The sequence below is a fragment of the Rhinopithecus roxellana genome, chromosome 11 (assembly GCF_007565055.1).
Source record: "Rhinopithecus roxellana isolate Shanxi Qingling chromosome 11, ASM756505v1, whole genome shotgun sequence".
Classification (NCBI taxonomy): Eukaryota; Metazoa; Chordata; class Mammalia; order Primates; family Cercopithecidae; genus Rhinopithecus; species Rhinopithecus roxellana.
In genome coordinates, this window is record NC_044559.1 from 2,786,334 (window position 1) to 2,858,014 (window position 71,681).

Sequence of the window (71,681 nt, forward strand, 5' to 3'; positions counted from 1 at the left end):
TCACTGGCTAGTGAGTTGGGCTTCACTGGATGGAGACTCTCTGCTTGTGTTCTCTGGAGGCATTATCCACTTCAGGAACACAGGCCTGTTGCTGTAAGGGAGTGAGGTGTCCTTCTAGCTGACTTGCTGGGAGCAAGTCTTTATGTGTTCAGTTCTACCCACAGTCTTGCCAATATCGGTTCTAAGGAAGAAGATTGCTTCCCCAAAATGAGTTTCCCAAAGTAATATTTTCTCCTGTGGGGACATAGTTACTGTAAGTGTGGTTCTTATTGAATGGAGGGACTCTTCCTTTGTTAGATAATTCTTTTCCTTGGGTCCTGAGAATTGCAAAATGAGTTATTCCTTTTCATGTTTTAGTGAGATGAAAACAAAGTGGAGAGGATGCTTGAGGTGATTTGGAGTCAGGGTCAAAATGCAACTTTGTTCTCGTTGCTTGCACCCAGTGAGTGACTCATGGGAACCAGATTTTGGGATAGTGGTCTGCCTGCACTCCTGGCTGGTTGCCTGGCTGGCAACAGGTGTGGCCAAATTGAATGGCATTGGCTCGGGGGGAAAGGAGGGGGCGTTGTGTGGTATTTTCACAATGAAAATCAGGTGTGGCTGCACTTGTTGGGAAAACAAAAAGATATAAAATCTCGAATCCAAATCATGACCTGAACTGTGCTCAAAGCCCCTGTATTTGTGTGAGTCTAGGACTTGGTTTACTGAATGCCTCCTCATCCTTCCAGTGTGGAAACGGTGCCTTTGCCAACAGGACAAGGACGATGCATCTTGCATGGTCCCCTGTGCCCTGGGCAGCACAGTCCTGGCAGCTGCTGAGGGTTCTAAATAAAGAGGGAAGCACGTTTTGCCCCTGTGTTTCCAGTAGAACAAGCATTAGGAGGCTTCTGTAGAAGCCATGGTGTGGAAACCTATCAGGACCCTGGGTGCTGGTTTTGCTCCCTAGCCGGCTGCCTGCAAGAGGGCACCTGCTCTTAAGATCGAGCAAGGACCCCTCCCCAACCATGGAAATACACGAAAATCTTGGCTTCTTTCAAGGGAAATTCCAGGCACTTAGCCAGCCCTGAGAAGCAAAAGAGCAACTTGATAAGCAGGAAGGTAATAGTAACCTCAAACAACAGCCAAGGAAGCCAGAGTCCTGGGGTATTTGGTTCCCTCTGGAAATTAAAGAGAACATCTGAACTCGTGACTCTGAGTTGTTTTTCAGAAACCTAGACTCCCACCAAATGGATCCACTAGCAAAGAGACCTCAGAGAAGAGGGAACTGAGGACTGAACTCTGAGAACGGCTCTTTGTTCTAAATTTCTTTCTGGGGGACCTGGGGGAAGTCCCACCCACAAGCCAGAGCTAACATTCCTTTCTGCTAACCCAAATTTTAAAACAAAGCTTCTCTTCCTTAACCAATTGCATTTCAGAAAATGTTTGATTCCACCCTATGACCCGTAAGTCCCTAGTTCAAGATATCCTGCCTTTTTACACCAAACCAATGTGTACCCTCCATGTGTTGATTTACAATTTCATCTGTAACTTCGGCTTTCCTGAAAATTTCCCTTGCCATTAAAAAATCCACGCTTGCAAGCCATGGGGGAGGTCAGGGTTTAAGTGTGAGCTGCCTGATTCTCCTTGCTTGGTGCCCTGTAAATAAACACCCTCCTTTCTCCCACTGCAAACCTCAGTGTGGATTTTGGCTTTACTGTGCTGGGCCAGTGGACCTGTTTCATTAGGTAAAACTCAAACTCTTGAGTGAATCCCGACACTTCCCTCCAAATCCCCAAAGGTCAGGAACTGACAGGGGGTGAGGGGGTGAACACACTTTCTTTTTAAGTGGAGGGCACAGGTACTGGTCAGTAGATGGGGCAGTCAGGACCTAGTGGAGGGCCTGGCCCTGCAAAGGCATGGACAGGTGTTGGAGGGACAAGGTGGGACGCCAGACTGTGGTAGACAGGGAAGTGACTCTGTCAGTCCTGACCCCCACTGCCCACAGAAGGAAGACAGGAGTCCAGGGACACAACCGTATCTGCAAACTTGTTTCACTTTTTAAAAAGTGGGCCTTTTCTTGATCAGAAAATAGCTTTCAGTGGCAAGTTTCTCCCTGTGAAGGAAACCCATTCTATGCAAATGATCATTTCTGCAAAATTGCCCTGCGCTGGTCCTTAGTCAGTCTGCCTGAGGTGACCTGAAATGGCTGCTGAGTCTGAGCTGGGGGCCTCAGGGGTTTGCTCATCAAGGAGCCTACAAGTGAGTGGGTGGGTGCAGGTGCAGAGGGACCCTTGGGACCAGGTGGTGCCCTTGCCACACCCACCTGGTTGGCAGGGCCAGGGAAGAGCAGGGCAGGCCAGGAGAGGGAGGAAGGAAGGGATGGAGAAGGGCTGGAGTAGAGTGCACCTGGGAACTGGCACGGAGGGGACCGGGCCGAGCAAGCAGCACCCCTCCATCAGAGGAGAGACAGGGAGCCCTTCGGGTGAGGTTGTCTTGGGATCCCTACTGCCTTCTGGATTTTACGGATCTAAAAAGGCCATGTGTTGACGATCATGTGTGTGTGTGTGTATGCGTGTGCGTGTGCATGTGTCTGCATATGTGTGTGTGTGTGTTGCTTGTTTTGGGAGAGAGGGAAGTAAGCTCCTCTGGGTTCATCTGGGGGTGGGGCTCAGCCTGCGGTAACTCAAGAAATGCCTTCTGTGGCAAAGTCCTCTAGGTCGTCGGTGGAGATGATGCCCAGGCCTGGAGCTTCTGCACCCTCCTCTTCTGGGCTCTGGGGGGGCCCATGAGGGCGCTGGCCTGTAGAGTGCGGGGTGCAGTCACCATGAGGCCCTGAGGCCAGCTGTAGTCCAGACTCGTGGACACTCTGGGGCCTGGCACGGGCCATGGAGGCACGAGGGCCTTGCCTGAGGAAGGTGGGTGCGGAGAGCTGAGAGGAGCAGCGCAGTGGCATCAAGGCTGTCACAGGCACTGGCTGGAAGCCGGGGTACAGCACATAGGGAGCGGCCAGGGCATCTGGTGGGGTCGGCTCTGGGGAGGCCCCCTCGGAGGACGGGATGGAGACCTTGACACTACTTGCCCGTCTCTGGGTCATAGAAGGTCTTGATTTTCACCTGGAGTGGCAAGTCGAAGACAAAGTACTCCCCGGACTGCGGATCCTGGAGGACCTTCTGGGTGGCGGGGTAGGCGGGCAGGGGTGTGAGGGACTGGGGGCCTCCGGGCTGCCTCCCAACAGGCTCTGAGAAGCCAGACACAGAGTGGCGGTGCACGGGAGGGGGCAGGGAACGGACCACAGGGAAACTGTGTCGGAGCCTCTCTCTGGGGCACAGTGGCCTTTGCTGTGTCTGCTCCAAGTCCTCTGGGCAGGGTTTTCCCTCCTGTGACTCGCTGTGCTTCTCTTGAGCCTGGTCAGTCTTCCTCCTCTTACTTGCCAGCTTCTTCGCCCGCCGCAGGGCTTTCTCTGTTTTGGGTGGGACTGCAGGTGGCTTGCTTGCTGCCCTCTCTAGCTGTGCAGGAAGCTCAAGTCTCCCAGGGGTGCCTGCTGGGCTGGTAGCCACATCCAGCAATGAACCTCTTGGAGAGAGGGTTCGGAGGTCTTCTGCCGACAGCTCAAGTAGGGGGTCAGAGCCACCCTCCCACACGAGGGCGTGGGTCAGGTCCTCCCTCCTGGTGACCCTGGCAGGACTGGAGCTGGCCCAGGGGCTGGCTTGAGGAGGCTCCTCGGGCAGCAGCTCTGGTCCTCCAGGGGCCTGGGAAGCCTCATCCCAAATGCTGCTGGCAGCAGGGGAGCAGGCACTGCTCTCCCCCGGGGAGCTGGGGTTAGGGGAATTTGCCATCTCACCAGGGACCAGTCTTCTGCCAGGGGGCCCTGCTCTGGGTGTGGACAAAAAGTGACTCTTGAAACCTGGTGTCTGCTCTTCCCAACAGGTTTCAGGCTGCCATGGGTGTGGCTGGTCTTCTATGTCGCCCTCGGGTAAAGTGATGGTGGGAATGTGCCGTGGGGCCGCTGGCTTCCCTGGGTCTGCAGAGCCGCTCTTGCAATTGCTTGCCATGAGGTCATGTGCAGCATCTGGTGGTGGCTTCACCCTGTCCCCCTCTCCCACCAGAGGCATAGATGGGAAATTCCCCTTTGGAGCTGGCTGAGAGGCCTCCATCCTGGCCATGCTGGACCCCTGCCTGGGGTCCTCCATGACCTCGTTGGCCATGCACTTCACACGTGTGCTCAGCGTGTTAGTGGGTGTTGATGTACCAAGAATGTCCTGGTTTTCGGGGGCACAGAAACCAGGATCCTCACCCCATTCTGGCCTTGGCAATTCCTCCTCTTTGTGGCCACTGCTGAGGGAGTCCTCCAAGGACAGGGTCCTCAGGAGAGGCAGCATAATAGGTTTAATTACGGGGGTGGCTCTGAGGGTGTTGTCTTTAATGGTAAACAGCATGTGCCTATTTGAAGCAGAAGATGGTGAGAGAGTAAGGTCTTTGGCCTGTGAAAAGGTCGTACCCTTATTTTCCCCAATCCGAGAGCCTCTGAAATTAGCTTCCTCTGCCGATGCCTTCCTGGTTCTTCCTCCAGGCACACTTTCCCCTTCTCTTTGCAATGCTTCCCCCTGGCTGCAGTCTTCCAGGCACGTGTGCCCATTGCTTAAGGCGCAGTACTGCGGCTCATCCTTCCCCACCATGTTCTCCTTTTCATCCTTCTGACTGTCACCTGCACTCACATCCTTCCTCCTGTCTTCCCGCTGGTTCTCAGTAAACCACGTCTTCTGCTGATCATCAAATGAGGCAAAGGATTGATCTGAAGAGCTGGTGCTGAATTTGGCCTTACCTTTGAGGCTTGGCATAAAATCGGATTGGCTGTCGCTGTAAAACACATCTTCCTCCTCAGGAGAGAGGGGCCCTGGGGATAATTTCTGGTTGAAGTGTGTGTTCTGAAGTCCTGCCTCCCTCTCAGGTTCTGTCTCTTGGGACACAGATCTGGAGAGCCCATTCTCTAGCTGGTGGGTCATCGTTTTCTCTGTAGCCTTTCCAGGCTCAGGATCCCTACTGCAAAGCCTAAGGGAGAGGTGTTTCCTGGGGCGGTGTTCCCTGGAGTCTGGACACCAGCCAGATCCGGCAGGACCCATCTCTATCTCTCCTTCCACCTCGTCATTCTCGTAACTGCTCCTCTCAGCAGCCTCCCCGTTAACGTAGAAGGGGACTTTGGTGATAGTCGAAGCTGCGCTAAGAGTTAGATAGCTGTCTGCAGAGGGCTCACTGGGGTCAGCTGTAGGGCCCTTCTGGGGATTGACATGTGATGCAGTGGGGTCATCAGCGGGTCTCTCCTTAGAAAGCTCGTTTGGAGGGCTTTCCTCAAGCCCATTGGGTAGGATGACACCGTTGCTCACAGGTTCTTGCTTTCCATCAACCTTACCTCTAGTTTTCTCATCAAGCCCTTTCAAGAGAGGTGAGGAACTGTATGTGCTCTTAACACGCTTCCGCACGTCCTTGAGGTTAAACAGCAGGCTAGGGGCTTTGGACTTGTAGCTGTCTCGAGACTGACATTCACTGGGCTCCTTCTCTTGGTATCCGTTTAGCTGTCCTGGGGGTGATGGGGTTTGCTCTGCCGGCTGGTTCTCTGCTGAATCCAGGGTGTGCTTGCTGGGTATGATGGGGGTCAGGAGCTTACTGATGTTAAAGGGGGGATCATAATGTTCATTGGGTTCCACAGGCAGGTCAAGAGCATCATTTTCTGGAAACTGTCCCTGGGGGTTGTGTTTTGTATACAAAGGTGGGCCTCTCCTGCTGGTCTGTGTCTTTTCTTCCGAGGTATCTTGTAGACTTTCTTTCCCTTTTTTGCCAGTCTTTGGCTTCCTCCATGGGGGCTGGGCTGGCTTCTCTTGAGAATCCGGCTGTGAGCTGGGAGCTTTTCCTTCCACAGAAAATACCTGGGATCCTGGATCCCTGCACCCCCAGGGTACGGATGTGGACAGAGCCCCTGCTGTGAGTCTGTTCTCTTCCTGACTGCAGCAGGCCTGCACCTGGCAGGGAGAGACTGTGCACTCAGGGGGACGGGGTTCTCTTAGTAAGGTCGTGTCCCCATAGTGCTTGGGAGCTTTGCTTTCTGGGACAGTTCCAGCCGCGTCCTTTCTCTCCAGCAGCTTTGGTTGGTGGGCATTCCATGACTCAAAAGCACTATTTTCACTGTGCAGAAAGGTGCCTTTGCCTCTCCCAGGCTCACCAGTGGCTGGCTTGTGGTGTGGAGAGGGGAATTTTGACTCAGATGAGGTGGCCATGTCGTCGGCTGCCGGGAGGAAGCTGCTGGAGCCGTGACAGGCCATTTCTGGGTTCTTGGAGGACTCCTGTTCTCCGTGCTTCCTGCCTGGCTGGTGGCTATTCTGATGGGTGTTGGAAACTTCAGCGGGCACCCTCCTGACTGTCAGAAATGCAGAATCAAAGCAGAAGTTGACACTGCTTTCTGGAAGAGGAGCGAATTTGGGGGGATTTTTCAGAGCCGGAGGCTTGCTGGTAGTGGGCCTGCTCTCACAACGTTGGCTCTCAGTCCTGTCGAAAGATTTAATTAGTGTTGATACTTTGGAGACCGGCTTGTTGCTGCTCCTTAGGCCAGAAACGGGCACCTCCAGTCTCCTCTGGACTGGTGTTGGTGGGGGGCTGGTTTTGGGGTACTTTTCCTCTCCCTGAACGTACTTGGGTAGCTGTCGGAAGGTGGCTGCCCAGCCTGAATGTTCTGTGCCCTGTGACGGTAACTGGCTCCAAATGCCACTTTTCCTCTGGGTGTGGCTCACTGCTCTCTGGTGAAAAGTCCCAAACACCTGTCGGTTGATATCTGGGGACACGGCCAGATAGGAGTCATGGAAGGATGTATCCTCTGAGATGCACAAGCTCCGGAATGCCCGGTCTGTGAGGCTGCTCACTTCCCTGTCTGCATCATCCAACACGCTGCCGATGCTGGAGGAGTCACTGAATCCGTCTGTGCACTTCTTGTTTCCCTGCATCATCTGTCGGCTCCAAGAAAGCTGCCCTCGTCAGCCGGCAGGTGTCTCTGGTGATGATTCTGGCAAGTTTAGGTGTTTCCCTCTTCCCACAAAACTGGAGCTTCTCATTCACAGATGCAATTGCAAAGTGGGGAATTTTTGTTTTTTTCTCTGCAAAAGAAAAAGATGCAGTGTGTGAACAGGGTATACAGCTCTACGCAAGAATATGTGCTGGTCCAGGTGGAAAATGGTGCCTGTAAGGGTTAATTTTATGTGTCAACTTGGCTAGCTTGCTATACGTCCAGACTGTAGACCAGTCTAGCTGTTTCTGTGAAGGCATTTTTAAGATGTGATTAACACTAAAATCAGTAGACTTTAAGTAAAGCAGTTTATCTTCTATAAGGCAGGTGGTCCTCATTTAATTAGTTGGCTCTAAGAGTAAAAAGGCTGAGTTCACAAGCAACACAAACAAAAATAGACAAGTGGGATTACATCAAGTCAAAAGCTTCTGCACAGCAAGGGAAACAATTACAATAATGAAAAGGTATTCTACGGAATGGAAGAAAATGTTTTCAAACTGCATATCTGATAAAGGCTTAATATCCAAAATACATGAGAAACTCCTACAACTGAATAACAAACAAAACAAAATGAAACAAAACCTCAAACCCTCTGATTTAAAAATGGGTAGAGGAACTGAACAGATACATCTCCAAAAATACATCTCCATTACATAGAAATGGCAAACAAGTATATAAAAAGGTGCTCACCATCACTAACCATCAGGGAAATGCAAATCAAAGCCACAATGACATATCACATCATGCCTGTTAGGATGGCTATTATCAAAGAAAGAAAAGATGACAAGTGTTGGGAAGGATGTGGAGAAAAGGGAACTCCTGTACACCATGGGTGGAAATGTAAATTGATGTAGTCACTGTGGAAAACAGTATAAAGATTCCTCAAAAAATTAAAACTAGAACTACTATATGATCCAGCATTCCCATATCTGGGTATAGGCCCAAAGTAAATGAAATTAGGATCTTAAAGAGGTATCTGCACCCACATGTTCATTATGGCCAAGACACAGAAGCGAACAAAATTTCCACTGATGGATGAATGGATAAAGAAAATGTGGTATATGCATACAATAGAATTATTCAACCTTAAACAAGCAGGAAATCTTTAAATTTGTGATAACATGGGTGAATCTGGAGGACATTTTGTTAAGAGAACCCAGTCACAGAAAGACAAATACTGCATGATGTCACTTACATGAGGAATCTGAAACAGTCGAATTCATAGAAGCAGAGAGTAGAATGGAGGTTGTCAGAGGCTGGGGAGCAGGGAAGGGGGGAATTACTTGTCAAAGGACGTAACATTTTTAGTTATGCAAGATGAATTAGTTCTGGAGATCTGATGTACAGCAGGTGTCTGTAGTTAACAATACTGTGTTATGTGCTTGAAATTTGCTGAGGATAGATCTTATGTTAAATGCTCTTATCACACGTACACAAATAGTAAATAAAAGAGGTGGGAGGAAATGTTTGGAGGTGATGGATAGGTTTATGCATGGATTGTGGTGATGGTTTCATGGGGTGCATTACTTATCTCCAAACTCATCAAACTGTACACATTAAATATGTATAGCTTTTTGTACGCCAGTCATACCTCAATAAAATGTCTTAAAAAAACACAGTCCCTCGAGGAAGAGAAACTTCTGCCTTCAGATCGTCTTTGGATTGGAACTGTCTTATCAACTCTTCCTGGGTCTCCAGCTATTCACATTTTGGACTTGCCACCCTCCACAATCACTCCAGCCATTTCCTTAAAATAAATTGTTCTCTCTCTATAGCCACGTATCCTATTGGTTCTGATCTTCTGCAGAATCAGACCCATACAGTGCCTGAAGTTCAGTGGTGTTTTTGCAGAGTTCTTCCCTGATATTCCAATGGACATTCCCTCCTTGCTCATCTCTCTCACTGTGCGTGGTTTTTTTCTTCATGGTACTGAGCATGATTGAAGATTAAATTTACATCTTTGTGGCCTAGGCATGTGGGGACTGCTGGGTTGTCTGTTTGCTGATTGCCCCTCATCCCAGAACCACCCTAAGAGACGATCCTGAGAGTCTGCATCACCTGGGCCCCTTACCTCTGGGACCAGCCTGTGGGGGTGGCCAGTGGAGGTGCTTGCAGGAACCTGGAGGGAGGGGGAGCCAGCATCCCTGGCATTTCTCCACCCCTCCTGCCTTGCCTGTGACATGGGGACCACAGTCCTCTATAGCTATGGCCCCTCCCCCAGTCTCTGACTGGGCTCTGGCAACATGCCCCTTGTACCCAACTCTACATCCCTGGGGTCTCGCTAATTCTCCATTACCTCTGTTATAGCCCCTTCCTTTGTTTTTTAAGTGGCAAAATGCACATAATATAAAAATTTTCATTTGAATCAATTTTAAGATACAGCTCAGTAGTGTTAAGTATATTCATGTTAACATGCAATCGATCTTGAGGACTTTTTCATCTTTCAAAACTGAAACTCTTTACCCGTTAAGCAACAACTTCCCATTTTCCCTCCCTGCTGGAAGTTACCATTTGACTTTTTGTCTTTATGAATTTGATGACTCCAGGAACCTCATAAAAGTGCAGTCATACAGTATTTATCTTTCTGTGACTGGCTTATTTCCCTTAGCATAATGTCCTGGAGGTTTATCTGTGTTTTAGCATGTGCCAGAATTTCATTTTCAAGGCTGAATAATATTCCACTATATGTGTGTGTGAGATATACATACATATATATAGTGTGTGTATGTGTGTGTGTGTGTGTATATATATATATCACATTTTGCTTATCCATTCCTCCATTGATGAACACTTGAGTTGCTTCCAACTTTTGGCTATTGTGATTAATGTTGCTACAAATGTAGGTGTGCACATATCTCTCAAAGACCCTGCTTTCAATTCTTTTGGGTATATCCCCAGAAGTGGAATTGCTGGATTATATGGTTGTTCTATTTTTAAATTTTTTAGGAACTTCTAGACTGTTTTCCATAATGGCTGCACCAATTTTCATTTCAACCAAGAGTGTGCAAGCATTCCAGTTTCTCCATGTCCTCGCAACACTTGTAGTTTTCTGCTTTTTTTTTTCTTTTTGATAGTACCCATCCTGGTGGGCGCATGGTGCTGCATGACATTCTCTGGTGGATCCTTTCTGAGGATGCTGCTTCCTTCTGGAATACTTATGGCTCCCCCTGGGACATATACCTCCCATTGCCTAGAACATTGCCTGGCCTAGGGGAGGGGATTAGAGAATGGGTATATAAAAAGTTATATAAAGTAGCAAGTATTGACCCCAGAGCCGGTGCAAGTGAGGGGTGTCTGGAAGAGTGGTCATCTGGTAGGGTACTGTTAAGTGTTCAGCTGGCAGATCAAACACTGCCAGACAACTCCCATTCACAGCAGCAGAGCTGAGCACCTATGCTTCCCTTCCTTGCTTGGCTGGCCTGAGTCACTGCCAGCTCTCCAGGGGATGGACGGTGAAGGCACTCCCATCAGGGAGGCCTGGCCACATGTTAGAAGCCCCAGATCCTGCCTGGCTCCACATCCCCTTGCTGAGTGACCATGGGCTGGCCACCAGCAGCCTCAGTGCATCTCTGTCATCTGCATCTGTGCTGTGAGATGGCAACCATTCTCTTTGTTTCTGTAGAGTGGGATCATGTGGCCTCACTACAAGGCTCCAGGAGATTGGGGGTAGCATCCCGGCATAGGCTCAAAGCTGCTGGGCTGTCAGTAATGTTTGTCTTTCATCCTGGAGGCCAGGCTTCATTGGGGTCTGTTGTTTCCATGTCTTGACCACAGCACTCTGGTAAGTTAGCAACACTGATTCATCGGCTGATTGACTTGTTTCTGTGAAAGACAGAACTAAGCTGGAGAAAGGATGGGACCTGAGTTCTAGTGGACTGAATGAGCTTATGAGGAGCTAATGACCTGCTCTGGGAAGGCCTCTCTGCACATGCTCTTCAGCCCTGCCTTGAAAGGCAGGCTACTGGCTCCCTGGAAAGTACACGCTCATGACAGCATATGCTTTTTAGAAGGCCGCATACAAGGGGAGAGCATCAGCCCGCGTGATGAGTAGGGGAGACCCTGAGGGCTGGCCAAGCTCACGCCTTCCCCAATAGAAGACACACGCTCGCTCTTCAGACTCCCATGCAGTTAGCATGGCCAGAGGACATGGCTGTGATCACAGGGATGGAAGCAGCCAGCAGTCTGTGAAAGTTCCTGCCTCTCTAATCAAAGGAGCAATTCCTGTTGTCTCCACTCTGTCAGTGCTCTTCTTCCTGCCTTGAATGCAGACAAGAAGCCAGAAACTGCTTGATTTCTTTGCTGGGGCTGCCGTAACAAACGATGGCTTAAACATTGAAAATGTATTGCCACACAGTTCTGGAGGCTGGAAGTCCAAAATCGAGGTGTCACAGGGTTGGTTCCTTTTGAGGGCTGTAAAGAAGAATTGATCCTAGCCTTTCTTGTTGGCTTCAGGACACCCGTCTTCTCTCTGTGTCTTCACATCATCTTCCCTCTATGCTTGTCTCTCTGTCCACAGTTTTCCTTTTTCAAACTTTTAAAAATTTTCTAATTATTAAAATTTTTTTTTTTCATTCTGTCACCCAGGCTGGAGTGTAGTGGCGTAATCATAGCTTACTGCAGCCTCGACCTTTTGGACTCAAGTGATCTTCCTGCCTCGGCCTACCAAGTAGCTGGGACTACAGGTGCACTACACCCTACCTGGCTAATTTTTCTATTTTTTGGATAAATGGGGTTTCACCATGTTGCTCTGGCTTGTCTTGAACTCCCAGACTCAAGTAATCTGCCCACCTTGGCCTCCCAAAGTGTTGGGATTACAGTCATAAGCCACTGCGCCCTACCCAAATTTTCTCTTTTCATAAGGACACCAGTCAAACTGGATTAGGGCCCACCTTAATAACCTTGTCTTAACTAAGTACAGTACATCTGTAACAGCCTTATTTCCAAAAGGTCATACTCTGAGGTAATCAGAGTTATGATATTTTTAGGGGGGCCATGATTCAACCATAACATTGAATTCACTTTGCAGCCCTGAGAGACAAGCAATGGCCACTGAAGGCCAACATGCAGAAGATGGCAGGGTGGACAGGTGAGGAGCCCAGGTCCTGGCCAGCACTGCTAAGCTGCAAGCCCATGGCAGCACCATCCCACATGAATTTATGTTATTGAGGCTGGTGTGGGGCTTGATGGAAACTGAGTGGCACTGACCACTATGAGTCAGGTTTTCTGTACCCTGAGATCCTATCAAAACGGTCCAGAGTCTCCTGATGTCCTAAATGCTGGGATTCTGATGTTGGCAATGGCTGAACTCAGTAATATTGGGGGTTTCTACACTTTGAATGAAAATAAGATAGTTTTCATTAAGATGAAAATAGGTTAGTTGGAGACCTAAATTTAGAAGCTTAGATAGAGTCAACCAAGCAGCCTCTAACCAATTAAACACACTCGCATATTAGTAGGTATTTGCTATTTGTTTTTTGAATACTCAGCTTGCATCCTCTGAGAAAAAGCACTTGATACTTTGTGGGAAATTTCCTCACCCCTTGGTTTTCAGTCTTGGTGGGGCTGAAAGTCAAGGTGCCTGCAGAGGCTCTCCAGGGCCAATAGCAGGTGTGAGACTGAGGACAAGCCCATGGACTGTAACAGTTCTCCTGGAGCCACACAAGGATGGAAGCATGCTCAGGCTTCCTTGCTGGTGGTAGAACTTTCACTATGCTTAAGGACATACCTGACCTCTGGCGTTTCCTAGCCTGGAACTTTAGCCGTCACCTTGAGTCTACAAGACCTCCATTTTTCTTTTAATACATATGCATTTCTACCTCATTTGTTCAGTTTTTGCTTCTGTTGCTCGTGGTTGAAGAACCCTACCTGATCCTGGGTTTACATCCTCATTCCAAACAGTGGTGAAGGATGTTCATTGATTTTTCAGAGCATTCAGAAAATAACTACATTGCTTCTGCCTCAAGGAAAAGAGAGACTCCCTCCCCACCTTGCTAGCTTTATTCAGATAATTTCTTCAATTCTGATTTGATATATCTGGGGTCAGATGGGACAGTCAGAAACTTGACCTCATTCTCCCCCACCCCCAGCCCCCATTGTACCTTTCAGCATAATGGCCAAAAACAGAAGGTGTTTCTAGATGCCTGCTCTTGGATTAGTTCCATACCTGTTACAGCACTGGAAGCTGCAGGTGCCTGCCGTGCTGGGTTTCAGGATGTGTAGTTTTAAAACATCTTTTTATGCTTATATTTGGTATCATCACTGCCCATCTAGAAAGAAGAAAAATAATTTCAGTGGAACCCAACTGACCAAAGGGCCAAGCACAAGTTCAGTGGAAAAAGTATCCTTTATTTTATTTTTTTGAGACAAGGTCTTGCTCTATTGCCCAGGCTGGAGTGCAGTGGTGCAATTTTGGCCCATTGCAAGCTCTACCTCCTGGGTTCAAGCAATTCTCGTGCCTCAGCCACCCAAGTAACTGGGATTACAGGTGTGCAACACCATGCCCAGCTAAGTTTTGTATTTTTAGTAGAGACAGGGTTTCACCATATTGGCCAGGCTGGCCTCGAACTCCTGACCTCAAGTGATCTGCCTGCCTTGGCCTCCCAAAGTTCTGGGATTACAGGAGTGAACCATCACACCTGACCCAAAGTATCTTTAAATGACAGTTATACAACAATGTAATTGGCCTTCAAAAATGAAAAAGAATCCATACTTGAGCTCAACAAAATTCTAAAAATAGGCATATTTGACCATAAGGTCAATTTATATCCCTCCTAATATCCATTAATTTGTCCATGGTCCAAGACATTTTTAGAAACCTGTTTTAAGCTTTTCAGTTTTCTAATATGATTGACCCAGTTGTGAATTATTTTTTGCTAATAAAATCTGACCCAAGGCCCTTTTCCCACTGAACTGATAAGTTGGGTTTTGCGGCAAAGAGAACTGGAGCAGTGAAAGTCAAGTCCACTCAGCAAGTGGCAGCACAGTGTTGGATTCATTGTTGGCAGAAGGCTTGAGACTTCTGACAGCTAAAAGAACCAAAAAGCTGCGCAGGCGGATTTTCAGAATGCTCAGAACGAAGAGTGAACTAATTAAAATAAATCCATTCTGCACATTTTAAATGCAGACCTTTGGGGTTTCCATAAGACCTTTCCCAGCTTGTAGCTCCTGGATATTAATCTAGTTCAAGGTAGTTTATTAATAATATTAATAATCATAATAGCTTGAATTTGTGGCGTCTATTTCTTTGGAGAATCACAGAGGTGCTCTGTGTCTGCCACCATACGGTGAGGCCCTATCCCTGACTTCCCAGGCTGGCTTAGATGGGCCTCCTTCGTGTTCTCAAAGCATACTGGGTTTACCTTTTCCAAAGCTCAGCCGTGTTGTCACTTCATACATCATGACCCATATGTTTCAGGAACTGATGATCGCTGCTTTCTCTCCTCAACTAGAAAGGAATTTCCCTGAACCAAGGAAGGGAGTCTTGTATACCTTTGTATACTGAGCTCAATAAATAGAAGCTCAATCACTGTTTGTGGTAATGCTCTGAATTAGGTTATCTTTATTCTGATTTTTTTTTTCCTGGAGGGCAAACTGAGGCACAGAAAAGAAGGGAAAAGATAATATGAATTTTGTTGAGAAAGACTCCTGGTCTTGGGTCTTATGGCCTACCAAAAAATTCAGATCGATCCATTTGCATCTCTAAATAATAAGGCCACTCCCCTGCTCTACTGAGATCTGACGTAGGGATGAGGATGAAACCCATCTGGTGTCACACACTGATGAGACGGAGGTGCAGAACGACAGAGTGGCATTTATTTTGTGAATGGTTAGGACACCCCTCACCCTGTGCTTAGGCCTTCCCCCTAGGCAGTTGCCTCATGGACTCACTGACATTGCTGCTGGAATGAATTTTCCAGATGCCAGTGGAAAAACTCTCTTGCTCACCACTTTGAACCATTTGAAGGAAGCCACTCTGAACTGGTGAAAATTCTTGCTGGTAGAGCACTTTGCCAGTGAAAGGGTGTGTTCCGTTCAGGCAGCATGACGGATGATACAGTGCACATGGCGGGGCCATGTTCTAAACAAGGTCTTGGAACCTCGTCATGAATGCATAGAAATAAACATCAATATTTAATCACGACCTGGTCAATTCCTATTTATGTCTGTGGCCTTCAAAGACTGTTCTCTTAAATGCTTCTTATCTCCCCCCTCCATTATTTCCTTACCCGTCTCACTTGGCCTTTAGTGTCTGGCCCCCACTCCTCCCTGATGGATCTTCTGATGGCACTTTTGCTCCTCATCTGACTGAACTTCTAGACTGCAATCTAGCCTAGTGGCCACCGTCTACTTGAGATACTCTCTCACTTTGACTCTTTCCTTCTCCCCTCCCTGTCTGGATGTTTAGTGTCTTCCTCTCCTTGACTGCTGGATTTCCTCTGCTCCCAGCCCTGGAGCCTCTTCTGTCCTCACTGTACAGTCTACATGCAGGTGATTGTCCCCACACCATGGTCCCTGCAAGCATCCACACACTGAGGCTGCGTCCAGGCCAGGCCATTTGCCTGGTGCAGTCCACGCCTCTGCCCACCCACCAGGCAGCTGGGTGCCCCTGTCTCACAGCCCTTCCAACCCACACGTTTAAAGCAGAGTCCATGAGCCTTCTGCAAGCCCACTTTCTCCCTGGGGACCTCAGAAACCTGATGTCACTTTCGATTTCCTCCTCCTGTGCCTTCACCTATGACATCCATTTCCTAGTCCCATGAGTTTCATTTCTGAAGGTCTCTTCCTTACACACCGGTCTCCATCTCCACAGTCACCGTGTGGACCAAGCTGCTGTCTCAAATCCCTCGGCCACTGCAGCAGCCCATTCCTGCCCTGCACCAAGAGGCAGCTTTCAACACTCAAACTTGTTCTTATCAACCTCTTGCTTAGAATCCCTTGATGGCTTTCCAGTTTTAAGGAATGAAGATCAATCTCCTTAACACAGATCCTCTCCTTCCATCCACACCTTGTGCCATCTTTCCCCTCGTGCTTGGCTTTCCAGCCACCCTGGTCTTTTTCCAGTTTTATGTCATCCTACTTCCTGCCTCAGGGCTTCTGCACATGGTGTTCCCTCTGCCTGGACTTTTTTACTTCCATCCTTTCATCATTACCGGGTTAACTCCAACATGTGCTTCAGAGCCCAGTTCACATGTCCCTTTGATGATGCAGCTTCCTCAGGCTATTCCAAGTCTGCTCATTACATCCCTTTATCATAGGCTGTACCCATTATTTTGCAGCACTTACCATAATTATAATTAAGCATTTAACTGGGTGATTTGTTGTTTAATGTTTGTCCCTCCTGCTAGCCTGAGTGCTTATTGGTGGCGGGGTCCATGTTTGTGTTTCTTTTTCATGTAGCATAGTGTACAGTGCAAGCAATATCTGTTCAATAAATGAGAAAACTCTTCCACTTGCCATGATATTACTCACGCTGTTGACAGGCCTAGGAGGACTTACTTTATTGACAGTCGATTATAATCCAATAATCGCAGAATTATCACAAATTTCAAATTAGTGAATTTGAATGCAAGTGGATTTTATTTACTTTTTGATTCCACACCCCTCAAATATGTAAAATTCCCCCATGGTAAGAAATGGAAACAGGTGGACAGGATTGTTCTTGGAGACTATTGACAAGCTGGCTCTGGAGAAGGCATCCCTCAGCAGCGTGGCATGTACTGTTTATGTCCGGATTGCATTTCTATCAGGGGGAGATGAAAAGAGATTTCATCGTGACTTTGCCATTTCCCAGTTGGTCTCTCACACTGCTCTCAGTGCTCTAAGTTGGGGAGTGGCTTTGATGCCTTCTGGAGGGCCAGCGTCCAGCAAACTTCCATGTAATGTTGAGTATATTACCCAGGGCTCTGTTTACAGCCACAGTGTGAATGGTCATTAAGTGATGCGTTATCTAAATTACAGGGTCAGCGGATGAAATGCTGGCTTTGCCCTCTACCTCCAGGCGACTGTGCAGGCCTCAACAGCACTTCCTCCACTGACCCAGGCCAAACTTGCATCAGGTGGAGAAAGTTCTGCAAAACACCAGAGCACACTAGAGGAAACAGGATCCCCGGGCAGGAATTTAAAAATGGACTCTCCAGTTGATCCCCTGGAGAAGAGCAAAGGGTCTGCCATGCCCACTGTGAATATGCGCACAGGTGAACTGGTAGTGCCCTGCAGCCTTGGAGCCCCAAGAATTACACTTAAGGATGTGTATTTTCTTCTCCTTATTGTAGGGTCATCTTTTTGAATCAGAATACTTCAAACAAACTCAATTTGAGCATGTATCCTCATGAATCAGCTTTTCCTTGAGATGAGCACTGAAATACCCTTTGCTCAGTCATTGCTAAATTCTAACTCTTCCAAAATGTTTTCTCACATGATGCTTTTTTTCCATGCCATGCCTCGTGATGCTTTTATTATTGACTGGGATGTGCTGCTTTTTGCGGATACAATTCTCTCTCCCTCCTAATCCTTTACAAATGCCTATGCATGACCTTCAAGTCCCTCTTGGCAGGGGAGCTCTGCCTGCTCCCACACCCTCCTTCCTCCAGGCCTGTGGTGCCCTGTGCCAGGGAGGGACAGGGCCCATGTGTCCTGGACCGGATTCCTCAAGTAGTAGTCCCTGTGCCTGGAATGTCTCTCCCTGTCCTCGGCCACAACTGCTGACAACTTCCTCCTCTGTTCTGTTCCTCGTAGAATCTTTTCTTCCCTTTTTATCACTTACATTTCTTTATTCTTCCTGCACTGAGGTGAATCTATCTCTCCCACTAGACTTTGAGATCCTTGGTGTGAGGTCCCTGGCTTGGTTAATCTTTTACCTACAGCGTGCCTGGTGCACCCTGGTCACTGGGAAATGTTTTCAGCTCTGGTTGCTGAGTGCACATCTTGGACCCTGGGATGTGATGACAGAGGTTTACTGCAGTGTGCAGAGGGACAGAGGTCCATGGTCCCCTTGTCTTCCTCAGGGCTCCTGGCTGGCAGCCAACCCTGGCCTAAGAAGGTCATGCAGTCCACCTTCTGCTGATCTACCCTAGACCCTCGTGTGTCCCAGGTTGTAAGGACAGGAAGTATAAAGGGAGGAGACTCACAACTCCTACATGCCAAGCCCTATTGCAGGTGTCCCCCACATAACTGAGGAGCGTGTCAGGTCCACAGGACCAGACCCCCACTTGGTGATGCTGGAGGGCCCAGCTCAGGGACCACAATCACCCATGAGGTGAGACAAAGAGCCCTCAGAGGGAGGACCCAGATATTCCATTTCTCACAGCTGGTGATGGAGTGGGCTTGGGGCCAGGTCTTGGTGGTCCTGGGGACACTGCACAGAGGGAACAGTTGGTGGTCTGGCATGCCCAGGCTGCTAGATTGAGCAAATTAAAAATACAGGACACCCAGTGAAATGTGAATTTCAAATAAACAATAAATACTTTTTTAGTGTAAGTGTATCCCATGCAATATGTGGGATACATTCATACTAACAAAATTATTCATTATCTGAAATTCAAATTCCACTGGATGACTTCTCCATCATCATCATCATCATCTGGCTACATGAGGGTCTCATCAACTTTTAGCACTCAAAGTGGATCACAATCAGAGGAAGCCAATGCGGTGAGTCAATACTGGGATGACACAGTGACGGTCACGGCTCAAGTGTATGCATCACCCTGTAGTTCATGACACACTTCAGCATCGTGATCTTGTTTGATTCTCATGACTCCTCTGAGGCAGGTTGAGTGGGCCTTGTTGTCACCATCTTCTAGGTTGAGAAACAAAGGCACAGAGAGGTGCAGGATGTTGCTAAGTGCCACATAGCACGTAAAGACAGGGAAGAACTGGGGATGAGAGTCAGCCTGGGCTCACCACCTTACCACCTTCTGCTTTCTCCAGGATGAAACCCTGAACCTCTGGCCTGTGGACTCAGGCTCCCATAGGCATGTCCTGGGAGGTGTTGCCAGCCCCACTCTTGGCTCATGGGAGAATTGGTGGCTCTGGGGGAGAAAACGAGGGTTTCATTTCACTTTTATGTCATGTCCTAAGGATCTTCTCGGCTGAGTTCTCTCAGACATCCACAGAAGTGAAACTTTTGATTCAGCCCGTAAACATGAGTCCTTCCTGTTTGGGGAGGGCTCTGGTGCTGCGGGAGGCTCAGGCAGCTGGACTCTGCAGAGCTGGGGGCTCCCCTGCAGGCCCAAGGTGCACCCCTGAGCTGCTGAAGATGTGTTCCATTTTCCTCCTCATCCTTGCCCATCTTTCCACAGGAAGCCATTGGGGTTTGCTTCGTTGCTAGGATTGACCACTTGCCGGTAGTGTGGTTTTTGAGCCCAAGATCTTCGGGTGAATTTAATTACTTTAATTGAATGGTGCTTTCACTTCTTAGAGAAGGGGAAACAGGAAGACAGTGGAGATGGCAGGGGTTGGCTTTATCACACCCAGAAGGCTCTAACAAATTGGAATTGATTCCTCTTGCTCTTCTTTCTGGGTTGGTTTTCTGAGCCATCGACTCAGGCATGTCTGAGGAGCAGTTCAGTGGAGTGAAGTGTGACAGCTCCTCCCTGTCTATGCACAGCCTGGAGCCCTGCTCACAGATGGTCCTCCACCCGCAGATGCACAGCACACACAGCCTCCAGCACCCCATGCCACAGGGTGCCTTGCTCTGAACCTGCAACTTGCTGGTCAGTTTTGGGCCAAGCTCTTGACCTTTCCGTGCAATTCTAAGAGCCCTCTTGCTTTAGAGGGGAATGTCCTTGTCTATGGTCTATGCTTTATGAGGAGAATGTCTCAGCTTGAACTAAAATATCATAGTCTGGGAAGCTTAAAATAGACATTTACTCCTCACAATTCTGGAGGCTGGAAAGTCCAAGATCGAGGCACTGGCAGACCTGGTTTCTGGTGAGGGCCCTCTTCCTGGATTGTAAATGGACATTTTCTTGTTGTATTCTCATACGTCAGGGAGAGAGAGTGAGCGTGCACATGTATAAGGAAGCCCTCTTGTGTCTCTTCTTATAAGGGCACTGATCCCATCACAAGGGACCCCACCCACATGACCTAATTACTTCCCATAGGCCTCACCTCCTAACACCATTCCACTGGGGTAATCTCAGTGAATTTTGGAGCACACACATTCAGCCCATAGCAGCCAACAATGAAATGGCAAAATTTACTTCCTCAGTTGAGGTCCTTCAGGTGAGGGCAGCAGACACGTGTTGAGTGTCTGTGAAGCAATAGGTTGACCCCTGCACCTGCCTGTGCTCACTTATTCCTTGATAACACTTAGCATGATAGGCTCCCCTCATCATCTTACAGCTGATGAAACTGAGCTGTAACTGGCCGGGTCAATCATTGGTTCCTTGTTTAAAGCCTGGGAGTGCTGGGCGCGGCCTCACCCAATCCTCAGCCTCAGTGCCCTGCTCTCTGGTTCCAGGATGATGCCTCCTTAGCTCCTCCCGTGTGGCGCTTGCTGTGTCTTTGTAACCCCTTTTGACTTTGGAAATCAGAAATTATAAGTTCATTTAGACTCCTAGAAGAAAGCGTAGGATCTCATAAGCATGACTTGAAGCTCATTTTTGTATTGATTCATTCAACAACTACTCATTGAACACCTGCTTCATGTCACCTGTTTTGGTGCTGGAGCTATAGCCATGTGCAGGGCTGACCTGGGCCCTCTCCTTGTGGAATTGGATGGATCCTGGGAGGTTATTGCTTTGTAAAAGTGCAATTACCTCTGATTGCCTTAGATTGACTTCTACTGGGCAGTGCCTCTTACGAGTGTAAAGCAGAGATTTGATTTGCATAAGGGTCATTGTACATCTGGCCTGGCCATTTTGGCTCCACTAGCCTGATATTTGGCACATGGGAGAGGGGTGTCAGCCTGTAGCCTGGCCTGGCTTGACTGGACCCAAACTCAGGTTATAGACTGGGAAAGCCAAATGCTCTCAAACTGACTCTGATGCCACTGTGCCCTGGGAGAGAACAAGTTTGGCTTTGTCCAGCCCCAGGAACATGATGTGGTTGGGTGCCATGTTGGCAGTGTTGGCCTGGCAGGAATCTGAACCTTCTACAACCACATTACACGTGCAGAGGCCTCTAAATCCTGTAGCAGGTAGAAGTCAAGGATGCCCCAGGGGTTGTGGTTGCAGAAAGCAGCTTGCCTGGGCTTGCCAGACCCACAGAACTGGATGTGAGCATGGGTAGCAGGGGATGCTGCCCTTTGGGGAGAGACTGGAGGAGAGATACTTTCTCTTTGAGCTCAGCCCAGCCTGAAGTTGACTTCTGGCCTGGGTAGCCAGTCTGCTGTGCCTGGATGGGTCATGCTGCCCAGACCCAGGGCTATGCCTGCAGTTAGAGGCCAGGGAACCAGGCACAGGGAAGGCTGGGCTTGATCTAACGCAGGATGTGAGGGTGCCCAACACCTGGTATCACAGACCCAGGGAAGGACCCTATGGCAGGAGAAACAAGAAGTCACAGGAGAAAAGAAGACAGGAGGAGAATCAGGCTGGGTTCAAGCAGTCTCCCACAACCTGTCCCCTCCTGGTTCCTGTTCCTTGATGACCAGGACAGGCCAAGCAATGTTTAATAACCAGCTCTCTGGGGCAAAAAGCACTGGATTTGTAGCACTGACTGATTTCTTGCTGCTCCCCTGACATCCCAAGCAGAGTTGGGATGAGCTGTGCTCAGTGGGCCTTGTGGGGTGCAGGGGGCTCTGGTGTGCCTCTGAATCCCAGCAGGCTCTGGAACTTGCGCTGCTTAGACTTGGGTAGAGTCTCACTCCATAAAGGCTAACCTGCGAGCTGTCAGCAGCACCTGTTCGCAAAGTTTCTGATCACTTCTGGAGGTGGAGCATTATGGAGGATCACTCCTTAGAGCTCCTGGTGGCCAGATGGGCTAGACTCAGCCAGACACAGTCTCTGGACAGTCCCTTCCACCAGGAAGGAGCTCAGGCCTGGCACTGCCAGCTGCTCCATGACACTCTCTCATGTGTTCTCTGCAGGCCTCAAGGGGCCCAGCCTCAGCAGCCAGATGCTCCCTGAGCAAAGGACCCTTGGCTTCTCCTGGTGAGCTCAGAGGTGCTTTATAGGAGCAGCCATGCCAGCATCACAGGTAAAAGTAGGAGCAGGAAAGATCTGGAAGGGAGAGTGTGTGATCCCAAACAACTCTGTTCACCCCATCTTCCTCTCCCAGGGCTGGGTGAGTGCCAGTCCTGCTCCACTGCCCAGGAGCAGTTGCCTGAGGGGCAGAGATTTTGGGAGAAAGCAGGGTCAGCCTGGCAGCCATGGTTCTGCTGCTCATCCTTCTGACCCTTGCACCTCCTTGTTGTAACCAATCCAAACTGCAGGGCCACCCTGACTGCCAGGCCAGCCAGGGCAGCTGCTGAAGGATGGACACACAGCTCCTTCAGGAGCACAGGGGCCATGCAAATGGTGGGTCCCCCTGGGATCTGGGCACAGGTCCTAGTGCTGCTCTGTGCGCTTTAGCCATGGTTGCTGAGTACAACCATGCTCAAGGGACATGGCACGTGAGAGCCTTTCTCATCTGCAAGTGGACCCCATGCCATGCACCTAGCACAGGGGCTCCCAATAGACTTTCTAAGGCCCCATATCACTGGCGCTGCCTAGGTCTCTGGGCAAAATCACCCCTGGTTGAGAATCACTGTTAGAGAATCAGGGAGGGAGCACTAGCCTAGCACCAGGCTCTTCCCGTCTTCACTTGCTCTTCCCCTTCACATTTCCTAGGAACATCTTGCCCTGGATTCTGGAAATGGCAGGACCTGACATGAGAATCATCAAATAGGCAGTACCAGCAGTGGGAAGAGCAGAGACCCAGCTCTAAAGTGCTGTTGTCATGGGTGTCACTTAACTGCTACACCTGGAAAAAAGGGATAATAAAAACCAGCCCGACAGTGCCTGCCCCTGGGACTGACCACTCCCAAGGTTGCTCCCCATGCTGGACACAGGAATTTTCATGAAATCGGTCCCTGTGGCAGGTACTGCTTGAGAGTCTCCCCATGTTGGAGTCAGCCAACCCACCAGGTCCTGGGTCCCCACCACAGCAGGGAGGATGCCTGGACTAGAAGGAGGTTCAGAAATCCCTGACCATTGCAGCCCCGCACCTCACCTGCCAGATCACCGGGGAGCAAGTGAATGGCATGCACATCCTCCTCTCCGTGTCTCCACAGAGCAGAGGTTTCTCCTCTACATGTAGTAAGAAATACATTTACATCATGGCACAGAATGTGCCTGGAGACATATGTATCAAGGAAAACTGGACTAAGCAAAGCTTACCCTTCTTGTATGTACTGCTCCATTCTAATCTAATCTGTTCTATTCTTTCATCAAAAAAACCTCTTCACAACTTAGTAAGTGATTTCAGGGCTCAGTAATGACTTATGATCTATAGTGATTAAAAAAACTCTCTGAGACCAGAAATCTTAGGCATCCCTAATTAGGCCCAACTTATGGATGCCCTGTTTCTGGTAATGCTAGATTTTCATCTGGATGGAGAATTGGAGACCCAAGGCCCAAACTCAGTGACTGATCAGATTCACTTGGGGAGGGGAGGAGACCCCACCCCCTGGTGGCAGGTCCATGGGCTGGGCCTTGCCTGTCTGCTCTAGGTTATGTTTCCAGTCTCCACACAGTGCCTGTGCCTAGTATGGGGCCATTTATTTGCTAAACAAGTGAGTGAATGAGTAGATGAGAGAAATTTCTTCTATCCACTGAGTGGGGACTGAGTACCTGGTATAAAGGTACTTTATAACCTAGTATTATTAATTAATATTTATTATTTAATTAGTATTCACAATGGCCTCATTACACAGGAGTTACTCTTGTTCTTTACAGAGAAGAAACGTGTGTAGTGCAGAATTTAATACCTGGTGGTGTGGGGCTGGAACATGGGGCTGCCAGATAAGTGGTCCCTTTCACCTGTCTTTAGAGAGCCTCCTGTAGCAGCTTCTTGAATGCCAGCTACAGGTTAAGAGTCTCTGGTCAGCACCACACTGTGCCTTTGGGGACCCACCTGCCCCTGGCTACCTTGTAGCCTCCATACTCCTGGTTCTTACCCACAGGTCTCCTTAGAGTTCATCTTGAGACCTGTGACCATAGGATGTCCTTCTATTCCCCATGCCCCATCACACCTGGGATTCCATAGCATGGGGTGGAATTATTCCATATGGAAATATTCCATAGCAAAGAACTGGAAACCCTACCCTGGCCCTTACTTACTAGGGCATACAGCTCTCCAGTTAAAAGCTTCAGAATCAGACAGCTTTTGAACTTGCCACTCAACTTGTGTGAGCCTCAGTCTCGCTTTGGTGACCTTGGGGCAAATGGAAAGGCAGATCCAGCAGCCTGATGCTTGTGGAAGCCCATTATGGATCAGGAAGTGGGTGGTGAAGGGACAACTCTAACCTACGACAAGATTCCACCTTGGAGAGCCTTGTCTAGACAGAAGCCCCCTTGAGGGCTCCCAGAGGAAGAGGCATTTGTTTTTGTTGGGATTGGGGTATCCTCTCAGGAACCATCCTCTCTCCAGCCCCTGTGAAGGGAGCCAGGCACTATGGGGAAGGGAACCCCCTGAAAGCAGTCCTGGAGAGTGCCAGGCTTGGCAGAGTGATGAGGTTCAGGCAGAACTCCTGAGAACCATGGGAGGGCAGGGTTTCTACAGAGTCCATCACATCGTCTATAGACCAGGTCCTCCATATGTAAACTGGTGCCATGAGACTGCATGACACAGCCCGAGAAGCAGAGCTGGAAGAGCTGTCACCAAGCATTAGCACCCTGGCAGTCCCAGGCACCCATCCTGTTCATGGAACTCCTGCCACCTGTCCCTCACCCTATATCCATGGCCTCACTCAATGGGTGCAACAACTAGCAAATTGAGTAGGACTGATGCCAAAGGAATTTTAGGTGGAGAAATCGAAGGTCAGAGAAGTTGAGGAAGGAGCTTAAGGTCACACAGCCAGAGAGCAGCAGAGCCAGGATTCAGGGCCAGGTCTCTGCAGAATACACCGAGGCAGAGAGTCAAGAGATGAGATGGTCTTCTATCTGCCACAGGTTTGTGTAGGGTGAGGAGTGGGTAGCAACCTCTCTCCTAGCAAATTCTCACCTATCTCTCTCTGAGTCTGGTCCCACCAGGGAGCATTTGCTTTAGTAAAGCTAGAGAAGGCATGTGTAGGACTTGGCTCTCCTGCAGAGGTCATCTTCCCTGCCCTGGAAACAACGAAGCTGTGTGCATCTGGGATAAGGAGGAGGGGGCCTCACACAGAGCACCCCTGGGAGTTCCTAAACCTCCCACATAGGTCTGAAGCTGTGCCTGACTTTCTCCTCATGTCTCTGCTGGAGGCTGGGAAGTAGCCGGTAGATGACCGCTGTTCTTTCTCCAACCAGCGCAGCAGGGTTGAGGCGGCTTGGCCAGGGGAAGGAAAGGGGAGAATAGGCTCCTGCAGTGCAGTGTAAGGAGCTGACCAACACCCAGCTGCTTCATGGAATTCCTCACAGCAAGGAAAGCCATTCAGATGTGGCCAGCCTGGTTCTCCTTTTCAAATTTAAAGCTGAAAGATGCTCCTCTAACAATCATGTTTATTTCAACCTATGGCTGTGTTTATGTGAAAAACTTGGCTCCTTGGAGCATCTCCTGTTGTGTCTGAGAACAGTGCCAGCCCCTTGCCCCCCTTTCCCTTCTTAAGGAAGCATCCTCACACTTTTCAGAATGCCCTGGGGGCTGGCTTAACAGACAGCTCTTAGTCCTGCTCAGGACTCAGGAGATCTGCTGGCCCTGAGACCACACCTGGAGAAAGCTGATCTGGGTCTTGAGCGATGGGTTTTCCCTGCTTCAGGGAGGTTGTACTAACAAGTCATAGTCTCTTAGGCTACTCGAGTCTGATGCTTGTCAATGGCTGTGGTTTGTGCTGTGTCTGCCCTCGTACTGAGCCTGGCTCAGAGGTGGGAATATTACTGTCCCACTCAGGCTTGATCTTCCACCCACCCCACGTGCTGAAGATGCTCAGATCCATGACCTCTTCCGCACAAGAGGGAAGGTGATCACAATGCATGGTCACCGTGGGGCTAGGGTCGGTCCTGTGTGGTGCCAGCTGCTCTTCCACTGAGTTGTGAGCATAAACCAGCTGAACTCTGAGGCACAGGACTTTCTCCTTGGTGACCTCTGGAAGGTATAGGCCCAAGTTAGAGTTTAAGTGGGAGGAAAAAAATCTTCAAATAGGGCAGTGGAGTGAGGAGAGCAGTTCTTGTATTTCTACCACATGCTGGGAACTTTTCATACATTTGCTCAGTTAATGCTCGCAGGACTGTTTGATGTGGGAGCTGTTATTATTCTTCTTTTACGCAGGAGAAAGCTGAGGTCCAGGGGCCTTGCTGAGAAGTGTCAGGGCTGACCTGTGAACCCAGATTTGCCTGTCCTGTGGCCCCTTCAGAGCCACAGGCTTCCCAGCACAGTGTGGAATGCCTGCAGCACCCTGGGCAACTTCCCGAAGTCCTGAGGAGCTGGGGTGAAGCCTGTGTGCCTCTCTAGGCATGCTCGGCTTTCCTAAGGGAGGTTTTGACTCTTTGGTGATGGGACAGCCCCGTTTCTAGAGAATCTGTTGGGTGGTGATGGGAGCTCTAGGTATCAGGAAGCAATGAGGACAAGACATGGGCATTGCATTCAGATCTCAAGCCCCTCATTCACTGGGCATCCTTAGGCAAGTCATTTAACCTCTCCAAGCCTCAGCGCCTGCCTCCACGAGGGGGCTCACAAGACCTACTGTGCTGGATGGTTGAGAATGAGACCAGATACTCCAAAGCTGTGCACACAGGAGGTCCACAGCCAGTGATTTCCACAGGGGAAATGGTGGGCAAACTGAGGGCAAGAAATGACTCGCATCTAGTGGGTGCAGCCCAGGGGGCCTGAGCTGTCACCCCTTGACCTCTGCAATCTGTGGGCTTATCTGCCTCTGAGGGTGGCAGACAAGGCCAGGTGAGAGGATGAGCTGGTGGTGCTACTGTGGTCTGGCAGCCCGGGACAGGGCAAGCCGAGGGCAGTTCCAATGTGACCTGGCATGACCTGGCCCTCGCAGGCGGGCTCAGTGGTGCCAGGTCTGGAACCAGCCTTCCAACACAGTGGGGAGTAGGGAGAGAGCCTCAGAAACTGCTTCAGAGGCTTCTCAAGCAAATTGGAGAGCCTCCCCTTCCCCCTGCCCTCTGCAAGCTTCAGGTGAAGGCTTTGAGATGGGAGATATCCTAGATTAAATCTTTCCCTCCAGCCAGCCTTGCAGCTGCTCAGCAGCTCAAGCCCACCTGGGAAGGGGGTTTGTAGTGAAAGAAGGGACCAACTGAGGCAAGGAAGACAGCCCAGAGTGGGGTGAAGCAAAGGAGCCCCTGGGATTGGCCAAGCAGAGAATGGAGGATGTAAGAAAGGCCTGCCCATCTGCCATGTGTCATGGCCCAGAAGAACATCCCTTTCCCCTTCATCTAAGACAGGGAGGTGTCTAAGTCTGGGGAGGAAGCTATTCATGGTTGACTGGTTGTTGGGATTTTCTTTCTGTCAGATTCCCTGCAGGCCGTCTGACCTGGGCTTGGAAGGGAATGCACTTTGCACTGAGCTGGGTTCAGTCTTTCCCCTGAGAACCCAGGTCTGCTGAGAATCTGCTCTGCCTCCCCTTGACATTAGGAGGCTGTGGATTAATCACACTGTGTTCTTCCCACAGGCAGCCCGTTCCAGGTTCCAGAGTGATACCGATGAGTTACACTGGGAGTAACACATCTGAGCACCAGCATGTGCTCTACATGCTCCATGTATGGGTCCTGATAGGCCTCCACTGATCCCTTGTCCTTCCCGCTCTGTCCCATCCACCCGCTCATGCCATGCAACCCTTGGAAACCAAGTTGAAATGAGGTGGGTGTCAGATTTTTCCAATTAACTAAATGAAGCATATGATTGAGTTAAGGACTCAATCATATGGACTATGGACTATGGACTGGCTGGATTTTGTGAAATGACGTTTAAACTCTCAAACGGAAATAAAATCAAAATCCACTCCAGCCTCGGTGGGCCCTGTTGGGGAGCAGCAGCCCTGTGTGCCCCTGTAGCATGGCCTTCTCTCGAAGCCCTTTGCTTCCCTCCAGTAACCCAGGGCATATGGAGTAAAATCCCGAGAGCCAATGAGGAAGTACTGGTGCCACCAGTAGGCTTGGGTTCCTGAGATTTCTGGCAGAGACTGGATGAATAGGGCTATTTCAAGACATGAGGCTTCCCCTCTTCAGTAAGGGTCTCCGGGGCTTCCTTAGGGTCAGGAAAAGACAAAGACACTTATTTCTGCCCTGGCAAAAAGGAATCAAGGTAGGAGGGTGCCAGACCATCTCTGGCCTTCCTGTCTATTCTCAACAGCTCTCTCTCCCCAGGTGCCAGGAGACCTGAGCCCCTCTGCTCCAGGACACAGCATTCTACCAGTCCCCTTCCTACCCACTGCACACAGCTGTTCCCTTCCCAATGAGCTTCTTCTCCCAAAGAGCAGACAAACTTGTTTCCATCCCAGAGACCCAGGGGCAGATGTGTGTTGGACTTGGGTCACCCGGGGAAGGCTATTTATAAATCACCCCGATAAGCACAATCTGCCCTGCTCGGCCCAGGCCACATGGACATGCTGTGTGTCTGGTGATTCTACTACTAAGCTAACCCTCCCAGCACCAGGACAGCAAACTGGACATTTCCTGTACCAGTCAGGCCTGAAAAGTGGGCTCTGGAAGGTGCAGGAGGCTCAGAAGCCAGCCAGCCACTGGTCCTGAAGGGTCTGGCTTGCAAGCTATTCTAACAGCAAGAACTTTCACTGCTTTTTATTTTTTTGTATTTAATTGACCCATCTCCAGAAGTGTTCTTGTAACACAGTGGTCAGCAAACTTTTTCTGTAAAGGGCCACATTGTAAGCATTTTCAGTTTTGCAGGCCATATGGTCTCTGCTGATATAGTGTAGAAGCAGCCTTAGACAATATGCAAATCAATGAGTGTGGCTGTGTGTCAATAAAACTTTATTTACAAAACCAGGTGCTCAGACCACAGACCAGAGTTACCAGCCACTACTGTAAAGGGAACTCAAATGCTGGAAAATGGGACCTCATTTACTACACACATCTATTTAATCTACTCCCAGGTTCCTATCTTATTAAGCTACCCAAAAGACCTACACAATGACTCTTCTTAAGGCTATCTAGCTTTCAACACACACTGACCACTGCCGTTCTCAATGATCAATTCTTCTCCACCAGAAAAAAAAAAGAGGTAATTCTAGACTCAGTCAAGCCTACCCTGTGGGAGTCTGGTGGGGGCCTTCCCAGGGTGTGTAAGAACTGGCAGCCTGTGGCATGCTTTGTTTTGGGGACACACATGCTCACAGAGCCCACAGGCCAGAACGTCTCAGTCACCAGTTTTCCTCTTTGTTACAGCTGGTGTGTCCCTGCCTGGCCCAGCGCTGGGGGAGCCAAGACAGCCAGCTTCCCTCAGCCCTGACTGCCGAAAACCTGGGACGCCCCCCATTTGACAACGCAGTGGCCTGGGCACATCTGTGCACTCACTCAGCCATGTGGGAGCAGAGATCCCTGACAGATGACACCTAAGGACAAAGTCACACATGTACACAGTTCCCGGTAAGTGGTCCCCAAGGCCCATCCAGCACACCAAGAACCTCAGCCCCAACACCAATGGGCTCTCGGCACACACATACCACCCTGCACAGCACCCTGGCACCAAACTACTTCCCCAGCACAGCACCTTGGCACCAAACTACTTCCCCAGCACAGCATCGGCTCAGCGGGAACGTCCCTTCCGCCATGAGCTTGAGCCTCCCTGCCCACGCTAAGGAGCCAGACAAGTGTCTGGGCTGTACCTTCCGCTCTCTGCGTGTTCAGCTGCTCAGGCCTCCTCGGGAATGGGAGAGAACCCCGGCTCTGCCCAGCAGCCAAGACTTCTTCTTTCCTCTTTAGCCAGGCTGCCCAAAGGTGATAGGAGAGTAGACTCAGGACCCAAGCCTCCTCTAGCTCACAAACCTACCCACCTGAGGAAGATCAGTGACAAGAAGCTGGCCAGACACGGGAAGTCCCCGAAGCTTACCTAAATAGAGACCCAGCCGGGGGGAAACCAAATGGTGTTCTTGGTGGGGAAGAGGCAAACAGTCCGCACTGCAACACCCGCGTGGTGTCAAGTAACAGTCAGATTAAACAAACAGCCTCAGCTGCTATTTTTACATCCAGCTCAGCCACGAGTAACAGATCACTTGGGGAGTGAGAAACTGCTTGCCGCTTAGCCGGACCCTAACCATGATTCCAACTTCAACCCAGAACCATTGCTAAAGCTATTCCAGCACCTAGAGTCAAATAAAAATATCCCAAGGTTGGAAGGAAAACATTTGTTTAGGGAAACATTAAAAACAGGAGAGTGTGTGCCTTGGAGCCAGCACCCGGAGCCCTGCTGATGTCCCGGGGCAGAAATAGCCCGTTTCATCATCGGCTCTGGACGACCGCCGCCCGCATTCCTCGAGTAAGGAGCCGTCCTCTGCTGTGCTTTTGGAGCAGAATAATATGCAGCTGGGGGAAGGCCAGGCTGGGTCTCAGGGTGAGAGTTACAGAAGGATATGAAATAATCGGGGAAGAGGCAAGGTAAGTGTCTACTTGGTGAGCTTGGCTACAGCAAGCCCAGTTGTTTGCAAAGTCCAAGCACCAGTGGACAAGTCCCGTTCTGCTAGGCAAGGGATCCCCTCTCCATCTCTGGGAAGGGCTGGCCTCCCTGCAACCTTGAGGTGGGCTCATGCCTGCCTTCCTGATGGCTGCTTTCTGTCTCGGCCTGGGGTCACCTGCTCCCCAAACTTCCCGCAGACCCCCTAACTTTTTCCACTGGCTTTTCTTTGGCTTGTGCCATGTCAGCTCCCAGAGTGCCTTTCTTACTCTCCCAAGCTGGCCACAGGATAGTCTGTTTGCTACCAGGATTTAATGCAAGAGTGTTTTTTTCCCCCCCTATTTCTTTCCAAGATTCTTTTTTATGCTTCCCTGCCTGCGGCCTAAGAAAGCGGAGATGACTGGCGCCCGCTGGGTGTCCTGCTCTGTGTAGCACTCAAAGCCTCTGCAAGTCTGCAGTGCGCTGTGTCTTTGGGTCTATTTGCAGACTGTCCCTTCTGCCCCTGTGGGCTCTTCAAGGGCAGCAACCTGTGTCCCAGCCCCAAGTTGGGGCCTGGCACCACCTCCAGCCTTGAACCGGCTGACAGCCAGGGTCATGGGGACCCAGGTTATGTACTTTTGTCTAAACCAAGTCAGAAAGAACAGGTCCTCCTTGACCTGCAGACTAAGTTGTGAGATCCCAACCAGCAGAAGCATTCAGACCCGCCTCCTCCTGGGAGCCTCAAGACTTGCCTTTTGCCCTGAGCGCTTCAGAACCTCGCTGTGGGGATGACTGCTCGCTGCTCCGCACTCAGAGATGCTTTGAGGGAGGCCCAAAGTGAACCCCTCAATTTTACCCACCCACCTCCCTACCTCCTCTGTTTGCCAAAACAAACACATGCCAACAGGGCAGATAAAAACCATCAACTTGAGATGGGAGCCAACATTTAAAAAGTACACAGGATTTTGAGTGCTGGCTCCATTATTTCCTAGCCAGTTGACATGTCACATACTTACCCTTCCTGAGGCTCAGTTTCCCCATCTCTAAAGTGGAGAGAATGCCTGTGCTCTGTGGGCTTCAGGGTCAGAGGAGCTCATGTACATGAATATGCTCGTCTATTGCAAAGCTTCCCAAAATGTTAGTCATTTATTTGTTATTTTTTCCCATGATTTTTGCTACACCTCAACCATCTGTATCAACATTTACTTACTGTTTTCCTTTAAAGAAAATTTAAATTGACTTGCTTTTTGTCTTGAACAGAAGAACTTTATGGAAAACGACAATACTTAATAGATCATGGATTTGATATATTTGTTAATTTCCCTTCCCCCATTACACATTGAAACAAATTTACAGTCAGTTCATATGTCATCTGATGTTAGAAAATGTTGCATTACTAAATCTCATTTTATAGAGGAGTTCGCTTCGGGGCGTGAGTAATGTGAGCTGAAAGCTTCGGCAGGGCCCCTGGTCTTCCTAATTCGCTTTCCTCCCCTCCTCAGCACCTTCCTTCCCCAGCTTACGTTTCATTCTTCACAGGTGGAGAGCATGACCTCATGTCTTGTTTAGGATCCTAGGAACGGCAAGCTTTGCTCTGCAGCAGGAGCGAATGGTGTTTGCTTGAAGTGGCTGATTGAGGAAAGAGCACCGTGGGATGGCTGGGAATGTTCCGGGGGCTGGGCAGTGGCGGGTAGCTTTGTCAATGACGTCAGCAGGAGGGGTCGGGAGAGAATAATAAAACACAGTTGACCCAGCAAGAGCCTGTCCTGGGAGCAGGCAGCCCTCAGAGCTTGGCTGGAGGCTCCATCCAGCAAGCCTGAGCATAGCTGACACCTGCAGAATCTGATTTCTCCTGGAAGTGCCCCCATCTGCCCCATGTAGTAGACCCCCATGTCTGTGCCAGTTACAGTGGTCATCCTGATGCAGACCATCCCCAGCCGGAAACACAGCTGCAGAACTGAGCCCAAGCTCCAGACCAAGAACACTCAGGGTCTGCATGGCCGAGAGCTGGCATCTGTCCAGGGGACTGGCCCAGGCAAAGTGACCACTCTTGTCCAGTCCAGGAGCTGTGAGCTGCATGGAAAGAATGTGAATGAAGACACAACTCTAAATGTGGAACCATGGATGCTATGTGAGCCAGTGTGCTCCCTAGCCATCCAGAAAAACAAGGCCCACTTGTACATTCTGCAAGAGCATAAATAAAGCTGTCCTCAGGCGGCGTGCTCTGGTGGCCCATCCTTGCAGTGGCTTCACTGGCTGCACCCCTCAGCAAAGCCTCTGGAACGCTGTGAGGGCAGCACACCCACCCAACAGTGTGGGTAAAAAATAGTCTAGCTATGGCCTTGCCACACGTGGTGATCGCTAACTTAATTTTGCAGCAAATTTAATCTGCTCTGTATTGGTATTAATTAGAAATGTTCAAAAGCTGGTAATAAGGGCAGTGCCGAATGGGTCCTTCAGGCCAGTTTCTGGTTCTGTGTATTTGAAGCTCATATCCCTGCAAATGATAGGAAGCCACTCAACTGATTCTTTTAACTTTGCATCCTGGTTATATGTGACTTCCTGTCGGGGAACGTTTCTTTGTTATCACCCAGCTTTCCTTAGTAGTCATTTCTGTAAAGTTCTTCAGGAAGGTAGTGCATTTCCATGGCTTAATAATAATAATAGCAAAATGAAAATGCTAGCCAGCACATGTAGAATGCTTACTTTGTGCACTACATGGTTCTAAGTCCTCACATCAATTAACCCACACCGTATATGCTCCTGATCACAGGTCCCTGCATGATTTTGTGCCATCCCTATGAATTGCCATCCATCAGGGAGCTAGGGAAGGATGAGATATGGAGAACTGATATTTCTTGAGCACTCATTATGTGCCAGGAAAACACTTTCTGCGCTTTGTTCCACAAAATCCTCAGTCTTCCTGTACTATGGCAGTTAATGTTTCCTTTTTAAGGATGAGGAAACTGAGGCTTGCAGAGGTCCCGGGATGCCATAGCTAATAGCAGCACAGAGGATGCAGATGAGGGCTCACCTGCCCACCTATCCAGTTAGTACTCTCCCAGCCCAAGCGCAGGACACAGCCTTCTCTGACCCACCTGTTCTCCTTGCCTCTTCCTGCAGAGAGGGCAATGCCTGCAGGGCACCTCCTTAGCTACTGATTTGTTATGGGGATTCTGTGCCCACTGTGAGCACAGCACGAGTGTGTTTCCAAGGCTGACAGCAAGATGGTGCCTCACTGGAGAAGCCCTCACTTCGGGGGCTCAGGTCCAGCTGTGCTGGCTGCCTGCCGAGGGGCCTGAGCCGGAGGACCTCTCTTGCAGGAGTGCTGGGTTGGTGGGGTGTTGCCTGCTAATGTGTAGCTCAGAGGGGCCAGAATTATGGGGGCAGGGCCCTGTTTGTAGCTCACAGCCTGAAAGAGCCCAGGTTGCCGAGGCCCCTTCTACAGGGCTGCCCTTCTCCCCATCTGACCAGCCTGGTGCTGGGATGGTGACTGTCACAGTCAACTGAAGGTCACCCTGGCTGAGGCCTCTCCTCAAGTCTTTTCCTTTAGGATTCTTTGCTTAGGACTTTACAGTGGAAGGCTTAGACATAAGAAACAGAATCTGAAGGAAATCCAGTTTATTAAAGTGCTACCAAGTCTCAAAACAAAGCCGTGGCAACCAGCTGGGAGGTCGGCTTCCTGGTGGATCTGGGTGCAGTTGCTCATTTCTACACACTCAGAGATCTGGAAGCCCAGTGTTAAGAGCAGCTACTCCCTAGAGCACGAGTTGACAAACTTTTTCTGCCAAAGGCCAGATGGTAAATATTTTCAGCTTTGCAGGCCATCGGGTCTTTGTCAAAAGAGCTCAGTTAGGCCATGGTAGCATGAAATCAATTAGAGACACTCTAAACAAATAGGAATGACTAACACAGTAAATAAAACTCACTTTCAGGGTTTAAAAGAAGAAAGTTGATTTTCATATAATTCCATGTATTACAAATATTCTTATTTTGACATTTTCCCTCCAATTATTGAAGTGTGTACAACCATTCTTAGCTCACAGGGCTGTTCAGAACAGACAGCACAGGGATTTGGCTCATTGGCAGTTTGCCGACCTCTGCCCTAGAGCCACTTTGTCCACTTGAGTGGCCACCAACCCTATGTGGCTAATGAGCACTTGAAACATGGCTGGTCTGAATCCAGATGTTCTGTGAATGTAAAACGCACACTGGATTTCCTTAGTGCAAAGAAAACCTTGTAAAATATCTCAACAACATTCTGTATTGATTACATGTTGACATGACAACACCTTGGCAATTCTGGATTTAATAAAATATATTGTTAAAATTTACTTTCACATGTTTCTACTTTTGGAATGTGGGTCTAGAAGATTTGAATGACATATGTGGTGTGGGCTGTATTTCTACTGGACAGTGCTGGGCTTTGCTCCTGGTCAAGGACCCTCACCCTCATTGCCTGGTATGTCCATTAGGCCAGACTCGACTTGGGATCAGGGCTGAGCTGCTCATGGTGAAAGAGTTTCAATTTCTCCATTGCGATTGCTCTGAGTTCAGTTGTTAAGCAGAAACTTTCGCAAATGTGCTCCTAGATCTCAGGTATTGTTGTTCCTATTTGCTTCCACCATTGTCTCTAAAATATTGGGCCTTAAAATGAGACTTTATGCACATGAAGGAAAATATGGTGAGCATTGCCATTTTCCAAGCACCTCCAGAAGCTGCATGCTGGGTTAGTGGTCTCATACACAGTGCAGATTGGATCTTCACAACCATTCTGGGAGGGAGGCATTCTTACCTCCATTTCCAGATGCAGAATGAGGTCAAAGAGGTGAAGTCCCTCACCCCAAATTATGTACTTGGCAGCAGAGCTGGTGTCAAAGTCAGGGTTCTCTTTCTTCTCAGACCATCTTTTCCTTGGTGCCATGTCACTAACATGATGGTGGAAGCAGGGCCTTCCTGAAAGAGGTGCTTCCCCCTCCAGTGCAGAGGCAGAGGAGGGATTCCCTAGATCAGCCTGGCTGAGGGGAAAGAGACTCTCAAGGCAGGGCTGGAATATAAAGCCCAAGCGTGCTGTTGCTACTCTGCACCCCAGGTGCCACCTGTTCTCTTTTCTGTAAAGAGAATAGGGAGCAGGGAGAGGCAGACCACTGTCTACCTGTCCCACACCCACTGTAGCTGCAGGGTTTGGTGCAGGATTGTTTTAGCCTTAGAGGTGGACCAAGGTAAGAGTCACCAGCTCCAGCCTCATGGGCTCCTTGCCCCTCTCTGCATGCAGCTCCACCCTGCCCCAGGGCCTTTGCACCTGCCTATCAGATCCTCTGCTTCAAGCGCTCTGCCTCGACCCTGACATGGCTGTTTGCTTCTCACCGTTCAAGCCTCAGCTCAAGTGTCACCTCCTCAGAGAGACTTTTCCTGGCTATCCCATCTAGAGATCCTCACCCCTACCCCAGCTGACCTCTGTCACACTCCTCACTCTATTCTTCATGGTCATGATCACTAACAGAAACCATCCCACTTCTTTGTTCTTGGGCTGTGCTCTGTCTATGCACTCCCTTCTTCCAGAAAGCAATTCCAAGACAACATCTACTTTGCCTGCCTCATGTTCTTCCATGCACCTCATGTGCAATAAATGAGTGTGAGCATTGGTTTTCAAGTCCCCCAAAGGAGGAAGCACTGATTGCTGGGGCCCTCCCTCAGAGTTCCTGCTTCAGTGGGTCCTCTGTGGGGCCTGGGCGTGTGCATTTCTAATAAGTCCTCAGGTGATGCTGATGCTGCTGGTCCAGGGGCCACTCTTGGAGAAGAAAATGCATCTGTTCCTGGACAGGCTGCACCGACTCTTCCACACTTGCTGTGGATGATTTCCTGGGAGCTGCTGTTTAAGAGTGGCTTTCTACTTGACTCAACAAATATTTACTGAGCACTTCCTGTGGATCACGCACTTCTGGTTGCTTTCTCATTTGTAACCTCCTTTTCTCCTCACTACATCTCAGAAGTGGTTTATAGGCAAGAGAGCTGAGGCTTAAGTGGCTGAATAAATGGTTCAAGGTCAGATAACTAGTCATAAATGGGGTTTGGGCTGGTTGCAGGGGGTTCTGGCACCCAGCTCAGGTGGGTTCCCATCCTGCCCTGTTGCTCTCTGAGGTCTGGCCTCCCAGGAGCCTTTGGGTATGGTTCACAGGTGCCAGGTATGTCCAGCCATCTATTTTCACTTCTCTGTGTGCTGCTGGGCAGAGCCACATAGGACTCCAGGTGGTACAGCCAGGAGAGTCTGTAGCTGAGCTGCTAAGTTTGTGAATTTTGGCCGCCGGGTCTTAAGCATTGCACTCTCAGATCTACCTCACACCAGCTGTGTGACCTTGGACATATGACTTGATTTCTCTAAACCTGCATTTGGTACCTACGTCATATGACTGTTGCATATATTAAATGGGATGATGCAAGGGCTTAGCATGGGTAGGTACAATAAGCTGATGAAGTCATTTTGTCATAATTGTGATTGCCTTGGCTCTCTCGTGGTTGGGTTGGAGGGCAATAGCAGGTCTGAAATAATTGAGAACTTGGGAGCTTGGGACTAAGGAGGCGGTGAGTGGAGGACCAAGAAGCTGGATACCTCCCTGTCATGCAGCACTACGCAGCTGTAGAAAGGAATGAAGACTATCTCTCCATCATTGCAGGAAGTAATTCCCAGGACAAGGGGGAGAAACATGGGTACATTGTGTTTGCCATTCACTGAAGGAGAGATTATATATGTATGCCTATTTATATGGATTTTCTGATATTAAAAGAAAACCATAGAATAATTAAAAAATGATTATGAGGAAGAAAGAAAACAGACTGGTGGGATATGGAAAAGGAGCTAGGTCTCCCTGAATCTACCATTTTTTTTGGGTAGATTTGACTTGGACCCATGACATACCTTCCAGAATTTTAAAACTAAATTAAATAAACAATTTTAGAAAAGAAGCACCTAAAAACTGAGAGTAAAATGAAACAAATGAACTTAATGCATAGGTGGCATGATTTCACAAAAGGAAATTATATCAAATGTTTTTCAAATAAGTAATTTGATTTAACCCATAATGGGAATATACCCGAACATAAAATTATTAACTTTTAAATAAAATCTGAAACTGTTCTTAGAAATACTGATATATAACAGATAGAGCAAATAGGTAAGTATGGTTTTTTTTTTTTTTCTTAGAAATATTTAATATGGACTTACAAACAGAAGGCATGTCTGGGTCTTGGGTGGTGACAAGACAAGATGATAGATTCCTGTGCCCCTACCCCCAGACTCAGGGCTCATATACCACAGGGGAGGGGTGGCTCAGGAGGGATGTGTAAGACAATTGAAGTGTGATAACATCAACATTATTTGACCTAAGGGCAGGATTTACAATCAACTCAAGGAATAACAGTTAAATGAGAAATCTTAGAGAACTTCCTGCAACAGGGGTTCATCAGAAGTCGTTGTGGTGGATTAGCTTAAATTGGTAAGTATGTTCATGTCATTCAAAGCAAGATTTTTTAGTGTTAGAGAAAGAAGATGCAAATATAAAACCAAAATATTAAGTAAAACTCTATGCATATATTTGAGTATCAATATGAAGTCTTGATTACTTTCTCTTAAACAAAAATTTCTTAACTGATAATATCTAGAAGCCATAACCAACACAACAGCAGTGAGCATCGTTTATACCTAGATTTTTGTCTCTAAATATCATTTCTCATTAAAAAGAAGAGAAAATGTGTAAGAAGAGTCTGGAACTTTGGCCTCCCCAGAAAGGCAAGTAGGCTGTGAAAATCTTCTGGGATCATGTGATGAGAGCCAAAGAGTTGACTTTGGGAGGCTCCCACTAGGAAAGACAATGGAACACTGTGTACAGCAGTAGGGATGAAAACTGGAATGAATAGAAAACACATTCAATGTGTTCAACCCATGAGTTTATAACACTACTAAGAAAAATAACAGCTCAGATAGCATTCCATGGTCCCTTAGCAAGACTCAGGGAGCAGCTTCATTCTCCTGAGAAGTGGGCCAGGGTTGGGAACTTAGCCTGACTGCTGTGTTAACTTTATCAAACAGTCCAACCCCTCAAGTGATGGATGAACGAAGGTTTCTCTAATAAGTAAAGATAAAGATGGAAGGCAAACTAGAATATTATAATTTTTCAAGTCTCTAATGAAATCACAGCTTAATACAATAATTGCTATTGGGTTACCTATGAAAATACACAGGAAGTGTTCTTGCCAAAACACCAAATCTCAATCAGAACAATCCTCTAAACCTTGATTTAATTCCTAGATGACAGGAAGAACAGGAACAGAGGAAACAGATAAATGATACCATAAGGGAGTAATTGGCAGGATCCAGGAAAACTGGAAAAATCTGTGGAAAATTCTGCAGGACAAGAGCCGATTTGTATAACAAATACGTTGAATATAAGGCAGGTGAGATCTATTGATTAAAAGACGCTAGAGACACATTGACCCAATGCCATACATAGACCCTTTCTGCGTCCTGATTCCAGCAAAAATTTGTAAGACAACCAGGGATATGTGAAGGCTGCCTAGGTATTTGATTATGTTAAGGAATTGCTGCTAATTGTTTAGAAGTGATAGTAGCATTTTGTTGGTAAAAGAGGCTTTACTGTACAGAGAGACCTACACTAATACTTATGAATGAAAGTCAACACCTGGGACCTCTTCAAAGTAATGCAGTGTACGGAGAAGTGGTTTGACATATAGTTGAAGCAATATTTTTGAAATTGGTCATTTGTAGTACTATCCTCTTTACTTTTGTGTACATTTGAAATACTCCATAATTTAAAAAATGGAAAATTCCCTGGGGCAGCGAGGACAGAGAGGGTCAGAAGGAGCTGACAAGGAGGTGGGAGCTCCCAGGAAGGAGAGAGATACAGCCAGGGAATCAGAGAATGTGGGTGGGGCCCTGCGGCAGCCAGGGTGAGATCTGAGACTGTCCCTCAGGCCACATGGCAGAGGAGGTGGCCTGTCCCGCAGACTCCAGTCTGTCTGGTCACCTCACTTAGGGTTATTTGATATAAAGTGGCTTCAGGGAGGCCAACAGCCCTACAAACATTGGCAAGTACACAAAACATCAGAAAAAATTAAACATTCAACTTTAGAGATTGGTTGCCTGGGGCTGACCTTACAAATTAAAAATTTAAAAGAGGAGAAAGTATTTATGGTAGATTGTTAAGTAACCAAGTAAAAAATGGAGGTCATATATTAATGTAAAAACATGGGTATTCATGCAAAAATGTATTTATGCATTAAGATACTCTCAAATACTGTATTATCAGGCATTAGAGAAAAAAATGCCTAAAACAACAAATAGTGAAGAAAAATATGTGTATGTGTTGATTTCTCCTTTGAAAAAACAATGCATTTTTCATTGAGGTGACTTGCAGCAGAGTGAACACCTGGTCTTTGGAGGAGGGACACTTTCCATTTCCCCACCCCACAAGGGTCCCTAGGTTTTTCCTGCTGGACCCACGTGAAGGTGAATGGCTAATTTCACCTGTGATGTTAATGCCCCTAGAATGGATGTATGGGATGGTGGGCATAAAAATACTCCCGTGCAGGTGGAGTTTCTCTAGAAAGTCCAGAGCTATCTACTTTCTCCCAAGGGCTGGTCACTGGACTTTCCCCAGGGGCCAGTGCTGTGGCCTGGTGACCTGTGTCTGGGGCAGGGAGTTGCTTCTTGGAACCTTGCAGGTCCCATGTTTCCTTTATGGCACTGTCTTTGCTTCAAAGGGTCACCTCGGCCCCAGCAGGGAGGCAGAGGTGCTTGTGTCCACAGATGGGCTGCCCAGCTCCTGCACCTTCCACTTTGTCAGAGCTGAGGGGCTTCCTGCTGGGGAAAGGAATATGGCAATACCCCTGCCCTCACACACTAGAGGAGGTTCCTTTGCATTCTTCAGGCCAGTTTTAGAGTAGGAAACAGATACTCACATCAGGATGGGCCTTGCATGCTGTGCAAGGTCAGGGCAGAGCCAGACTCTGCCCCCTCTGATGAACAGGTTTGCATGCCACAGTCTCCTCCCTGGGGTCGCTATCTGACATTCAGGTCTCAACTCCTCCAGACTTGCTCTGTTTCTTGAAGCTTCGAGAGGCTTCCATGTAAGTTTCTGGACATTCACTTGTCGTTGTTCCTCGGTGTGGTGCTGTCAGTTCTGCAGAAGGCTTCCTGTCACTGTCTCTCTTGCACTGGTTCTTGGCACAGCCCCAACAGCCTCATCACCCTCCACTTTCCAGCCTTGGGAGCACAGGCTTGGAGACTTATTGGGACTCACATGGTGAGTCCAGTGAATAGCAGCTGGTGCCAGAGCTGGGCACCCAGCCCCTTGGCCAGGGGCTGTTCCCACGGTTTCCCACTCCTGGCCTTCATGGAGGGCCCCGCACATGCCTTTCTTGCACACCCCTGGTTCTGAGCTCCAGACATGCCCAGGGCCAGAGGAGGCCCAAAATGCCACAGGTGTGTTTTGTTCTAAGATAATTTGGATTGATAAGCGGCATTTAAAAATCAAGATATTTTTGTGTTGATTGCTTCATTTCTGGCTCATTTTAATGGGAGATCAGGCACCGCAGGGTGGCATTCTCATATGGGGCAGGGGCTGAGCTGAGCAGGGCTGTCCTTCAGACAGGGCCTGTGCCTTCCTGCTAACCACCTGCTACCTTCACTCATTTACAGAACCTGCCAGGCCAGAAGACTTCTGCATTTGCGGCTCTATTCTTGGGCTTCTGCTGTATTGGAGACAATCGCTGGATCACAACAAAGCTAACCTGTCTCCCGGTCTCATCTCGAGCCAACTGCAGTGCCAGATGCCCTGGCACTTAGTCCCGTCTTCTTCTCGATGCTGCCTGTGGCTGTCCCCGAACACGGGGAGCACTGGATGCCACATCGACTTTCAGTAAGTTCCAAGAGGACATAGAACAGGAAACGAGGAACTCTTCTGCTCACATTAATACTACATAAGGCTTATCTTCAGAAACTTTTACCTGCTGTGAGCAGATACGTCTTCATGAAATATGAAATCCACCCAAATTTATTAAGACTGCCTGTGTGGTAGGTAGTGGGAACTCAAACTGAGCAGCCCTCCGTTAGGGTCTCATTATTATTATGGCATTATTTATTTATATCCTATCCTAAGACAGACATGATGTAATCCAGTAATTAAGATTGTTATGATTGAATATTTATTAAGCACCTACAATAAGCCAGCCACTGATTCACATAAAATGAGTCTTTACCCTCAAGAGCTCTCATCTTGCTGCCAAGGGGAGCTCAGCGCCTCGTGGAGGGGACTAGGGGGATATTTAATGGATTTGTCTTCCCCGAGCAAGCCTGAGAAATGAAGCTGATCAGAAATTGGTCTGAGTTTAGTCTTGCTGTTCAATTTGAATGAAATGAAAACGATCTATCGCCGGCTTAGGAGAGGACTGGGTGTGCGGAGGGGCTCTCCCCAAAGTGCCCTAGCCAAAGATGGAGGCCTCCAAGATATAGGTGGGTGGCAACTGGGTGAAGGTCTGAGCTTTAAATCTATCCTCAAGCTGAGATTGGGCTGCTCTTTTGTACTTCTTATAAACTTAGCCATGTTCTGACATGTTGCGAGCTAATACTTGCTGGGATCATACTGTGTGCCAGGGGCTGGGGCTACAGAGGAGAGCCAGGCACAGCCCAGGGCCTCCTGAAACCAGCTCCCCACAGGAGGCTCTGCAGCCTCCTTTCTCCCTCTGCAGGCCTCTGGTGCCCCCACAGCCTGTGGTGGCTTCCTTGGCCTCTCCTCTTTCTGGTCTTTCTCTCTATCTTCTTGCTTCTTCCTCTGCACTGGGCCACTTCATCTAAAAGGGACCTGTCAGCTACAACCTGCACCCTGCTCCCTCTGTCTTTCCTTGACCTGGCGATACTTTTTTTTATTCTACACTAGAGTGAAGCATAAACAAATGAATGAAGCATGAAGGAGTCAATGAATAGGCACAATCGTAAATGTGTACCCAGCATTGATACATGAACTTCTGTGACCAACGTTCTTTGCTCACAATTGTTCCCTAGATTATTTCTGTGTTTGGGAAGAGAGTGGAATGTCCCCTAGCTTCTTGGGTGCCTTTGGAAAGAGATGTTTTGAAAACTGACACAGACATGCCATGCTTCCCTTAGCACCAGCCCTGACTCCAGCATTTGGTTCAGATAAAATCTACATTTTTTATTTTAGAGACAGTATCTCAGTCTGTTGCTCAGGCCAGAGTGCACTAGCATGATCATAGCTCACTGCAGCCTCAAATGCCTGGACTCAGGGGATCCTCCCACGTCAGCCTCCTGGATAGCTGGGATTCCAGGTGCACATCATTTATCGGTGCACCTGTATCATTAAATGCCTGGCTCATTTATTTTTATTATTTTTATTTTTTGTAGAGGGAGGGTCTCACTTTGTTGCCCAGGAGGGGCTCAAACTGCTGGCATCAAGCGATCCTCTCGCTTGGACCTCCCTAAATGTTGGAATTACAGGCGTGAGCCATCGCACCAGGCCTGATAAAAGTCTACTTTATCCTGAAAGGTGCCTTAGTCATTTGTACAAAATATCAGTTTTGTAAAAATGTTATGATTTTGTTTTTTAATTATAATAAAATACACGTAACATAAAATCTACCATCTTAACCATTTTTATTTATTTTATTTTTATTTGTTGAGATGGAGTCTTGCTCTGTTGCTCAGGCATGTCGCTCAGTGGCATGATCTTGGCTCACTGAAATCTCTGCCTCCCAGGTTCAAGTGATTCTCCTGCCTCAGCCTCCTGAGTAGCTGGGATTACAGGCACCCGCCACCACACCCAGCTAATTTTTGTATTTTTAGCAGAGACAGGATTTCACCATGTTGACCAGACTGGTCTCAAATTCCTGACCTCATGTGATCCACCCTCCTCGGCCTCCCAAAGTGCTCTCCCGTGGAAAGGCAGGTGAATACCTTGCCTGTGGGCGGGTTTCTCCTAGTGCTGGTAATGAGGCCACTCTGGGCAGGCCACTTAGGATCCTGCTTCCTGATGCCATCAGAAACCCTCCACAGAGACCCCAGTTCCAGGCCTCATGAGGTTTCTATTGCGAGGCTGCAGGCTGCCTCTTCCCCATGGAAACTGAGCTATCACTGTTATCCATGTCCCCACTTGAGAGGGGCTGGACATTTGCTTTCCTATACTATTTTTTTGATTGGAGCTAGTTATGAAGCTGCAGCATCTCCCAAATGCCTCTGAAGAAATGACTCGCCTGGAGGCTTGGTACAAAACAGATGACCAGGTCTCTCCCAGGAATGTTGAATTTGGTAAGTCTGTATTGGGGCCCAACAGTCTGTTGTTTTGTTTTTAAGCAAGCACCTGGCTTATCTGGAGTCAGGAAAGACTGCATTGAAGTGTGTAGAATGGCAGTGTGGTCTCGGCTTTCCTCGGGTGGTGACCCACTGCCCTGCGACCCCATAACAAGTGCCTCTCACCACATGGTACTTCACTCTTCACCAGAAGTTCTCTAAGTTCTACATTCTAAGAAGTTCCAAGAGGTTCTCTCAGTGTGGGCCCCAGGCTGACAGCATCAGCACCTTGCATCTTGTTAGAAATGCAGATTCTCAGGCTCCACTGCATCAGAGATTCTAGGGGTGGGTCCAGAAAACTCTGTTTTTACCAGTCAGAGGGTTCTCTACAACCTTTGGTCTTCACAGAACATTTTGACACATTGCCTCCTGCCACCCTCACACTCCATAGGTGGGGAGACTGGGTCCGGGAGCCACATGGCTTGTCCAGAGTCAAACAGCCAATGGGAGACAGAGCTGGAACCCAGGCTCAAGTCCAGACTCCAGATCAGATGTCCCGTGAGCCCCTTCCCCGGAGATCACAGGGGTCTATAAAGACAAGGGCCTGGAGCCTATGGGATCCAAAATGGTCTAATCCCTGGTTCTGACTTCACTGCAAGGGACATGAGGAGCCAAGAATGAAAGCAATGACATATATACCATACAGGTGTGCCTTCCACATAAACTAGATTTGTCCAAAAAACATATAAACAACCTGCCACCTAGGACACCCCTCCCCCTCATACAAAACCTCCATTAACTAGGGTGTAAGAGTCTCAATTACGCCAAAGAGGAAGAGCTCTTAAAGGATAGCCTCACTAGGCAGGCCAGACATGGATGTGATGTCACCACCACCAAGGGCATCAGGGAGAATGACATCTGCCAGAAAATGAGACTGCCATTGACCATCGTTTTAATTTAGAGCAAGATAAAGTCACTAAACCCAGGCCACACCCTTGGGGAACTATTTTACTAGCCATTGCTGTCGAAATGCCGGGCCTGCCCCGAGCGGAGAGGAAACCTCCAGAGCGGCTGGGTTTGAAAGAGAGCAAGACTTAAAGCAGAGCTGTGGCCTCGGGGAGTGTTTCCACCTCCTCTAAGGAATGCTGGCCACCCCTGCGCTCCCTCCCACCCTCCTGGATGGCGGGGCGGAGAGGCAGTCAGACAAGAGCTGGCATCTGGCTTCAAATTCCGGTTTGGCCTCTTACCAGCTGTGCGGGTGTGGGCAAGTTATTTATCCACCCTGTACCTCAGTTGTCTTGTCTAGGAAGCAGGCATAATATGGCCCTGGCATTTTCGTGTTATATTAAGCACAGACAATGTGTGGGGAACCTTTAGCTCCATACTTGATCTGAGGTTGGCAGCTCAGTTAGGAGAGTGATTTGTTGTTTGTGCTCCTTGAAAGAGGCTTTTTTGCACAGACCCTGCCTCTCTGGGTCCAGGCAGATGGTTTAGCAGCAGACAGCAGTGCCAGGAGGCTTCTTTGCCTCCAGTGAGTCCACTGGACCCAAAGTCATCACTACTGCCTCTTGATGCGTCCCTCCACAGAAAGGTGAAGATGGCCCCATCTTTGATCTAGTTTAAGTCACAATACAAAGCTTGTTGTCTCCATTTTCCCAGTGTCATTTCCTCCTAATTCAGACCTGACCATCATCTTTTCCTTTTAAACTTCTGTCGGGTCATCCCATTCTTAGAAGTTTTCCATGTGCCCTTACAATTCAGTCATTTGAGCAGTGGTGGTGATAAGGGAAATGCTTACAGGTGTGTGTGAGTGTGTGCATGTATGAAAGTGTGAGTGTGCGAGAGTGAGTGAGTGTGCATGTGCATCTGACAGTGTGTGTGTGTGCACTTGTGTGACATGGGCAGTTTTGTGGGTTAGACTTTTCATTGTCATCTTACCAAAAAGATATGAAGCTGATTTCTACTTTTGGGGCTTACTTTTCTAAGGCCTTTACCCTGAATTCTCTGTAGATGTCTTTATGTATGCCATAAAAAATAAGTGTGTCCTCTAAAATGTCCCGTATTTTGGAAATGCTTCAACACTGAGAGTTCGTCGTACACACAAGGGTCTTGGATGGAGCCATAGGCAGCTTCATGGATGCCTCTAGGAGGTCATCGCGTCTCGTCACTCCATACCCAGGGAGACCGAGGCCCTGAGGTGAAGGAGTCCCATTCAATGTAACCTGGAGGTAGAGGGCAAGCCAGGTGTCTTTTCTCTGTAGCACAATTGAGTGGGACTGGCCCTTAGAATAACCTACAAAGAGACCAAAGCAGGTGAATATTGGCCACTCTTCCTCTGGGGTGATCTAATGCACGTGAACTCCACCATCACTGCCCAGAAAAACCCACTCCCCAGTTTAAAGCTCCTGAGTGCTGAACATAGCCTGCGGACCCAGCCACTCATCCAGCCTGTGTTCCTGCACCCCCTGGATTCTGGGTACCGGGACCCTGAGATGCACAGGCACAGGCGGCCCCAACCAGGCTCAGCACTCTGCCCCCTGCTGGCCGCTGGCCGACCCTGCAGGTTGTGTTGTCCCCTGCAGACCTGGGCACTGGGGCGAGGCAGTCTTCTCTGGTTGTGGCTGCGGGTGGGAGGGGTTCGGCATCCAAGGGAGAGACTGCCTAAGGTTCAGGGAGCCAGAGAGGGAGCCAGGAGGTTTCCCTAGGATGCAGGCTGGAATTTGGCGGGTTCAGGAGGTCTGGGGAGTTGGGAAAGCATTGTCATGACCTGCCCTCACTGGGGGAATATACTTGGGTCACACACTTAAAATGGTGAGGAATTCCAACAGCTGGCGAAATAAAAATGTGTACTGGCAAGTTAAAAGTCTGTGTCTTTCTCTGAGTTGAAGGAGTCCTCTTCTTCCATTTCCTTTCTCCCTTCTGATAAAATGTATTTTTCTCATCATAGGCAATTTTGGGGGAAAAAAAGGGAAAGTGGGGAAAAATCTGCACCCAGGGATGTTGCTAATGGGGAAGGCTATGTGTGTGGGGCAGGGGTATAGATGGGGACATCTCTGAACCTTCTACTCAACTTTGCTGTGAATCTAAAACTACTCTAAAAATAAAGTTTATTGATAAAAAACAAGCAAAAACTCCATCCATAGTCCTGTATGCCATTTCAATGCAATTCATTTATAGTTTTTACTTCTTTTTTTCTTATAGTTATGATCTGGATAATTTCATAATGTTTTTTGTCATGAAACTTTATAATAAAAGCTTGATCATGTTACTGTGAATTCTTCTGAAACACATTTTCTTTTTCTTTTTTGAGATGGAGTCTCACTCTGTTGCCCAGGCTAGAGTGCAGTGGTACAATTTTGGCTCACTGCAACCTCTGCCTTCCTGATTCAAGCGATTCTCCTGCCTCAGCCTCCCAAGTAGCTGGGACTAGATGGGCACACCAACACACCCAGCTAATTTTTGTATTTTTAATAGAGATGGGGTTTCACCATATTGGTCAGGCTGGTCTTGAACTCCTTACCTCGTGATCCACCTGTCTCAACCTCCCAAAGTGCTGGGATTACAGGAGTGAGCCACCGCGCCCAGCCAACACTATTTTTTAATGGCTTAGTATTCATGTGATGGGGTTTTGATGTTATGTAGCTCTTCACAAAATGCCACGATGAAGATGTTTATAGGTAAAACTTATTTAGACTTATTACCTTCAGATATGTTTGCAGATATGTAATTACTGGGTCAAAGAGACACACATTATTAAGCTCTCTATGCATACATATTGCAAAATCGCTTTCCACTACCACCACCAGCAATGAGTAAACCTTCCTGTTTGAGCACATCTTTGGCAGCATTAGGTATTTTCCTTTTACCAGTCCTTGCTAGTACGGAGCCTCAGGTCCACAGAGACACCCCTGGTGATGTCAGAGGCCAGATGCAGTGTGCTGAGTAGGGTTTCCGGTGAGCACATGGCACATGGATTGGGGGAAGTGGTCTTTTAGTCACCACCAGGGCACGGCACCCTTCCTGGGTTCCTGATTACTGATAGGGAGACCAAATGGAACAAGCCTGGGTGGACACAGACCCTGAACTTCTCTTAGAAGGCAGCACAGGGTGCCCTGTGGCATTGATGTGTAATGCAGCGTGCTGCTTAGGGCATAGTCCTAGGTTTGAATCCCTTCTCTGCTATGCTCCTGGCCATATGATTGTGGGAAGAGGTCATCTCCTGAGTCTCTGTTTTTTTTTAGTATACTGTGAGGTGAGAAAGCTCCCAAGCAGAGCTATTTGGGGAAATGAATTGGTGACATTCCCACAGGAGCACTGCAAGTCAGGCTAGCTCTTTTCTTGGCTTTGTTTCCAAGTCCCCCAGAAGCCAGGTCACAGCCTACACCCAGATGCTGGACCTAAGAAGCACTGGGTGGCCTGGCCTCACCTGCTTGTGCCAGGTTCTGAGGTCTCTATATGCTGGGAGCTCTGTAGCAAGTAGGAGTTGCCATCGTGGGGTTGGGGGACAGCTGTGTCTTCCTTTTCAACTCTGACAGCACCTCGAATCTGGGAGAGTGTCAGGTAGTAAACCTTCCGTCATTCTTCCTCTTCATCTTTGGGATGAGATCGTAAGATGCAGGCTGGTAATTGCTCAGGAAAATAAAGCCTCCGTTTTAATCAGGTGCCAAAAGTGCTTTCAGCAGCCTTGTGCAGGGCTGCTGACAGGAGTAGTCTCGGGCCAATTTTGTAACACTTCAAACAGCAGAGGTAAGATCGCTTCTGGAAAATTAGTGCCCCTTGCCTTGATTTGCTTGAACCACTTAGCACAAGTCAATCCCAGAGATGGGAAACACTGATGTGTCTGTAACTCAAATATTGCTAGAGTCCCCACTGAGAACTTAGGCAAACCACCTTCTTGGAGTGTTGCTTTCAGTTTCTTCATCTGTAGAATGGGGATAAATCGACAAAAAAAGGATGGAGGGAAGAGGAGAAAAAGTCATGGCATTTATTGTGATGCATGTTTCTCCTGTTCTATTTCATTCGATTTTTCCAAAAATTCTAAGAGGCAGGAGGCATCATTATCTAGGATTTGAGTCCATCCTGCTGAATAGCCCAAGTTCCCTTCCGAAAAAACAACTCTGTGAATGCCAGTGCACACAAACTCCCTGGTAATGTTGTAATTACTCAGGGATGGTGAAGGAAAACTGGCTTTGCCACCCACAGCCGATGTGTTTCTTAATCCCCTTGTGCTCAGATTCCTCCTGCTGCAAGCAAAGCTGATTGATTTTAGCTTCTGCCTCCTAACAAGGTTGCTGTGCTGCCTATTTCTCTCAGGTCAAAAGCACTAAGCAAATTACAAAACCTCCTTAACACTGGAAGCAAAAATGTGTTCAGAAAATGGAAACTTGCCCGGAGCAGCCAACTGAGGCTGCACAGCTGGGGCGGCATGGAGGTGAGGGCGGTGACTCTCTACCACCTCCCTCCTGCTCCCTAGTGCTATGGTTCTGCTGATCATAGATAGCATGTTAGGTCAAGCAAATGGCTAAATATAGCCAGGCTCCCAGCTAGGCTGTCGTCAAGGCTGTCAGCAGCACTGTCCCAGGTTTTCAGACTTAGTTTCAGGCTTCAGCTTGACAGCCAAGCTCAGTTACGGGGTGGGGCTTTTGTTTTCAAGAGGAATCCCACCTCCCCTCCACTCCAATTTTAGGCTAAGCGACAGATCCACAAAGCGCCTGGAAGGCAAATGGGGAGTGGAGAGGGGATGGAGAGAGTGTTGGTCCCTGAGATCCATGTGTGGCTGAGTCTTGAAGATCAAAGTCTCTGACTCCCATGCCCCATGGGCCTCAGGGCAACACTGCTGCCCACTGGGAGCTGTTGGGCCCATCAGCAGAGCCCCCATTGTCATTGTCTTACCACCAGGAGCTTGGGATCTTGGGCAGCCGCTGAAACTCTTCGGGCCACCAGTGACCTCATCTGCAGGAAGGAGTAGTGGTAGCTTCACACTGGCTGTTATAGTGCATAAAGGGAAGTGAGGCCAAGTCCACTGTGGCTGAACCGAAGAGCCTCACACTGGTGGAATTCATGTATACTGAGTCTGCCACAAGGTATGTGCTTTATGATTAGCCCTGCCACACGGAGATCCATTTCAGTGCAGCCAAAATGTTCTGAGATCTCTATGTGCTCAGAGCTCAAAGCTCAGAAAAATGGTGAGCTCAGGGTGCACAGCCGATGTAAATGGGACTGAAAGCACGTTTGATAGTATCACAGTCTCCCTTCTCCCCATCTGCCTCCTCTCCAAAGCGATGATCGGTTGTGGTGTTCCCTGGTTTATTGGTTGAGAATTCTCAAGGAAGAAACCAGCTGAGGCAGAGATGCACAGCTGGGTCTGGGCAGGGCTGAGGGGGTGGGTCTTAGTGGGGGCATTCCCTGATAGGGAGGTTGGGAGATCCAGGGCTACTGTACTTTACTGCTCCATCTAAAACTCCAGGAGTATTCTTCAGGGCCAATGGCACACCCCGGATTTGTGCAGCCCACAGTCTGTGCAGCTGATGCAGTGAACCCTCTTGGGCCACCTTGTTCCTTGGAGATACAACCTGGCTGTATGCAAACTTCTTCTTCATCTGGGCCCACTGGCTCCTGGGTTAGCGGGAGGGACTGAAAGGAGCTGAGTTGAAGTGATTTATTTTTATTAGCATTCATTCCCTCTATCCATTGGTGCAGTGCAGTACAGTTTGTTCACATGGATTTGAATCATCCATTTATTCTAGAAGATTTTGTTTTGTAATCACCATGAACCAGACAACAGGGGATACAGGAGTGCACAAGACAGACAGAGTCCTTGCTTTCTGGCATTTGCATTTGGGGGCTGGAGCAGGGGATTCCAGAGAAGAGCAGAGAGCAGACAGGGCCAGACCACATAAAACCTCAAAAGCGAGGGCATGGGATGTGCATTTCATTCGATTACAGGATGCCAATGGTGGCTCCAATCAGGGGCCGATATGACCTACTACGCATTTTAAAAAGACTGCCCTGAATAGAAAGCAGACTGTTGTAGGATGAGACTGAGCAGGACAGTCAGTCAGAAAGCCACTGCAGGGGTCTGGTGGGAGGAAAGATGGCCCTGAGGCTCATGGAGGGCAGGGAAGGGGTCATTTGGGACAGAATTTTTTATTTTTTTCATTTATTTATTTATTTTTATTATATTTTAAGTTCTAGGGTACATGTGCACAATGTGCAGGTTTGTTACATATTTTCCAGTTCTTCTCAATGAGTATGTATTACTGGCCGAAGGCTTGCCTGGGAGACATGAGGAAGATGAGCTTGAGTGAGACTCCTAGTGCTGAACCCTTACTTCCTCTGTGAATGTGGGGATGTCACTTATGGTCTGGTGAAATTTTGGGAAGCTGGCACATTCCACTGCTAGCACATGGTGACTGGGCCCATGTGCCAGGTACAGCCCTGAATGATTGTCACATATTGACCCTTTTTAATCATCACAGTAATCCTAAGAGTGAGGTACTATTATTGTCTAATAATTTGCTTAAGGTCGCCTGGCCAGGAGCCTGGGCATCCTGGCTCCTTTGGAAAATTAGTCTTATCAGTGGCCATTGTCCTCACCTCAGGTCACCAGCTTGAGGGTCTTCTCTCACTTCCATTACTGCAGGATCAGGTCCGTAATTGAGAATTTGATATGTGCTTTCCCCCCTCAAACATAGGTTTGTAATTTCCCTATGAGTTGCTAGAAGCTAAATTAACTACCCCAAATCCTGTCCCTTAAACAGGAGGTGAGCTTTGCCCTGGAGAACGCATGGGGTGGCTGGACAGCTTTGCATGGGCCCCTCTGCTGAGGAAAGGGTCTGACCCTGGAGACCCTAGTGGTAACTCTGAGCCCATGTGGAAGTTTCTGCAGGACAGGAGGGCTGCCACTCACAGTGTCCCCATCCAGATGTCTCCATGCAGTGGCTCTTTCAACTGCTAAGGAGCAGGGAGGGCTTGTGGGATCTGCTGACCATCGGCTGTGGTGGCTACTCTGGTCAGCATCACCTGAGGGCAGAAGAGGAGAGAGTACTCAGGGAGATGAACATGAGTCTAGAATCTACCAAGCCCCTGTCCTTTACCGTATACTGAAACTTCGTCCCTGTATGTTTTTCCATGGCATTGGGCCAGCTCTCTGTTCACAAAGGCCTATTCTTCAAAAAACAGTGAAAGTGTCAGCTCAGAGCCTTGGGATGGGCAGTTCCACATATATGTGTGTATTTGCAGTACTCCCGTGGGCTGTCAAACAGTCTGAAGAAGGAAGATAGCATTTGAGCCAGTGTTGGAAGAGAATGAGAATGAGCTAGCTGGTGCAACCCGGTATGCAGGTAAGGGAGGAAAAGGGTGAGAGCCAGGCACCGCACGCTTGTGAGTTAAGAACCATAGTCTTTGCCTTACAGAAGAAGAAATGGAGGCTCCAGCTCACCCCAGCACTTGGTGGCAGAGTGAGCCATGCACCCAGCTCCCAGGATGGTGCCTCCTGCCATTTGCCCCCCTTGGCTCCCACACAGCCGTCCATTGCGTTAATTGAGTGCTTCAACAGTCTTTGAAGGCTGGGTTTTGTGCTTGAATATATTGCCACATTAATAACTTCAGAACATTTCAGGCTGTGTCGAAATAGTAAATTAGGACAGGATGGGCCATATATTCAGCGCAGAGAGCTGAAGTATCATTTTATTATATGTGCCATGGAATTAAAGGCTTAATTTTCTTTTAAAAGATGGCGATGCATCATTTCCCACAGCCAGGTAAAAACAGTTAGCAGAAATGATTTATCCTTCATTCTATTTAAACATCAGAAACCAGAATCCCTGGATCTTGCTCTCCATTATTTATCTCTGCCTGGAGGGCACTTGAGACTTTTACTTGCTGTCCGACTTGATGGACACAGCCAGGCCCTGGGCGTGGTTGGGAAAGAGGGAGGCTGATGGTGGCAGCCAGTGCTTGGCTCGGGCAGAAGCCCTTGTCTTTGGGATGAGGGATGTGGCTTCCCTCACATGGGCTCCAGGAGCTGATAAGGCTGCGCTTGACCCTCAGGCTGGGACACAGGCTGTCTCCGTGTTTGGACAAGTTCCTCACAGAGTCTGGCCTTCTCACCTACAGAATGGAATAATGGCAGAATAGAATAATGGAATAATGACCTCCTTTTGGGGCTGTTATAAGGCTCTCATGAGATTGCAGGTGGAAAGAAAGTGGGCTTGCAGTGACTCTTACACAATTATGTGATATTTGCAGGAAGAAATCATTTTAGAACAGTTCCATTTTTTTTTTTCAAAATAAAAGTAACATATTCATTGAGACGCATTTGAGAAAAAATAACAACAAAGAAAGTAAAGAACACGGTATCATATTGCCTAGCGGTGGTCAGTGTTATTTTTTTCCTTTTTCAGCATACTTTTTTTTTTGAGACAGTGTCTCACTCTGCCACCCAGGCTGGCATGCAATGGCATGATCTCAGCGAACTGTAACCTCTGCCTCCCAGGTTGAAGCAATTCTCCTGCCTCAGTCTCCCAAGCAACTGGGATTACAGGTGCCCACCACCACGCCCAGCTAATTTTTTGTATTTTTAGTACAGACGGGATTTTGCCACATTGGGCAGGCAGGTCTCGAACTCCTGACCTCAGGTGATCTACCCACCTCAGGCTGCCAAAGTGTCAGCATATTTTTAAAAAACAAAACTAGATTCAGAGACATTTGCAATTTTATATTCTGATGCTCTGTTTTCCCACGTGATACCAGAACGTGAACATTTGCCTGGTTACTAACTACAAACTTCTTCCTTGTCTGACTGCATGCTATTCCTTTGTGTCAATGTGCAGATAATCTATACCTATTTCTGATGATTGGATCTTTAGGTTTTTTCTTTTATGAACACTTAAAAAATCCTCCCACAAAAGTAAGAGGTACGTATTACTAGCCCAGTTTGCAGGTTGTTGTATTAGTTTCCTGTGGCTTCCATAACATATTACCACAAATTAGGTGGCTCAGAACAACAGAAGTTTATTCCTCGTGGTTCTGGAGGCCAGAAGTCTGAACTCAAGGTTTTGGCATGACCGTGCTCCCTCTGAAGGTCCCGGGGAGGATCCTTTCCTGACTCTTGCAGCTTCTGGTGGCTTCCTTGGCTGTGGCCGCATTGCCCCAATCTCGGTCCCCATCTTCACCTGGCTTCTCCTATCCAGGCATTTCTCTCCTTTTTGTGTGCCTCTTCTTATAAGGGCACATTGCCACTAAATTTAGGGCCCTCCTGGATAATTATAATCTCATTTCAAGATTCTTAGTATAATTACATCTGCATTAGATTAGAACTTTGGTCACATTTATTGTCTCATTTAACCTCCCTAGCAGCTCAACGAAGTAGGCCTGTTATCTGCATTTCGCAGATGAGAAACAAGACTGAGTGAGGTTGAGTGACTTGTCCAATGTCACACAGCTAAGGAGGGCATGGAGCTGGGATTCGAGGCTTATTAAAGTTGTCCCTTCTAGGCCTGAGCAGGTAAAAGGCTGCAACCGTTCTTCTTCCTGCTAAAGCTCCTCAGTCAGAGATGGACTCCTTCAGGTAGAGGTGCTTGAAGGCCTGTAAGACTCAGGCATACACATGATATGGTCACTGATGTGAAGGAATCCAGGGGTCCTCACTGGTAGCTGGGCCAGAGGCCACTCCTGCCCTGGAGAAAGCCTTCTGCAGCTCCCAAGCCCCTAGTGCACAGGCGCCTCCCGGCACACAGCTGTGGGAGGGGCTGAATAAACCAGCCAGTGTGCCCGGATTTCCTCTCGCCCAGCTGTGCCCAGTACCAGACGGGCTGAGGGTGGACCCTGGTCCAACTCAGTCACTCATCAGTAGGGTCCCTGTCCCCCTGCATCCCTGGCACTATGCTTCCTGCCTGCCCTCTGTGTGATGGCCCGAGGCTGAGACACCGCCCACTAAGTCCCTCCAACCTGGCCTTGCCAAGAGAGCAGGAAACTCAGAGATGCACAGAGGCCCACTCACCGTGACAGCATCCCCCCGAGACGGCAGGCTCAACTGCCCACAGACGGGCTGCGGGTTTTGTGCAGAGCGCCCGCCCTGGGCACTCACACTTCCTTTCTCAGAGCTGCAATGAGGCAGCAGGAAAGAATCTGCTCCCACCCACTGGGGCCTGCCCTTCGCCCGAGACACCAGATATGACTTGGAAGCCAGCTGGACATTCCTATGTTAGGCCTTTCAGAAAGAGACCACAGCCCCGCTACTCAGAGAGGCCCCGAGTGCCCTGGCACCACCCCCGCCTTCCTCTCAGGGCATTGCTCTTCTCTGCAATGCTCCTGTCCCCCTGGGACTGGGCCTCTGACCTTGGTGAAGCCCTCGGCCGACCCCACGCCCGCCCTCTGGCTCTGTTCGTTTATAAATAGGCCCATTTCTCATCTTGCTCCGGCCCAGAGCTCCACACCCAAGCAGCAGATGCAACCTCGGGATTCCCTTTCCAGCCAAGGGCAGAACAGGACCCGACCAGCTCATAGGCCTGAGGGATGAGATCACAAATTCTCCTGCAAATAGCAACTCATGCTCCAGTCAGAAACCCAAGTCAGCTTGTGTGAGTTACTTCCCTGTGGCTGCTGTCACCAGTTACCCACATGCTACACAGCTGAAAACAACAGAACTTCATTCTCTCATGGTTCTGGAGACCAGAAGTCCGAGCGAGGTGGAAGCAGGCACCCTCTGAAGGCACTAGATGCACATCCTTCCTGGCCTCTTCCAGCTTCTGGTGGCTGCATTTGTTCTTTAGTTTGTGGCTGTATCACTCCAATCTTTGCCTCTGTGGTCGCATTGCCTCCGCCTCTTCTATCTGTCTCAAATACCCTCTTTCTCTTAGGCAAGGACACCTGTCATTGCATGTAGAACTCACTGGGATGACCTCCTCATCTCAAGATCCTTAATCACGCCTACGAGGACCCTTTTTCCCAGTAAAGTCACCTCCACATATTTTTGGGATCTGGACCTGAACATATCTTTTTGGGGGCCACTGTTCAGGCCACTGAAGCTTGTCAGGAATAAAGTTTACTGAGACGGCCATGGACAGATGGGTTAAACCAGGATGCTCAAGGGAAGAGATATGCCACACAGGAAAGCAGACATTCGGGGTGCCTGCTGCTGTGCTGTCCAGGGCACCCTGGGCAAGGTAAATCATGCTGAAGGCGACTCTTTAATGATGAACTAACACCCACTAATCTGAGGGCTTGGGAGCAGGCTTGGTGGCGCCTTGGGCCAGGCAGCGTGAGTCTGTGGGTCAGCTGCCCAGCTATCGGCTGGATTAGTGAATCGTCAATAGATCCGGTTGAGCTGAGACAGCTGGAGCAAGCAGACCACGCATAGATTCGTGGCAATGTGGCATGATTTGTAGCTTGGCTCTTGGCCACCACGTCACTCACAAAGCCTGGTCAACTGTCCCCGTGTCATGCTCTTTGCTGAGTGAAGATGATCTGAGTGTAGCCTCCTAGGGCATGGTGCCCTGGAGTCACACAGATCCCCCGCCCCATCCTCCACATCATGAGTTGCCCATGGGACCTTCCAGAAGCTCAGGCAATTTTCTCCTCCGTAAAATGAGAAGGAAAAAACCCACTTGTAGCACTGTTGCCACTGCAAAACTAGATGCTATGTCAGGGCCTGCCTTAGGGCCTGGCACATATTAGGCACTCAGGAAATGGTAGTTTTGATTTTGGGGGTTGGGGGCACCATCACACACTCATTCACACAAGCTTGGACATTTCCACTGCCTCCCTTCCCCTCCCCTCTCCTCAAGTGCCACCCAACTCTGGCCTGCTCCCGCAGCCTCATCCAGGTCCCTGCAACCGCATCCTGACCACTCTGCCTGCCCTGGGCTCCCTGCTGCCGGCTTATGTCACACAGCCCTGCAATTGATGCTCTGATTTTGTCACATTCCCTGCCCAAGTGTGTACATGATTTCTCACCCCTGCTGGATAGGAGCCCCTCAGAATCAACCCTGCTCACATGGCATCTCATATCACTGTCACTGATCCTCTTTCAGGTCATACATCCCAGTCCCAGGAGCCCTGCTCAAGGCTGCTACCTTCCCTCCCACCTCCCCTCTCTCTCCCCCCTCCTCTCTCCCTTCCCTCTTCTCCCTTCTGGTACCTAGCAGGCAGTCACACCCCTTCCCTGTGCTGCTGTCACACCCCTTCCCTGGCCTTTCGAGGGGCCAGGCAGTGCACAAGGTTCTGGGATTTTGCAGTGAACACAGCATCCCAGCCAGCTTTCCTACCAGACATTGAAGATCATGCGCCAGGGCACAGGCTCTGGAGCCAGAGTGTCTGGATTGAACTACCTCTGGGACTTTGGGCCAATCACTCCACCCCTCTGGGCTTCATTTTCCTCAGCTGTGAAGTTCTTGCTTCTTTGGGTTGCTAAGAATTATCTATGCAGAGCACTGAGGATGGTGCTATGCAGAGCACTGAGGATAGTGCTCGTCTGTGTGAGTGTGAGCTTTTTCCATCACGCAGCTCACAGCCCAGGGGGAAGTCATACAAACAATTGTGACACTCTTTGATGAGGGAAGCATGGGGTGCAATGAGAGGAAAAGGAGGGGCACCTCTTTAGCCAAGGGCACTGGATGTGGCATCCATCTCCCTGGAGAGGCCATGAGCTGCTCAAGGGCAAGGACTGTGTCATAGTCATTGATATCTTCCAGGGCCTGGCATCATGTGGGCTCCCAGAATGTAGCAAAGGTCTCCTGAATGAAGGAATGGATGGAAAGGTGGATGGATACATGAATGGATGAATGGATGGATGGATGAATAGATGAATGAAATAAAGAATAGGTAGATGGATAGATGAGTGATTGAATGAACAGATGGATGAATGAGTGCATAAGGGGATGGAGGGACAGATGAATGAATGAATGGATGGACAGATGGACAGATGGATGAATGAATGGATACATGAATGAAAGGATGGACAGGTAGATTGACAGACAGATGGATAAATGAATGAATAGATGAATGAATGGACAGATGGATGGATGGATGCACAGATGGGTGGGTGGGTGAATGGATGGATATATGGATGGATAAATGGGTGGATGGACAGGTGGATGGATGGATGAATGAATGAATAGATAGATGGATAAATGGGTGGATGGACAGATGGATGGGTGGATGGATGAATGAATAGATAGATGGATAAATGGGTGCATGGACAGATGGGTGGGTTGATGGATGGATAGGTGGATGGACATATGGATGAATGGATGGATAAGTGGGTAGGTGGATAGATGGATGAATGAGTGCATGAACAGGCAGGTGAATGAATGAATGGATGGACAAATGGATGGGCGGATGGATGGATGAACGGTAGGATGGATGAATGGACAGATGGATAGCACTGTGATCTTGGACCTTACTCACACTCTCACTGTTGCAAGCAGGCGTACAAGGCTGTGTGATGTGGGTTCCTGACCCCATTCTTTCCTTGGGTCATTGTTTTTAAAAATTTGCTAGCACATTGTCAAGTCTCTTTCTTCACTTGATATGGCAGGTTGTTCTTCAAGATATCTGGGGTTTCTGGACAAGTTTCTCCCTCATCCAATATCAGTTTTCAGCCTTTTGGATCAGGAGGACCACACCCTACCAAACTCCCTGCCCTTGTGAGGAGCCCCACTGGTTCTGGAGTGACCATCTGGTAACTCAGAATTTTCAGGCCAGTTCACAACCTCACCTATAGGCCAGCTGGTCACCTCCCAGAGGATATTCATTCTTTCAAAGCCAGGTCTTTCAGCAAGACAAAAAGGCCACCTGCACTCTCAAGGCTGTGTCTTTTTACCTGTGCCATGGGAGCCCCTGGATGCCAGATGCTGGATTCTGTCTGATACTCATCCTTTAAAACAGTGGAGGCTCTTGGGTGGAGCCAGGTGGGTCAGAAGACCTTTGAGAGGGTACTGACTACACCTAAATTATTTCTTGTGCAGTGTTCTCTGTGAGTCCCCTGATTCTGTTGCTTTGCCTGTCACCCATCTGCTGGCTCTGACCTTGAACTTGCCCCTTGGAGGTGGTGTCCACCCTCCCCCATCTAGGCTTGATGTCTCTTGTCACCGACCTGGTTTCTGGCCTCAACTAGCTCCACCTGGGCTGGACTCAGTACCCAGTCTCTCTCTCCCTGTCTGACCTGCTCCATTGTTACTTCTTAACCTTGGCACCAGTGGCTTTAAGGGGACCGACACTACTCAGAGGCAGTGAGGGACAGGGTAGGCTTCTTTGGCTGTGGTACTCAGCAGCCATTGTTAAATCTTTGTTAGGCATCTTATTTTGGGTCATCCCAGCAGACAAAAACAGGCAGTGCATTTTGGAAACGTTCCAGGGATGCCAAGTCTAGGACTTGGGGACTGGGCAGATAAAAAGTCAGAGGCATTTCCAGGATTCAAAACAGGGTTGCTCACAGCTAAGGGAGAGGACTGGTACTCCATTGGCTGGAATCTTCTGAAGAGCCTTTTGAAATGCCTTTCAGAACTGTCTTCTTGGGGCTCAGGTAGGGAGTCTTTCATCTTTTGGTTCCTCTCGTCTGATAGGCCAAGGGTGGTCCTGGGTATTAACATCCCTGCACTTTGGGACTGCACCTGTGTGAATGCTCAGTGGATCCCCACAGGAGTCCCCACATGTCCTGGCATCAGAAAGGGTCTAAGGCAGAAAGCAAGAGAGGTCTGAGGTGTGGGGTCCAGGAGAGGAAGGTGCTGTTCCCGAAGTAGGTTGAAACCTGCTAGTTTGTCACAGGCTGAGGCAGCAGTGACTAAACCAAGAGGTCTGGACATACAGATAGGCAGTGGGGCACAGAAAGTGTCGAACAGCATGAAATGAGGGGTGTTCCTGAAAACAAATGCCATGAATGTCATGCCCACACATTCCTTCTAAACAGGGTTCTCCATCGGTCATCCATTGTCACTTTCCTTTGGAACTGGTAAGTTTCCACATTACCCAACCACTTCCCAAGCCTTGGACTTGGGCTGTCACAGGCACAGGATTTTGTGTGAAGATAAATTTCCATTCCTTTGAGCTAAATGGCCAAGAGTGCAATGACAGATCATATGATAATTGCATATTTACTTGGTTAAGAAACTGCCAAACTGTTTTCCAGAGTGGCTATACTATTTTATCTTTCTGTCAGCAATATGTGAGTGATCCATTTCTCTGCATCACTTTTTAAAGATTGCAAAAGGCCAATCTGATAGGTATGTAGTGATGGCTTTTCATAGTTTTAATTTGCACTTTCCTAGTGATTACTGATACTGAACATCATTTTGTGTGTTTTCTTTTTTATCTGTGCGTCCTCTTTGGTAAAATATCTGATCATGTCTTTTGTCCATTTTAAAATTTGATTATTTGCTTTGTTCCCCTCGAGTTTTAAAGCTCTTTGTACTTAGCTATAAGTCCTTTGTGAGATACGTAATTTGCAAATATCTTTTCCAGGTCTTTTCATCCTCCCAAGGTCTTTTGTAGAGTAAGTTTTAAATTTTGACGTGGCTCATTGTATCATTTTTCTTTTTATAGCTGGTGCTTTTGGGGTCAAATCTAAGAATTCTTTGTCCAGCTCTAGATCCCAGTGATTCACTCCTGTCTTTCTCTAAGAGGTTTAGGGTTTTTTGTTTAACATTGAAGTCTGCAGTCCACTGTTTTGTGTTAATCTTTGTATAAGATGTGAGACTTAGGTAGACGTTTATTTGGATAACTCATTGCTCCAGTCATAAAGACTCTGTTTCTTCCATTGAGTGGCTTTTGTACCTTTGTCAAAAATCATCTGGACTTGTTATGGGCTAAATTCTGTCCCCTCTGAAATTCATGTATCGAAGTCCTAACCTCTACTATCTCAGAATGTGACTGTATTTAGTGGTAGGGTCTTTAAAGTGGTGATTAAGATTAAATGAGGTCATTAGAGTGGGTCCTAATCCGGTAAGACTGGTGTCCTCATAAGAAGAGTTGAAGACACAGACATGAGGAGAAGACAGCCACCTATAGGCCAAGAAGAGTTCACCAAAAGAAATCAACTCTGTGGACACCTTGATCTTGAATATCCAGACTCCAGAATTATGAGAAAACAAATTTCTGTTGTTTAAGCCATCTCGTCATGGTGTTTTATTATGGCACTTCTAGAAAATGGACACAAACATTTTGTGTGGGTCCACTTCTGTGTTCTCTATTCCATTCCATTGTTTTATGTATTTATCCCACACCAATACCACAATGGCTGAATTTTGTAACTCTAGAATAAGACTTAATATTGAGTAGAGTGATTAACCCTCCTTCATTCTGTTTTTTCTTGATTGTCTGAGTTATTTTATTTGAGGTTCATATACATAAATTTTAGAATACTTTGTCCATGTCTACAAAAAACTTGCTGGAATTTTGATAGTAATTTCATTAACCCTATAGATTAATTTGGGAAGAACTGGCACCTTTACTATGGCGAGTCTTCCAATCCATAAACATGATGTAGCTCCCTTATTTAGGTCTTTTTTGATTTCTTTCCTCAACATTTAATGATGATCAGCATACAGATCTTATACACACGGTCAATTTTATACCCAAGTGTTTCATTTTCTTTGGAGCAATTGTTAATGACATCATGCTTTTAATCTTAGTTTCAGAATATTTGTTTGTGTATGTAGCAATGCAATTTATTTTTGTGTGTTGGTCTTGTAGTTTGCCACCTTCATGAACTCGCTAGTTTTAGATTTTTTTGTAGTTTCCTTGGGATTTTCTATGTAGTCAATTATGCATTCTGCAAATAGGGGCAGTTTTATTTCTTCGTTTCCAATCTGTATGCCTTTTATTTATTTTTCTTATCTTATTGCAGTGGCTAGAACCTCTGATACTTTGTTGAATAGGAGTGATGAGAGCAGACACCTTTACCTTGTTCTTGATTTGGTGGGAGAGGATTCACTTTTTTTCACTATTCAGTATAGTGTTAGCTGTACATATTTTTTTTTTTTGTAAGTACTCTTTATCATCTTGAGGTGATTCTCTTCTATTCCTAAATTGCTGGGAGTTTTTTTTTAAATTGTTATTTTCATAAAAGTGTGTTGTCTTTTGTCAAACATTTTTCCTGTGTCAATTGATAGGATCATGTGATTTTTCTTCTTTAGCCTGTTGATATGGTGGATTACATTGATTCACTTTCAAATTCTGAAGAAGTCTTATACAGCTAAAATAAAGTCCATTTGGTTGTAGTATATAATTATTCTTGTACATCATGGAATTAGAATTGCTGTTATTTTGTTGAAGGTTTTTGCATCCAATTTCATAAGGTTTTGATCTATAGTTTTCTTGTGATATCTTTGTCTGGTTTTGGTATCAAGGCAATATCAGTTTCATAAAATGAATTAAGGATTATTCCCTCTTCCACTGTCTTGTCAAAATTGTATAAAATTGATGTAATTCTGTTTGGTAAAATTATCCAGTGAAGGCATCGGGCTTGGAGATTTATTTCTTGGGAACTTTAAAATTACAAATTCATTTTCTTTAATAGTTATAGGACTATTCAGGTTATTTATTTCATCTTGGTTGAATTTTATAGTTGTGGTTTTTGAGAACTTGGTCAAATTTCTTCTAAGTTGTTGAATCCGTGAGTGTTAAGTTGTTTGTAGCATTTAAAAAAATTTCTTTTCAGTGGCTGCAGGCTCTGTAGTGAAATCTCTTCTTTTCTACCTGATATTGGTAATTTGTGTCTTCTCTCTTCTTATCTTTATCAGTCCTGGTAGAGGTTTATCAATTTTAGTAATATTTTAGGCAGTAAGTTTTTGTTTTTATTGATTTTCTCTCGTTTTCCTGTCCAATTTTATTGATTTCTGCTCTTGTTTTTATTATTTCATTCTTTTCACTTTTTAAGGCTTATTTTGTTTTTCTTTATTAGCTTCTTCAGGTAGGAACTTAGATTATTGATTTGAAACTTTTTCTTTTTTTCTATGGTAAGCATTCAGTGCTACAAATTCTCCTGAATGATAGTTTCACTGGATATAGAATTTGAGGTTGACAGTCTTTTTCAGTTAGCACGTGGAAAATGGTCCATTTCCTCCTAGACTCCAGAATTTCAGATAAGAAATATACCATAATTAAGTAAAGTTTCATTTTCATTCTCTCTGGATACTTTTAAGGTTTTGTTCTTTGTCTTTAATTTTCAGAAGTTTAATTGTCATGCATCTTGATGTGGTTTTCTTTTGATTTGTCCTATTTGAAGTTTGCTTAGCTTCTTGAATCTTTAAGTTTATGTTTCTCACCATACTTGGGAAGATTTCAACCGTTCTTTCTTCAAATACTTTTAAGCCACCTATTCTTTCTCCAGTTTTGGGGGGACTCTAATGATGTGAATTTTAGATCTTTTGTTAATGTCCAATGTGGCCTGAGGCTCTGTTAGCTTTTTGCTTTAGTCTAATTACTTTCTGTCCTTTATGTTGAATACATTTTATTTATCTATCCTCAGGTTCATTTGTCTTATCTTCTCTCATTTCTACCCTATTATTGAGCCTTTCCAGTAAGTTTTAAATTTTTTGTATTTTTCAGTTTTATGGTTTTTATGTAACTTGAATTTCCTTGCTGAACTTTTATATTTTTTCATTTGTTTGAAGAGAATTCATAATTATTAGTTGAATCAATTTTATGATGACTGCCTTACAATGTTTGTCAGATAGTTCCAATATCTGATTCATCTCTCTATTGATATTGGTTTATTGTCTTCTTAAGTTATGATTTTCCTGGTTCTGGTATAATAAGTAGTTTTCAGTTATATTCTGGATATTATGTGAGGACACTCTTGATTTTATTTGAATCTTCAATTTTAGCAGGATGTTTTTCTGTTTAGGTTTAGCATGCAGGTTCTGGCAGTCCTCCCTGCTCTGCTGACATAGCTGATGTGGGGAGATAGGCCTGCCACTGTAGGTGGTATGGTAGGAAGAATAATGGCTCCTCAAAGATGTCTACATCCTAATTTTTAGAATCCGTGAATATGTGATGTTGTATGGCAAAAGGGAATTAAAGTTGCAGATGGAATTGAGATTGCTAATCAGCTGACATTAAAATAGGGAAGTTACCCTGGTGGGCCCAAATGTAATCACAGAGCCTTTAATAGAGGAGCCGAATTGGAAGAGATGGCAGCATAGGAAAGATCTGACTGGCCATTGCTGGTTTTGAAGATGAAAGGGGCCAGGATCCAAGGAATGCAAGTGTCCTCTGGAAGCTGGATAAGGCAAGAAACAGGTTCTTCCCAGAGCCTCCAAAAAGGAGCACAGCTCTGCCAAAGCCCTTATTTTAGCTCAGTGAGACTCACAACCAGTTTCTGACCTCCAGAACAGTAAGATAATAAATTTGTGTTATTTCAAGCCACTAATTTTATGGTAATCTGCTGCCACAAATACTGAATACATAGGTGTGATATGGGAAATGGGTTGGCCCCCAGCCCCATTGGCGACACTGCTCCAGACAGATTGGACCACTGCTGTTGGCTGTTGTGAAGCAGGAGATGGGTGTTCCCATTGGGCTCTGCTGGCTCTGCATCTGCAGGCAGATCAGGCCCAATGCTGCTGGCCTGTATGAGGCAGGATATGCATGGGCCCGCCTGGCCCTGGCCCTGCTTGCCACACATGGGCGCATCGAATTCATTGCTGCTCCTGAGTGTGAAACAGGGGGCGGGCTGCTCCTCTTCCCAGCTCTGCTGGTGCTACAGCTGTGGGAAGGTTTGCTGACACCTTGCATTTTGGCCAGAGATGGGTTTTTTGTTCATTTGTTTCTCTTTTGTTTTTCTTTTTGCCTGTTGGCACTTCTGGGCTCCAGGCTCACTGGTGCCTAGTCTGAAATATATGGTAACGAAAAGAAAACCCAAAAAACTCACCATGGTCGTGTTCCTTTTTTTACATCCTGGAACCCCCATCCTCCTTTCTGACCTGGGCTTTGGCTCTCAGTACTGTCTGCAGCTGGCACTGGGCACTGCCTTCCTTTTTTTCTTGGGCTTGCTCAAGCGCTCCCTGTGCATTGTGTCTTCCGTAGCCTTGGTTGCCTCCCTTGTTTTGCTGGAGTCCATTCTCAAGTAACCATAAGAAAGGGTGTGAGGCAAGTCACTTTCCAAATCTTGGCATTTGTAAACATGGCCTTTATTCCTTTCTGACATTTTCACTGTTTGTATGGGTGTGAAATTTCAGGTTGAAAATAAATTTTTCTCCCAGGATTTTAAAGGCATTGCTTCATAATCTTTTTTTTTTTTTTTTTTGGACCTATTGGACTTTATTTAAACTTTTTTTTTTTTTTTTTTATTATACTTTAAGTTCTAGGGTACATGTGCATAACGTGCAGGTTTGTTACATATGTATACTTATGCCATGTTGGTGTGCTGCACCCATCAACTCGTCAGCACCCATCAATTCATCATTTATATCATGTATAACTCCCCAATGCAATCCCTCCCTCCTCCCCCCTCCCCCCTCCCCATGATAGGCCCCAGTGCGTGATGTTCCCCTTCCCGAGTCCAAGTGATCTCATTGTTCAGTTCCCACCTATGAGTGAGAACATGCGGTGTTTGGTTTTCTCTTCTTGTGATAGTTTGCTAAGAATGATGGTTTCCAGCTGCATCCATGTCCCTACAAAGGACGCAAACTCATCCTTTTTTATGGCTGCATAGTATTCCATGGTGTATATGTGCCACATTTTCTTAATCCAGTCTGTCACAGATGGACATTTGGGTTGATTCCAAGTCTTTGCTATTGTGAATAGTGCCGCAATAAACATATGTGTGCATGTGTCTTTGTAGTAGAATAATTTATAATCCTTTGGGTATATACCCAGTAGTGGGATGGCTGGGTCATATGGTACATCTAGTTCTAGATCCTTGAGGAATTGCCATACTGTTTTCCATAATGGTTGAACTAGTTTACAATCCCACCAACAGTGTAAAAGTGTTCCTATTTCTCCACATCCTCTCCAACACCTGTTGTTTCCTGACTTCTTAATGATTGCCATTCTAACTGGTGTGAGATGGTATCTCATTGTGGTTTTGATTTGCATTTCTCTGATGGCGAGTGACGATGAGCATTTTTTCATGTGTCTGTTGGCTGTATGAATATCTTCTTTTGAGAAATGTCTGTTCATATCCTTTCCCCACTTTTTGATGGGGTTGTTTGTTTTTTTCTCGTATATTTGTTTGAGTTCTTTGTAGATTCTGGGTATTAGCCCTTTGTCAGATGAGTAGGTTGCAAAAATTTTCTCCCATTCTGTAGGTTGCCTATTCACTCTGATGGTAGTTTCTTTTGCTGTGCAAAAGCTCTTTAGTTTAATTAGATCCCATTTGTCAATTTTGGCTTTTGCTGCCGTTGCTTTTGGTGTTTTAGACATGAAGTCCTTGCCCATGCCTATGTCCTGAATGGTACTACCTAGATTTTCTTCTAGGGTTTTTATGGTATTAGGTCTAACATTTAAGTCTCTAATCCATCTTGAATTAATCTTCGTATAAGGGGTAAGGAAAGGATCCAGTTTCAGCTTTCTACTTATGGCTAGCCAATTTTCCCAGCACCATTTATTAAATAGGGAATCCTTTCCCCATTTCTTGTTTCTCTCAGGTTTGTCAAAGATCAGATGGCTGTAGATGTGCGGTATTATTTCTGAGGACTCTGTTCTGTTCCATTGGTCTATAGCTCTGTTTTGGTACCAGTACCATGCTGTTTTGCTTACTGTAGCCTTGTAGTATAGTTTGAAGTCAGGTAGCGTGACGCCTCCAGCTTTGTCCTTTTGACTTAGGATTGTCTTGGCAATGCGGGCTCTTTTTTGGTTCCATATGAACTTTAAAGCAGTTTTTTCCAATTCTGTGAAGAAACTCATTGGTAGCTTGATGGGGATGGCATTGAATCTAGAAATAACCTTGGGCAGTATGGCCATTTTCACGATATTGATTCTTCCTATCCATGAGCATGGTATGTTCTTCCATTTGTTTGTGTCCTCTTTGATTTCACTGAGCAGTGGTTTGTAGTTCTCCTTGAAGAGGTCCTTTACATCCCTTGTAAGCTGGATTCCTACGTATTTTATTCTCTTTGAAGCAATTGTGAATGGAAGTTCATTCCTGATTTGGCTCTCTGCTTGTCTGTTACTGGTGTATATGAATGCTTGTGATTTTTGCACATTAATTTTGTATCCTGATACTTTGCTGAAGTTGCTTATCAGCTTAAGGAGATTTTGGGCTGAGACGATGGGGTTTTCTAAATATACAATCATGTCATCTGCAAACAGGGACAATTTGACTTCTTCTTTTCCTAACTGGATACCCTTGATTTCTTTCTCTTGCCTGATTGCCCTAGCCAGAACTTCCAACACTATGTTGAATAGGAGTGGTGAGAGAGGGCATCCCTGTCTTGTGCCAGTTTTCAAAGGGAATTTTTCCAGTTTTTGCCCATTCAGTATGATATTAGCTGTGGGTTTGTCATAAATGGCTCTTATTATTTTGAGATACGTTCCATCAATACCGAATTTATTGAGCGTTTTTAGCATGAAGGGCTGTTGAATTTTGTCAAAAGCCTTTTCTGCATCTATTGAGACAATCATGTGGTTCTTGTCTTTGGTTCTGTTTATATGCTGGATTACGTTTATTGATTTGCGAATGTTGAACCAGCCTTGCATCCCAGGGATGAAGCCCACTTGATCATGGTGGATAAGCTTTTTGATGTGCTGCTGAATCCGGTTTGCCAGTATTTTATTGAGAATTTTTGCATCAATGTTCATCAGGGATATTGGTCTAAAATTCTCTTTTTTTGTTGTGTCTCTGCCAGGCTTTGCTATCAGGATGATGTTGGCCTCATAAAATGAGTTAGGGAGGATTCCCTCTTTTTCTATTGATTGGAATAGTTTCAGAAGGAATGGTCCCAGCTCCTCCTTGTACCTCTGGTAGAATTCAGCTGTGAATCCATCTGGTCCTGGACTTTTTTTGGTGGGTAGGCTATTATTGTTGCCTCAATTTCAGAGCCTGCTATTGGTCTATTCAGGGATTCAACTTCTTCCTGGTTTAGCCTTGGGAGAGTGTAAGTGTCCAGGAAATTATCCATTTCTTCTAGATTTTCTAGTTGATTTGCGTAGAGGCGTTTATAGTATTCTCTGATGGTAGTTTGTATTTCTGTGGGGTCAGTGGTGATATCCCCTTTATCATTTTTTATTGCATCTATTTGATTCCTCTCTCTTTTCTTCTTTATTAGCCTTGCTAGCGGTCTGTCAATTTTGTTGATCTTTTCAAAAAACCAACTCCTGGATTCATTGATTTTTTGGAGGGTTTTTTGTGTCTCTATCTCCTTCAGTTCTGCTCTGATCTTAGTTATTTCTTGCCTTCTGCTAGCTTTTGAATGTGTTTGCTCTTGCCTCTCTAGTTCTTTTAATTGTGATGTTAGAGTGTCAATTTTAGATCTTTCCTGCTTTCTCTTGTGGGCATTTAGTGCTATAAATTTCCCTCTACATACTGCTTTAAATGTGTCCCAGAGATTCTGGTATGTTGTATCTTTGTTCTCATTGGTTTCAAAGAACATCTTTATTTCCGCTTTCATTTCGTTATGTACCCAGTAGTCATTCAGGAGCAGGTTGTTCAGTTTCCATGTAGTTGAGCGGTTTTGATTGAGTTTCTTAGTCCTGAGTTCTAGTTTGATTGCACTGTGGTCTGAGAGACAGTTTGTTATAATTTCTGTTCTTTTACATTTGCTGAGGAGTGCTTTACTTCCAATTATGTGGTCAATTTTGGAATAAGTGCGATGTGGTGCTGAGAAGAATGTATATTCTGTTGATTTGGTGTGGAGAGTTCTATAGATGTCTATTAGGTCCGCTTGGTGCAGAGATGAGTTCAATTCCTGGATATCCTTGTTAACTTTCTGTCTCGTTGATCTGTCTAATGTTGACAGCGGAGTGTTGAAGTCTCCCATTATTATTGTATGGGAGTCTAAGTCTCTTTGTAAGTCCCTAAGGACTTGCTTTATGAATCTGGGTGCTCCTGTATTGGGTGCATATATATTTAGGAGAGTTAGCTCTTCCTGTTGAATTGATCCCTTTACCATTATGTAATGGCCTTCTTTGTCTCTTTTGAACTTTGATGGTTTAAAGTCTGTTTTATCAGAGACAAGGATTGCAACCCCTGCTTTTTTTTGTTCTCCATTTGCTTGGTAGATCTTCCTCCATCCCTTTATTTTGAGCCTATGTATGTCTCTGCATGTGAGATGGGTCTCCTGAATACAGCAGACTGATGGGTCTTGACTCTTTATCCAGTTTGCCAGTCTGTGTCTTTTAATTGGAGCATTTAGTCCATTAACATTTAAGGTTAATATTGTTATGTGTGAACTTGATCCTGCCATTATGATATTAACTGGTTATTTTGCTCGTTAGTTGATGCAGTTTCTTCCTAGCCTCGATGGTCTTTACATTTTGGCATGTTTTTGCAATGGCTGGTACCAGTTGTTCCTTTCCATGTTTAGTGCTTCCTTCAGGGTCTCTTGTAAGGCAGGCCTGGTGGTGACAAAATCTCTAAGCATTTGCTTATCTGTAAAGGATTTTATTTCTCCTTCACTGATGAAACTTAGTTTGGCTGGATATGAAATTCTGGGTTGAAAATTCTTTTCTTTAAGAATGTTGAATATTGGCCCCCACTCTCTTCTGGCTTGTAGAGTTTCTGCCGAGAGATCTGCTGTTAGTCTGATGGGCTTCCCTTTGTGGGTAACCCGACCTTTCTCTCTGGCTGCCCTTAAGATTTTTTCCTTCATTTCAACTTTGGTGAATCTGGCAATTATGTGTCTTGGAGTTGCTCTTCTGGAGGAGTATCTTTGTGGCGTTCTCTGTATTTCCTGAATTTGAATGTTGGCCTGCCCTACTAGGTTGGGGAAGTTCTCCTGGATGATTTCCTGAAGAGTGTTTTCCAACTTGGTTCCATTTTCCCCCTCACTTTCAGGCACCCCAATCAGGCGTAGATTTGGTCTTTTTACGTAATCCCATTCTTCTTGTAGGCTTTGCTCATTTCTTTTTCTTCTTTTTTCTTTTGGTTTCTCTTCTCGCTTCATTTCATTCATTTGATCTTCAATCGCTGATACTCTTTCTTCCAGTTGATCGAGTCGGTTACTGAAGCTTGTGCATTTGTCACGTATTTCTCGTGTCATGGTTTTCATCTCTGTCATTTCGTTTATGATCTTCTCTGCATTAATTAGTCTAGCTGTCAATTCTTCCACTCTTTTTTCAAGATTTTTAGTTTCTTTGCGCTGGGTACGTAATTCCTCCTTTAGCTCTGATAAGTTTGATGGACTGAAGCCTTCTTCTCTCCTCTCGTCCAAGTCATTCTCCGACCAGCTTTGATCCGTTGCTGGCGATGGGCTGCGCTCCTTTGCAGGGGGAGATGCGCTCTTATTTTTTGAATTTCCAGCTTTTCTGCCCTGCTTCTTCCCCATCTTTGTGGTTTTATCTGTCTCTGGTCTTTGATGGTGGTGACGTACTGATGGGGTTTTGGTATAGGCGTCCTTCCTGTTTGATAGTTTTCCTTCTGACAGTCAGAAGGACTGTCTGTTGGTCTGTTGGAGATTGCTTGAGGTCCACTCCAGACCCTGTTTGCCTGGGTATCAGCAGCAGAGGTTGCCGAAGATAGAATATTGCTGAACAGCGAGTGTACCTGTCTGATTCTTCCTTTGGAAGTTTCCTCTCAGGGGTGTACTCCACCCTGTGAGGTGTGGGGTGTCAGACTGCCCCTAGTGGGGGATTTCTCCCAGCTAGGCTACTCAGGGGTCAGAGACACACCTGAGCAGGCAGTCTGTCCGTTCTCAGATCTCAACCTCCGCGTTGGGAGATCCACGGCTCTCCCCAAAGCTGTCAGACAGAGTCGTTCGCGTCTGCACCGGCTCCCGCTACTTCCCCTGTTGGTCTTCAGCTGTGCGCTGTCCCCAGAGGTGGAGACTACAGAGACAGGCAGGCTTCCTTGAGCTGCTGTGAGCTCCACCCAGTTCGAGCTTCCCAGAGGCTTTGTTTACCTACTTAAGCCTCAGGAATGGCGGGCGCCCCTCCCCCAGCCTCGCTGCTGCCTTGCGGATAGATCGCGGCAGACTGCTGTGTTAGCAGTGAGGGAGGGTTCGTGGGCGTGGGACCCTCCCGGCCAGGTGTGGGATATATTCTGGTGTGCCTGTATGCTTACAGCGCAGTATTGGGGTGGGAGTTACCCGATTTTCCAGGTGTTGTGTGTCTCAGTTCCCCTGGCTAGGAAAACGGATCCCCTCCCCCTTGCGCTTCCAGGTGAGGCGATGCCTCGCCCTGCTTCAGCTCTCGCTGGTCAGGCTGCAGCAGCTGACCAGCACGGATTGTCCGGCACTCCCTAGTGAGATGACCCCAGTACCTCAGTTGAAAATGCAGAAATCACCGGTCTTCTGTGTCGCTCGCGCTGGGAGTTGGAGACTGGAGCTGTTCCTATTCGGCCATCTTGCTCCGCCCTCCGCTTCATAATCTTTTAGCAGTTAGTGTGGTTGATGCAGAGCCAGAAGTGTGAATGGTTTTACCTCCTTGTTAGGAAATCCAGTTTTTTAAAAAAAAATTATTTATTTTTATTATTATTATTATTTTTTGAGACAGGGTATTACTTTGTGGCCCAAGCTGGAGTGCAGTGGCATCATCTTGGCTCACTGCAGCCTCTACCTCCTGGGC

At 47.3% G+C, this 71,681-nt stretch overlaps 1 protein-coding gene across 1 annotated transcript; it reads right to left on the reverse strand.

Annotated features, from left to right (window-relative positions):
• Window positions 1-2,020: 2,020 nt before the first annotated feature.
• C11H10orf71 (chromosome 11 C10orf71 homolog) lies at window positions 2,021-32,610 on the reverse strand. Its single transcript, XM_010382851.2, is given in 4 exon segments — window positions 2,021-3,052; window positions 3,054-7,118; window positions 13,191-13,293; window positions 32,224-32,610. Coding segments are annotated over 2 exon segments (4,308 nt in total). The 5' UTR covers window positions 6,972-7,118; window positions 13,191-13,293; window positions 32,224-32,610; the 3' UTR covers window positions 2,021-2,662.
• Window positions 32,611-71,681: the final 39,071 nt, after the last annotated feature.